We start from the raw sequence: 60948 nt of genomic DNA, 5'->3' as shown, positions 1-60948 counted from the left end.
TTGTCTCTGCTCCGTGGTATTTACAGGACAAAAACACTTGGCCTTTCTCAGAAGAAACGAGGACCATAGGCGGAGGATAGAGGCAGGGGAGGAGGGGGACGGAGGGCTTTGTGTCAATTAGATCCAATGGATTATCTTTTTTTAAATGTTTTTTACAGAGAGAGTTGAGAATCAAAGGACTTTTGCTTCCAAAGGAAAAAACCCCCCCACAAAACCAACAAAAGCTGTGAAAACCTTTGGTCTACGTGTTGGTGTTGAGAATGCAAAACAGATTGGTGGAATTTTTCCCACTATGCATTTTAAATGTGGCGCTACATTGGACTCCTGGAGCCCGTTTGCACTGTGTTTGGTTGGTGCATCAGCTCTAGTGAAATTCGGGCTGCAGGCCAAGGTCTGTGTGTGCTGTGTAGTGATCATTAGCTTCCGTCTGTTCGTCTGCACAATTACGGAGCTCTGCTTCAAAGACACATAAGACCTCCAGACCCCTGGCTTCAATGGAACTAACAGAGACTATGTTTGTGCTTTTTGGGGTGCTTTTTGCAGCTCTGTCCTCCCCCATAGAGCCATTTAATCAAACCGTCATTATACCAGTCGCACTGGTCAAGATACTCGACTGACAATTTTGCATATTAATATGCAGTGTTCTCGCCCGCGTGCATCCTTGCGTCTTTGGCGCACATTTTTTGAGAGGGACGTACGATCGTCAGACAGGGTGCGTCACTCAAACTATTGAGTGAAAAGCAAAAGTGAAAAAAACCCCTGTATTTCATCTTTCTTTATTTCTAAAACTGTTTTTTTTAAATGACTACCAGGCTTTAACATTTTGATAAAACTTATATATAATTTTATTGTTTTTTTTTCTTTTTACTTAAACAGTTATGACTTTGTTATTAATAAAATCATTAATATTAACAGTTTGTTTAGTTTTTACGTTGTACTATTGGCAAAACTCGATCCTTGCGTATGCTTCTATACCATATATTCCTTTATTACTTTTGGGATGCATAAACGTTACGTTGGGATTCACATCCCACGTTTTTTAAGCGCATCCCAGGGATGCACTGCTTTCTTGTGGTAAAATGAACTCTAAATATGTGCAAAATATGTTGCTTTGCTACTTTGGGAGTTGGTTTCCTTTAAATTTAGAATATAATGAAGTTCTTTACCTCAACCAACTAAAAAGTATTAAACTGTACTAGATCATGACATTAAAATTTAGAAATGTAGATTTCTCATGGTTGGTCCGGTTTGCTGTACAGGGTCAGCTGGACATGGAGGGTGCCCTGACTGCAAGGGATCGGGTTGGAATCCAGGATTTTGTTCTGCTGGATGAAACCACGGAGGTCGCCTTCCTCAACAACCTAAATAAACGCTTCAGCAAAGACCTTATCTATGTAAGTCTGGAAAAGACCTTCAAAGCCCTGCTCTACACAAATGCATGTTAACAATTAATATGTTGGTTTAACTAATTCTTTCAGACCTACATTGGGACGCTGCTCGTGTCTGTCAATCCTTACAAAGAGCTGGACATCTACAACAAAACGCAGATGGAGCTCTACATGGGTGTCAACTTTTTTGAGCTTCCGCCGCACATGTATGAAAATATATCTCTAATGTATTTACACATCTGACGTGAGACTAGCAGTACGGATAGTAACCGTCATGGTGGATCTGCATTCCTACAGCTACGCTTTGGCAGACAATGCCTACCAAACCATGCTGGCGGAGTTCAACAATCACTTCATCCTCATTTCTGGTGAGAGTGGAGCAGGGAAGACGGAGGCCTCCAAGAAGATCCTGCAGTATTACGCTGTCAGCTGCCCGAGCACCACTCTGCTGAACACAGTCAGGGATAAAATGCTCATGTCCAACCCTGTTCTGGAGGTGTGATGGTTTCTTGTATTATACCAGTGCCACAATATACCAAAAAGCAGGTCATACTAACATGAGTGTATTTGGCGTGATGTTTTTCTGTAGGCTTTTGGCAATGCCAAAACACTGAAAAATGACAACTCAAGTCGGTTTGGGAAGTATATGGACATTCAGTTTGACAGTCAGGTAAGAAGAATCAGGGGATCGCAGAGGTGCTTTCTTTCCAATTCAGATGGAGGTTTTAGAAATTAGGGAAGACATTAGGATAAAATACTTGTATGTAGAGTATCCTGTATGCAAACTGAAGAAATGGTCTGTTATTTCATAAAAATGTGTGTAGAAACAAAAAGTGCAAATTTCAAAACAATTTAAAATTATGAAGATTTTTGATGAATATTGACAAACACAACCGCAAACAGCTTTCAAGAAGATAATTTATCCAGAGAAGATTTCTTAAATCCGTCCACTGGACCATAGGCTGTGTTTTCTTCTGCAAGATGTAGAGCTGCTGTCTTTAGGATCATGATGCCCATAGGGAGATGCTGTTGGAGGACACATCCTGAACTACCTCCTGGAGAGGTCGAGGGTCGTGCATCAGAACCACGGCGAGAGAAACTTCCACATTTTCTACCAGCTGCTGGAAGGAGGAGAGCAGGACCTGCTGCACCTGCTGGGCCTGGAGAGAGACCCCCAACAGTACAATTATCTAACTCAAGTGCGTAACTGTCACATTTATTTCACATATTTATGAGATAATATTAAACTCTGAAGACCTAATACTCTGTTTGCTGTTCATGACAGGGACAGTGTGCCATTGTTTCTTCTATTAATGACAGAAATGATTGGAAATCCGTCAAAAATGCTCTGCAAATCATCAATTTTGATGAAATGAACACTAATGTGAGTTACTGACTTAAACCAATTTGCATTTGCATTATTTCATTCTCTCATTAAGTTCTCCTCTGTGCAGTATTTGTTTGGAATCGTTGCCAGTGTTCTCCACTTGGGGAATGTGCAGTTTGACACAGATGGTAAAGGTCACGCCCTCCTGAAAAATGAAGCAGAGCTACGATGGGTCTCTAATGTAATAATATTAGAATGCTCTTGCATATTCATGATCATTACAAAAGGGTAACTAATAGATTCAGTGTCAATTGTTCCGACAGCTACTTGGAGTTGATGCTCAAAGTCTCCAAGAGGCGTTGACATACAGGAAGATTGAAGCCAGAAAAGATCCGGTAGATGCATTCTTATATGTTGCTTTTTATTTATAGTCCAACCCAACATGTGGTGTTTTAAGTTTAGCTTTCCATTCGTCTCAATGTAAAGGTTCTCAGTCCTTTTATGACTGATCATGCCGTCTATGCCAGAGACGCCCTGGCCAAAGCTATCTATGGACAGACGTTCACCTGGTTGGTCAACAGAATCAACGAATCTATGGAGAACAAGGTGAGGAGAAGAGAGAGAGAGACAGCTGACACAATCCAGGCAACAAGGACGAGCATTAAGTGTATAATTATACTTTCATCAGGATCCCTCACTGAAGACGGTCATAGGGCTTTTGGACATATACGGATTTGAGGTGTTTTATGTCAACAGGTAGGTTAGACTTTGTTTGATACAATTAATGAAGATGTTTTCATCTTTCTAACCAGTAGGTTTTTTCTCAGTAATACCTCATGAGAAACTTATTTTTTACTTACTCACTACTTAATTCTCTAGTTAAAATAATTGGTTTCGTGAGAAGTCCCCTTGAACCTTCACAATTTATGATTATTTAATCTTTATTCTGCTTGTCTATGTTTATGGTATGTGAATCATAATAACAAACAAACAAACAATAATGAAATAAAAAAATTTTTTTAAAAATTAAATTGACTTGTGTGACTTGTCATCATCCACATCCTCAGTTTTGAGCAGTTTTGCATAAACTACTGCAACGAGAAGCTGCAGCAACTTTTCATTCAGTTGACCCTGAAAGCTGAGCAGGAGGAATATGAAGCAGAGGATATTGAGGTGATGATGATGCAACCCACAGACAACCCACGAAACAAATCACAAATCAATCACAAGTCCATTACAATGATACTGTATTGTTGACTAGATATCCATTTCCCCCCGACTTTTTTCCCAGTGGGAACCAGTTCAGTTCTTCAACAACAAGATCATCTGCGACCTGGTTGAGGAGAAGCACAGAGGAATCATATCGATACTGGTGTTTCTCCACTATACACAGTTTTTTTTGTTTTTTTTAATTGCAGCAGGAATTGAAGTACATACACTAGAATGCAACACAGCAGGTTAAACAATGTCTTAATAATAATCCTGCAGGACGAGGAGTGTCTAAGGCCAGGAGATGCAACGGATCTGACCTTCCTGGAGAGACTGGAAGAAAAGATGGGAAATCACCCGCACTTTGTCACGTGAGATGAAATTTAACTTTACCTAAGTGCAAACACACTACACTAAGCATGCCTTTCAATACCATTCTGCAGTGAAAATTCAAATCATACAAATTTGACTACGTACTGGAATAATCCAGTAAATAGTACAATAAATGAATCCAATCAAACAGCTTTTTAAAATAATTAGGTGAATTGCATTATTTAAATAAAAGTTCCAGCTAGACTATATTTTGAAATCCAAAGCTTCTTCATGAGACTAAACTCCGTTCAGCGACGCTCCGCTGGAGGGTGTCTTGTGAGTGATCCGACAGTGAGCCCGTAGAGACAGCGGATTAGGTTTGATTTGAAAAGCTTCTCGTTCATCATCCTTCTGTCTCTCTCCTCCTCTTTGACTGCAGGCACAGACTGGCTGACAAAATGACACGTAAGACTCTTGAGAGGGGGGATTTCCGCCTTCTGCATTATGCTGGGGAGGTCACCTACTGTGTTGTGGGTAAAGAAAACCACAATATTTGCCCTGAACTGTTATTTTTCAATTTCAACTAACTGCCATTTTTGTGATATTGCAGGTTTCCTGGACAAAAACAACGATCTGTTATATAGGAACATAAAAGATGTAAGTCTGGATATTAATACGTTATTTGATATTATGTGAGGCAAGGGCAGCATTCGATACTACTTTATTCATGAATAATTTATATTCATAGAGATATTCTGATGCTTATAAATGAAGTTTCATCTACACCAATCATGGCCACACTAATGCAGAAATCATTAGCGCTGCTAGTTAAACCTGTTGTTATCCCTTCATCTTTCAGCTGATTTGCCAGTCTAAAAATGCCATAGTCAGAGAATGCTTCTCCACGATGGATCGAGACAGCAGGCGAAGACCAGAGACAGTGAGCGCTCATTATATTTGACCTTCAATTTCCCTCAAATGCGTCACCAGCAAGGCTGTTTTATCTGATCTGGAATATTGCTTTCGAACCACATTATTTGAAATCGTTGGTCAGGCATGTTTTCAGAGAGAAAGACAAACAGCGCCTTCTACAACTGGAAGATCACATGATATAAAAACGAGCATCGATTATCTGTCCCAAATGGGCATATATTTTTTGCAATTCTGTACTTACAGAGAACAATCTATATGATGCAGAGATGTTTGATGAAAAGAAATCTATTGTGAAGAGGTCGTGATCTCAGTCCTTCTCTGTCAGCAGCCGCCTGTCTGTGTCATCGCTGAGCCACATGTTTCTGACAGATGAACTGTTGTTATGACCCTCCTGTTGTGTCTGTAGGTGGCAACCCAGTTTAAGAGCAGCCTGCTGAAGCTGACAGAAATCCTCATGTCTAAAGAGGCCTGGTACATACGCTGTCTAAAATCCAATGAGGCCAAAAATCCAGGTACTTAAAATGACAGAGAGCAAATGTGGCTGTACTAGTAACAGGATGGAGGTATTTAAACTAGGCCCTTTTTTACACAAAGGTCAGTTTGATGAAGCACTGATCAGACATCAGGTGAAGTACCTGGGCCTGATGGAGCACCTCAGGGTCAGACGTGCTGGCTTTGCATACAGACGCAAATATGACATCTTTTTAAAGAGGTATGAAGGACCATAGAGGCTGGACTTCATGGCTTTTAATAAAATTAATCTGCTTTTGGTTTTTTACTTAAACCATCCTGAATGGGCTGTGTGCTGCGTCTTACAGATATAAACCACTGTGTCCTGCCACCTGGCCTCATTGGAGAGGAGAGCCCGCTGATGGGGTAGAACTGCTGGCTCATCATCTGGGCTATTTACCAAATGAGTACAAAATGGGACGGTGAGGACAGTGACTCTTAAATAACGTAATAAAGTATTCTCAAAACCAGGAGGAACCAAAAAAATTCATTTTCTCCTTTTGTTATAGCACCAAAATATTTATTCGTCATCCAAGGACACTTTTCGCCACAGAGGATGCTTATGAGAGATGCAAACATGAATTGGGTGAGTGCAAATCACTAATTATGGATTTAAGTCATCGGTCGTCGCCAGATGTGCTGTGATTACACGTTATTCTTTAAATCTGCAGCAACAAGGCTTCAGGCCAAATACAAAGGATACAAAGCAAAGGGTGAATTCAGAAAACAGAAGGAGGCTGGTAAATGTCACTAAACACAATGGAGACAGGATCTAATATCCTGTTTTGTTATGCATTAAACAGTGACACACCGTCCCTTATGTTTCTATTTTTTCAGCCACTAAGATAGAGACTTGCTGGAGAGGAGCGCAGGCGAGGAAGGAGAGAGAGAAGAGAGCCTGGGCTGTAAAAGTCATCAAGCAGTAAGGAAATGAGAGTGATGTCATTGCACTACTCCTCTTGAGGTTACTGTTATATTTTTATTATTTCATTCCTTCTAGATTTATCAAAGGCTACATCAGCAGAGGGCAATTAAAATGTACAGACAACTCAGAGTATCTGGCCTTTGTGAGACAGAACTACTTGAACCGGCTTAGAGACAATCTGCCAAAGACAGTTTTGGACAAAACAACCTGGTTAGCTCCAGCTGCTGTGCTGAAAGAGGTACTGCGATCACCCGACTCCATTTGCATTAAATACCACACAACATTTTATTCTGACCATGTAGATGGTTTTTGTCCTGGACAGACTTCAGAGATGCTGCGTAAACTTCACTATCGCCTCATGGTGCGGAAGTACGTCAGAGGCATCACTCCTAAAAAGAAAGCACAGGTGACACATGTATTATTGTATTCCTGCTAAAATGGTGTCATCATTCCTTCTATTTGAAGTGATTAATGTTACATTTGTCATCCCTTCAGTTACAATTGAAGCTCCTTACCAGTTCCATCTTCAAGGGCAAAAAAGAAAGCTACCCACAAAGTGTTGCACAACCTTTTGTGGACACCAGGATCAGTGAGGATTAGACACATTCACACAATTTCTATTCTTTTGAGCATTTTTTTAAAACACTATTGATAATCCTTAGGTGAACAAGATATAAACATGAGGGTTGTCCAGATAATTCGGAACGAGCACATAAAGGTAACAATCATTTCAGTCACCTGGAATAAACAGAGCCCACATCAGACCTGACTCACTGAGATACATCCTGTGCTTCTGCAGTACAGTGTCCCCGTCATTAAATATGACAGGAACGGTTTCAAACCGAGACCTCGACAGCTTATCCTCACCCAGACAGCTGCTTATGTGGTAGATGAGGCCAAAATTAAGCAGAGGGTTCTCTACACCTCCCTCAAAGGTCAGGGCAACACGATCAAACATATTCCACCTGCCATTAAAGATGTCTTCACATTATCTCACACTAGAAGTGTTTGTTTCTACTCACTGCAGGGATTTCCATCAGCAATTTGACCGACAGCATCATCGTATTCCACATCACATGTGAAGATCCTAAAGAGAAGGTGTGTGTGTGAAAATGTGAACACATTCACATTTTTTGATCTTGTAATATCTGTTGTTGTTGTTTTTTTCCAATTGGAAAACACATATGTCACTCAGTCCGGTTACTTAATGTGTAATCATAAGTGAGATGCAGTGAAACAAGTCAGACCATTAATTATATTTGAGCTGATGTAGCTGCTACATATTGAAAGCAACATTACCCCACTGATTAATATGGGAAAACATTCTGTGCAAATAAATGGAGTAAATAAGATAAGAAGTACTTTATTTATCCCAAACTGGGAAATTTAAATGATGAATTATACTGTGTATGTTCAGATGTACTGTATACTGTATATGCAATTTCCTCCGGGATTAATAAAGTATCTATCTATCTATCTATCTATCTATCTATATTTCATAAAGGAATGAGCAGAATGTGCAGAATGTAAACTTTGTAAAGTATGTTCAATCAGACCTTTTTTTTTTTTTTTTTTTGCTTTAGGGGGACCTTGTAATGCAATGTGACCACTTGTTTGAGTTTTTGACAAAACTCTGTGTAATTGCTAACAAACAAAATGCAATTAAAGTGGTTCAGGGCAGGTGAGTGTTTGTCTCACAAAGATTTGCAGAGTTAATCTATACTTGGGTCTTAAAAAAAAACTTTTTTGTGGTTTTGATTTTCAGCATCAAGATTGAAATCCAGGCAGGTAAGGAGAGCATGGTGGACTTCAGCACCGGACAGGAACCGATGGTGTACAAGGCAAAGAATGGACACCTCATGGTGGTGAGACCAGAGTTGTTCTAAAAAAGTGTGCTCGCAAATGAACGTACAGCATCAGTCAAGTGGTTTGTCACTGCAGGTCGCCACTCGAGTAAGGACACGCTAATGTGTGAGAGGAGGCACATGAGACGCCCCTGCATATTTCATCACGAAACCCCTGAGGGGACTTCATGACAGGAGATGCACTTGACCAGAAACCTCAGGATTTAAAAACCTGATTGAGCTCGCTTCATTGTACTGTACATATTTCCCATCTTATGAATTGTTTTCACATTTACACACAAAAAAAAAAAAAATTAACACTGGATTGAATTCAGCAGAGGTTGTACGCTGGACCATACAGTATCTAAGTAAATAGACATTTAATGCACAAAATGTTGAATTATTTCTTAAAAGCCATTCGTATCATTTTGTATGTTTGCTGATTTGGGGTATATGCGAAATAAAGAGACAAAAAAGAACGTTTGTAAAAATTTATTTGTGATAAAGTATATATAAATATAAAACATATACAAGTTTACTTCTGTGCAACTGATCTACAAGTACTGTGACTGTTAGACATACATGGAGTCAAAACTACCGCATGCAACCAGTCCATTCCCCGCTGAATGCTGTGATGAAGGACAGGTCTAATTTCTCTCCCTGTTAGGAGCTTGTAGACAGGATTCTCTTCCTACCAGGGAGATCTCCGGTTACGGTCTTTTTACTCCAACCTCAGCATCCATCATTCACTCAGCCCAGTACATTTAACACCTCAGATCACGTCTCAAATTCCCCTCGACTGAAAATAATGATCATTTAGAGAAAGGATATATTTTAAAATTAAAACTCAACATGGGAGAAGCACTACAGTAAAACACTGCGTCTATTTAATTGTAACAGAAACGATTACATTTTAAAAAAGGTTTAATTACCATTATCTTAGGTTTAATAAAAATGTCTTTGCCTTTTCTTCTAAGAGTAAAACAGCGCCACTATGTGGTCCCACTGTGTACAACACTGAATTAGCCCAGTGATGATATTACAGTATATCACAGAGAGGTTGGTTTACAAGGCTTCCTGCCACAAGCCTTTCTAACACGTTAACATTAAACTTTAAAAGTTTGGTATGACTGAGGGGATGGATTAAAGTAACAAGTCAGCAGAGACTTTTGGTTTGACATGGGAAATCTTTTAGATCAAATGCTTCGATGATATTCCTGATTTCCACAATCCATCCACAAAATCCACTTCCTTAGGCAGACCTTGTTGGTTTTCATATTACTCGACTCTGTGAGAGAATCTATCATGACAAGTAAACAGAACAAAAACACATTATTGTTAGACCCCACAACAAAGACGACAAGTGAGCACATAACACACAATCACTTCACCATGACACCCTGGAGTATGACAATCGCTTCATCTCATAACAGCATCATGGAGACAAGGCTGAAAAAATAAATCTGAAAGTGTGACAAAGACGCAATGGGTGACATAAGGCACGAGCGTGTTGCGAAGACTGTCCAGAGAATCAGAGAAACGGGACGACGGGTCAAGGGAGAAAGGTCACTGGTGGTGGTGAGTGCGGTCATCAGGTCGTTTGATATGAATCCTACGAACGCGCTCAATTCGTTCACGCTCCTCGTCCTCATCCAGATGATGAGATCGTCCTGCAGCGCCCCCCGTGGCTTCCAGCAAAGCATTGTCCGGACCCCTCCCGTCGTGGGACTCGTACAGGAGGATGTTGAGGGTCTCTTCATAGATTCGGGCCTCTGGGAATTCAACCTAGCATCAGCAGAATTAAACAAGACTTTAGAGACATATTTAAATAAAGTGCTGTATAGCTTTGTCTTCCAAGAATAAAAGACCACAGTGTGTGTATGTTACAGATTGCACATACCTTTGTCTGCTTTTTTTCTGTGGCATACACAATGGAAGTGCAGCACACTTCAGCAATCTTACGACCCTGGCCGTAAAATGACCAACAACAGATCTCATCCCCGATCACATCTTTAATGAAGAGCACACGGCCGTTAAACCGCAGGGACAGCTTGTCAAACAGCTCAATATTTTTCAGCATGTTGTCATCAGAATTGCTGGGGAGAAAATGAAAGGATGGACAATGGTTAACATTAACTTGTTCTTTGCTTGTGGAATGACATGCGTTACACACCTGACACCAGCCAAAGAGAACTCACCTGGTATATGAATATTTGTTGTTGCTTCTGTTGTATAGTAACTTAACTGTAGGCTGTGAAGACAAATTAGTTTGTATACTGACAGCTATTAGTGACAAACATCACTTGACTTAATAATCAAAACTACAAATTCAACACGATATGTAAACTAATAACATGAGCTACCTTATTTGAGGTGGCTATAAGCCTCTGCTCTTCCTTAGATGATGTCATCAGAGGCACTTTACAAAGGGGTTCATAAGTTTCTTTGTTCTGAAGAGAAAAGTTTGTTAGGTAATAACTGACTTATTTACATTAAATAACTGCAACATACGAGGGGATGGTGGTACACCTGGTAGAACAGATGAAACAGAGGTCATGCAACAATAAGCAAACGCTAAAACAAAAATAACTAAGACTCACTGTTTTGGTTAGAATAACTTGGAAAGTAAAAGGTAGACATTCAAAAACTATTTATTGAATTTAAGGAAAAATGTGACCGGACAAAGTTGCTGTGACACGATTCAATCTGCTAAAACAAAGAATAAAAGAAAAGTGATTATATATGATAGAAATATTTAATACGTTTTACAGACATAGTTCAAAAGAACTGTAATCAAGAAACAGCTCTGAAGAGTAAATTTTTCAAAGATTGTAATATAGGTGCAATATTGACACTGTTTACTACCCTGGCCTACTGACAACCCTCTGTTGTGATGATACCTGTAAGGCAGCAGTACATTCATCAGCCAGGCCTTGGACAAGGTAATACTTGGCCTCAGCAAGCAGTTCCTCCGTTTCCCGTCGGCTGTCTGGGAGCGGCACTGCCCCATCTCTAAGGTAGTTCAGGATTGTTCCAAAATGTTTCCCACAGCGATCAATCAAGATCCAACCTGTGGGTATGAAGTGACGAAACACTAGTCAGTAAAAGATTACAGTCAGTGTGTAGATGACGGCTCAACAATTTCAGCTCACCTTCACTGTCTGTAAGCACCTCCATCCTGCCACTGAACATGGCTTTGAGCATAGTGTCTTGTTTGGTTAGTGTCTGCATTGTGGTGTAGTACAGCGCCCCACCCACATTCAATTTGACATATTTAGAGCTGGGGCTGGAGCCCTTGAAGGATGTAGTCCGGGTTGTAGCTGCCGGCACTGCCGAGCTCACCACACTCTCTCCTGACATCTCTTCCTGAGGCAGAACAAGATAAAATATAAAGTGAAACCCAGATCAGGTCAGGTATGTCACAGAAATTACTTGAATTAAGGTATTTAGTGGAGGAAACAAATGGCAATCAACACAAAGACAAATGTTTACGTGGATACCCGGACCTAAGAATAAGGCATTTCTTTTCATCTACATCATTTCTGATTTTGCCAAATAATCTGTGACATTATGCCCCAATTCATTAACACTTGATGTTACTGAAAATGCAACTTTTTAGAATTTAGGAAAACAGATTTCAAATTTCAAAACGTTTCTCAGCGCAAGGGTGTGGTTCATTTAAAATTTGAGACAATGATAGCGGTCAATGCCTCGGACAAATAACCCAGAGGACGCTATTGCTGTGCAATTAGTAGGAACGATTCCATTTTTTTTGTATTGCTGTGAGAAAAGAACGGAACATCACCCTGTTTGATGTCGAGTGCCTTTGTATTTCAAGAATTTTATGAGAATGTTCACAAGTTTTCGTAATCACAGTAAAAATCACGGAAAACAATAAGCAGGGCAGCAAACACTCACGGACCTTTAGCATTACGGTCGAAATCGGGTTACCAGCCTGTTCCAGCAAACTAACGATGAACACACGCAGAATGAATGCAGATGGTTTCTACGTTCGGAGGGTAGAGAATGAAGAACTGAGCCGCATCCCTCAATCCAGTGGCTACCTTTAGCACTAGGCTAACGGCCTCGCTAACTAGTTACGTAAACTTACTAACCTTACACACAACTGACATAATTGACACATAATATTAATCGTCATATAGTGACAGTAAAGTTTATTGTTTATATATGTATATATATTAAGTTTGGAAAAAGATGAGAATATTTACCATAGAAGACACAGCAGACTCTTAATCGTAGTTTGCTAGCGTCAGTCAGCTAGGCAAACACCCACTTCCTTCCGGTCCAGCAGTGCGCAGTTATAAAAATGACGTCACACTTCAGGCTTTCCTTAAAGGGACAGATAACATTGTGTTCAGCACTGCCTTCGCTGTACTGTATATATTCACCGACGTATAAGTAACATATTGTAACAATCCCTCATTGTCGTGCATGCGAACACTCTAGACTTCTTTGGTCAGCTTCAATGAACACGTCCAGCCTTTACCATTAATAACTCCGGACTGACCAACTCTCACTCACCCACCTGCCTGAATAACTTACAGGCCAGTAGCATCACTTCAATCATTAGGAGGTGCTTTGAAAGGGTGGTGCTGATCCACATTCAGAGCTGCATACTGGAAACACTGGACCCCCCCTACCGGCGCTACAGGACCACACTTCAGGGGTCTTCACTCCTGTCCTCCATTCCCTTTGCGCCCATCTCTGTGAAATTTGACCGCGCCTTTCCTAGATTTGTACCGTACAAACATGGCAAAATATATGTATTGACAAGATTAAAAAAAAAAAAAAAAACTTTTAAAAATGTATCTCCAACTCTAAACTTTGCACGAATTCGGTAGAATGGCCAATATATGTGTTAATTTTTTTTTTAAACAACTCTGGTGACATTACTTGCAGATGGAAAAGTAAGATTTTCATTGCACAGAGAATCTCCGTTTCTTTGTGCACTTCATTATAACGCTTTGAACCCTTTGAATAGCTGCTTGTGCATTTCCGCCGTGAAGGAGTAACACTGATTACTGTCCCCATGCCACCCACCCACCACAGTGCACTAAAGCGTTATCAACCACCAGATATAAAACTGAAATTTTTTTACATTAAAAACAAAGACAGTATGTCTGACTTTCTTCCATCGATTAAATGTCAAATAAAATGATTTTAACACCTCATCAAATACTACCCGGAATCATTTAATGCGACACAAGGGGATTAATGGCTGCAGTCAATGTAAGGATGTCCTCTCATTGTTTACATTTGGAAACAATGTGTTCTCTTTGTTTATGAGCCTGCCATTGATAGGAGATCAAACCTAACACCGCAGTTATGATCAATATCCCCAAATTAATCTGAAAACGTTCTCGTCGAGACAGTTTCAAGCCGTCAAGCGGTGGACTAGCCCTGTGTGCTAACTACACCAGCGTTATTATTGTATGGCTCGCTGCTCCAGAGATGGCAAGTTAGTCTTTCTGACGCTCTGCTTTCCTCCTGCCTGGATCTAAAGGACAATCAGATGACTGATGAGGACTAATGTAGATAAGACCAAGGCCTGATAAAATCATTATCGGAGCAATTTCGCAGGTAAGTTCACTATTAAGCGATGGTGTGCAGTTGTGAGAGTGCACCCCATTATCAAAGCTACGATGTGCTTATTGCGTAAATGTATGTTCCGAATGCCACAGTTAAAATGTCATCAATCCAAATGTATCTGATTGTTTTATAAAACGAAGGCTAAAATGCTTCTTTTACAGGGTCCACAATGTTTACTGTTCCTCAAAGCTCCAAGTCCGATTTTTTGGACAAAGCCCGACAGGCAAGGGAGGAAAGGAAAGGACTGAAGGACAAGGAAAGATCAGCAATCCTCATCCAGGCTATGGTCAGGAGCTTTCTCTGTCGCTGCAGACTCAAGAAGCAAATAAGGTACACTCTAATCTAGTTAAAACCGATTTATCTGTGATTTAAAAAGCTTAAAGGTTGAGCTTTGAGTGTGTTCCTTGTAAATCTAAGGAGTATAAGAACACATGTGAAGTTAACCCAGAATTATTATATATGACTCAGTTCCACATTAATGTAATTGTTTGCTCAATATTTTCATTCTGTATCTCACCAGGAAAGAAGTTGATGATTACTTTCTAGCCTGTCAAACTGGGACATCAAAAAGAAATGCACTTTCAATTTTTAGAATTGCTCGGAAATTACTTTTCGTATATCACCAAGAGGATAAATTGGTGAGTACACGTGTGGTACAAGCCTACTCACTTTAGTTTCACTGTTGTCTATAGTTTCTTTTTGGGGCTGTGTTAGTCGAAACATTGTAATTTTGTGCTTCCCACAGAGGTTTGAGAAGCTCTGTCGTGCTATCCTTGCCAGCATGGATGTGGAGAATGAACCTAAAGTGAGTGTGCATTTATTTTCACCCTCCACACACCAAACATTTGTAAAAGTCGTTTTTGTTTCAGTGACTGTCTGGCCTACAGGTCTGGTATGTTTCCTTGGCTCTCTCCAAAGACCTCACCATACCTTGGCTTAAACAAATTAAAGACGTCCTGTGGACCTGCTGTCAGCGACTGAAAGTTTTAAAGGTTAATATTGTTTCCAAGCGTATTATTGTCTTACTGACATTCAATTCATGACTTAAATTGCACATTTCACGGTTTTGTCATTTGCAGCCTGATATAATGCAGGACAATAAACTGATAACCCTGTACCTCACCATGCTAGTCACCTTCACGGATACTTCCACCTGGCGAATCGTCAGGGGGAAAGGTAAGTAAACTTTATTATTTAACATTTTCTGTAATTACAGGACATTCTTTTTGCAGAGTTGACATGTAATTTTTCACTCACTATTATAGGAGAAGCTCTCAAACCTGCTTTGATGAGGATTTGTGAAAACATAATGGGCCATCTCAATCAAAAAGGATTCTATTCAATACTGCAGGTTCAGTAACAGAGCCTCTTCTTTTACGATTTCATCAAGAGATTCAGTGAAGATGTGTGACTTTGATTCAGATGTCATTTTAATCAAATAATGCACATTCTATGTTACCTCACCTTTTCTTGTTTAGATCTTGCTTACCAATGGTTTGGCTCGCTCTAGACCGTCTCTTTCCAAAGGCACTTTGACGGCTGTCTTCACTTTGTCATTAAGGTGAGCTGGGAAATGATCACTCAGTCGCTGCATCTGATTAAAAAAATGATGAAATGTCAGCTTCAATACATGTTACATTCAGTTGTGTTGTATTAAATTTCTGCTCTTTTAGTTTATTTGTAAGCGACCTTTTTAACTAAATCTATTATTTTCAGACCAGTTGTTGCTGCTCACTTCTCCGATAATCTGCTAAGATCATTCCTCATTCACATCATGTCAGTTCCAGCCATCATATCCCACCTCAGTGTCCTTACTCCAGAGGTAAAAAACATTATTTTTGTTGCACGAGAGTTTACAATAATCTGAACTGTTAGAGGCAAAGTCTCAATTTTTAATCTTTCCCAACAGTGTATGACATCCATTCAGGCACATGACCTGCTGCGGAAGTTCATTCTGTTTCTTAGCAGGGAAGAACAGTGTTGTGACATCTGTGTGTGTCTGGAGGGGAGCCACACACTCTGCTTACTTGGTAAAGTATTTTGGATAAATTATGACTTTCATTGGTGTGATAGCATTTTGTACAGATGTGACAATCCTTTTGTGTTTCACGTTTGTAGGTAACCTGATTCACTTGGGCTACCTTAACGAGAAAGTCATGGAGGAGGAGGCCAACCACTTTGTGAAGGACCTGACTGACATGCTGTCCTACTGCCAGAGATACGTATCCCAGAAAAAGTCCAACCTCACCCATTGGCACCCTGTGCTGGGCTGGTTCTCCCAGACAGTCGACTATGGGTCAGTGAAATATTTAAGTATTATTTACCAGATATAGCACAAAAATCCCACAGAGATGGTTTGGTAGACATATTCAGGCTGTCTGGTTCTTCTTTAGGAAGAGCTACAGCTGGAATTAGTCGTCCATGTAAACTCAATATTACGACATCATGTTGTAAAACTTTAAAAAATACTGTGTTCTCATATGCTTGTACTTCACTCCGTCTCCCCTCTGCCTCCTCTGTCTTTTCTCTCTGCAGTCTCAATGAATCAATGCCACTGGTTACTAAACAGCTTCAGTACCTTTGGGGGGTTTCTGTCATTAGGACACTGTTCAGTGACGTCCTCTCTAAAAAGCTGGAGAGTCAGGAGCCAACACCTCCACCCCCGCAACCCAGTACATCACAAAACAACCTACCTGTTAAAAGTGAGTTATAAACTCAAACCTAATGTTTCAATTTAAGTTAAATATCATGAGTGTAAAAGTTCTAAATGTACTTTAAGGTTTTGTACATCCGTGGTGTGTCTGTGTTTCTAAAGACCTCTTCAAGCGAGCATTTCAGAAATCTGCTTCCGTAAGGAACATCCTGAAACCGGTCGGAGGGAAGCGGGTTGACTCAGCTGAGGTTCAGAAGGTGTGCAGCATCTGCGTGCTCTACCAATCTGCTCTGTCGACACTTACGCAAATACGACTCCAGATACTCACCGGTCGGTACCAGAATCTTTAATTTCTTTTCATGTCACAGAAGCTTCAGCTATTTTTGAATGATTCTAGAACATGTCACTGAATTTTTGCTTGTGTTGCTGCAGGACTGACTCACCTTGATGACCTTCTACCCAAACTTTGGGCCTTCATCTGTGAACTTGGTCCTCAGGGAGGCCTCAAGCTCTTCATGGAGTGTCTGAACAATGACACAGAAGAGTCCAAGCAGCTTCTGGCGATGCTGATGCTCTTCTGTGACTGCTCACGCCATCTCATCACGTAAGTTCAGTGACTTTGTTGTGCGTAAGACTTCCAATTGTGGCAACAGCATTTTACAAATCAAAACTGTCATTTTATTACAGAATTCTGGATGACATTGAAGTATATGAAGAACAAACATCTTTCAAGATAGAGGAACTCCTCACTATCTCCTCATTTCTGAACACATTTGTGTATAAGATGATATGGGATGGCATCTTAGGTGAGTGTGTGACCTCAGAAAAGTTTATGAAGATAGCACTGAAATAAAAAGAGATATTTTTAATGAAGTAGATGTTTTGTTTTTTGTGTTTCACAGAAAATGCTAAGGGGGAAAAACTGGAGTTGTTCCACAGTGTTCATGGTTGGTTGATGGTGCTTTATGAACGTGACTGCAGACGACGATTCACTCCTGACGACCACTGGCTGCGCAAGTAAATGAAAACACTTAAAAACTTTGGATCTCCTCCTCTCACTGTTAGAGGATACACTGCTTTATGATTACATTTAAAAGCTCACATTTAAGTCATTGCGGTGTTGCATTCAGGGACCTAAAGCCCAGCCTGTTGTTTCAAGAGTTGGAGAAAGGCAAGAAAAGAGCCCAACTGTTACTGCAATACATCCCACATGTCATTCCTCATAAAAATGTGAGTAAAAAGGATCCGCAAAGGTCGAGCTTCTTTTCATTTTCAGCTACATAATCCCTTTTCTTCTCACTTTAGAGGGTGCTGCTGTTCAGGAACATTGTCACCAAGGAAAAAGAAAATTTAGGATTGATAGAGACAAGCTCTGCTTCACCGCATGTTACCCACATCACCATCAGACGGTCACGAATGTTAGAGGTATAGAGTCAAACATCAGGTTCAGTGTAATACTGCTGTATGTCGAGTCGCTCCCGAGTAACGACTTTAATTCCTGTCTGAAGGATGGATACGACCAGCTCCGCAGATTACCAGCAAATTCCATAAAAGGTGTCATACGTGTGAAGTTTGTCAACGACCTGGGAGTAGATGAGGCCGGTATCGATCAGGATGGTGTGTTCAAGGAGTTTCTAGAAGAGATTATAAAAAAAGTGTTCAATCCTGCTCTCAACCTGTTTAAAGTAAGTCAAGCAAATGGAAAACTGTTTTGTAAGCCATCACACTTCAGCTACTGATTTGTTTTACACATTTTTTGTAGACTACAAGTGGAAATGAAAGGTTGTATCCTTCACCTACGTCGTACATACACGAGAATCACTTGCAACTATTTGAGTTTGTGGGGAAGATGCTCGGGAAAGCCATATATGAGGTACATTTGTGAGGCAGTCAGCTGTTGGTCTGTACTCTGAACTGTTCATTGTTTTATATAATCTTCTGTGTCAGTAACTCTAATTTTTCTATACTCAGGGTATTGTTGTGGATGTCCCTTTTGCCTCTTTCTTCCTCAGTCAAGTCTTGGGTCATCACCACAGCACTTTCTACAGCTCCATCGATGAGCTGCCCTCATTGGACTCTGAGTTTTACAAGAATCTCACTTCCATCAAAGTCAGCAGGATTCACACACAGACGAGTTTTGCTACAGTGATGTCCTCATTTATTATCTCACATCTTTCCTTTTGGGTTTTCAGCGGTATGATGGAGATGTCGGGGATCTGGGACTCACGCTATCCTATGATGAGGATGTCATGGGACAGGTAAACTTTGGAAAATAGGATCCAGTGAAGTTAAATCCATGATTTTACAAATTAAAATCATGTTGTTTTTTTCCTCACAGCTTGTCTGCCATGAGTTGACGCCTGGGGGCAAAACTATGCCAGTGACAAATGAAAACAAGTATGTACAACTACTCGTATGCCATTTCAAAAATAGAAGTTCATTGATCCATTTTAGTTTAATGAGGTTTTCCTTTTACTGATTGTTGTGCAATAAATAGAATTCACATTTAAGTCTTCTCATTTCCTTCAGGATCAGCTATATTCACCTTATGGCTCACTTCAGGATGCACACGCAGATTAAAGATCAAACTATAGCTTTCATCCGAGGCTTCCGGAGCATCATCAACCCAGAGTGGCTGCACATGTTTTCCACACCTGAGGTTCAGCGCCTCATCTCTGGAGACAATGCAGAAATTGATCTAGATGACCTCAAGTATGTGGCATTTCAGATATCTTGAATGAGGTTTAAATGAGTCCTTACTCGTACCGTAATGATTTTAATAGTCTGCAACAGTTTTCTTTATTTGTGCTTCCTGTGCAGATGCTTATCCATGATTTCATCCTCTTTCTCAGGAAACATACTGTGTACTATGGAGGCTTTCACAGCAGCCATCGTGTCATCATCTGGCTGTGGGACATCTTGTCCAGTGATTTCAATGCTGAAGAGAGAGCTATGTTCCTTAAAGTAAATAATCATCCGTTTGTAACTGTCCCATCCAAATGAGTTATTACCATTGTGGGATGGTTCATCAGATACTTCATTTGTTGTCTGTTTTTATAGTTTGTTACCAGCTGCTCAAGGCCGCCTCTTCTAGGTTTTGCCTACCTCAAACCGCCTTTTTCCATCCGTTGTGTGGAAGTTTCGGATGATCAGGTAAGAAGAATGAAATAAAAACTTTGCTGCTGCCTTAAGTTATGACTGTGCTGTAATTTCAGCATCTGCATCTGCTTGTAACTGAGCATTTTCCCTCTCTAGGACACCGGTGATACACTCGGAAGTGTCCTTAGGGGCTTTTTCACTATTCGCAAGAAGGAGCCAGGTGGTCGGCTTCCCACTTCATCTACGTGCTTCAATCTACTCAAGCTACCCAACTACAGCAAGAAGAGCATCTTGCGTGACAAACTGCGGTATGCTATCAGTATGAACACGGGCTTTGAGCTGTCCTAACTTTGTCTGGAGAGTCTTCACAGTGGAATTTGTCCAAGCCGTCGGAACCAAGCACAAGGCTTTGTTTATATGGACCAGAGCCTGTCAAGTCAAAGGGAATCACACAGGACCTAAAAACCCTTTTGTCTCTTTTTAAAACTGGATGAGCTCCTTCCTCTTCAACCTTCCCTCTCCCGTGAAAAAGGATGCTGTTTGTGCAGCACAATCCAATTTTTAATATTTCCCTCTGACACTGAAAACTCAATGTTGAGCATTTAACTTAATGAAATATGGATATACAGTGGCTAGATCTTTGTTTCTCAGGCTTAACAGAATCACGCTCTGATCTAACACTCCCATTTTAAGTGAACTGGAAAGCAATACAGATGCAACGCAAGCCATTAGACATATAGTTGACTCTCAAGTGAAATCAAGCAATGCAGTGTTAATTTACTTACAGGCTTGGACTCCATTATCTGTGGAACTTTTAGCTGATATTGGATGAGTCTTAAAATGTCTTACTGAACGTAATGCATCTTTTGTAAATGGAAGAAAAATCAATGTCTTGTGTTCATCCTCTATGATGGAGGAGAAGTACACAGCAGTGACCCTGTTTTTATTACATTCTGTTCCATTTCACAGTAAGTCATTTCTTACTTTGTGTTTTCGTTGCATACAGATGTGTCAGATCTCTGATTTCTATGTCCTCAACTACGTCTGGTCTGTTTGACGAGACACAATGTCCAGACACACAAAGAACAGCAAAAATAAAAAAAAAGATCATGTGAGGTTGATTCATTTAGAAAAAATGTCATTGCTGTAAAATGTCACTTTTTAGGGATCAAATAGCAGAAATGTTTTGTCTCTTATTTGTGTCTGCCCACAAAATCAAAGATAGAAATTCATTGCCGCAACTTCTGTCCAGAAAATTAAAGTAAATCATGTAAGTACTTGTTCTATACTATTAAAACAACCATGTGTCACTACATCCTTGGATAATGCCGAGTGCCTCATACAATGCCGCCATTGCCCCCGCTCTCAACATGTCAGACTGTAACCAATAACGATGTTTATCGGAAGCAAGCCATAGAGGGGGTTCTTTACTGGACTGATCCTCTGCTCTGACTAACAGCAAAGCCCAGAAACACAACCACTCTTCTACCCCGACAACATCAACCGAGGAGGGTTTTGCTACATTTTCCTCCCATTTCTGTGGACTTTTGAAGCCATTCTGATAAGCGTCTGAGGTTTAAAACCTCTCAATATGATGTCATGGACTGATTCACCAACCAAATGCTACTGCTTGATTCAGTGTTCCCTTGAATGGTGATGTTGCACACACCTCTGCTGTTTGTGGCTGTTGGGAAAAGGGTCATGAAGGTGAATGTCATATTATTAGCCTAAAAATCATTTTACACAGGGTTCAATTACATCATGTGGAAGGAAAAATTGTTTGTCATCAACTGCAACGTAAAAAAAAAAAGGTCTTTATTATGCAAAAAATGTTTTCTCTGAAATTAGTATATATAAATATATATATGTATATGGTTGTATGGAATTAACCTGCGGTATACTAATGACATTAAAAACTGCAAACATTTTTAAGACACTCTACATTCAAGTGTGTTCATGAGCAAGAGGGAGGAAAAGATACCTCAAAACCTTGTCTGTCTGTCTTATGAGGTCATCAATTTTAAATGATGTCAAGTGTAGGCTCTAGGCTTTAAATATACCAGTGTACTGCTGATTCTGACTTTGAATATGGTTTTATTGCAAAAAAAAAAAAAATCCTAATAAAACATCCTGGAACTGCTCCTCGTCCTCATGTGAAAGATTCCATGTCTTTTTGTGGCACTACAGTTTGTTGAATGTGATCTTTTTTATGCTTTGACATTAATATAGACATGCATTTATATTCACCTTCGTATAAATACATCTGGGCCTTTGCATTACATTTACAATAACAACATACTGTAGTCCAAAAAATGAACAAGAGTGTGGAAATGAGTACAAAAGGAATTTGATTGGAGCGTCGTCTGAGAACGCAGCTTGTGGAGGTTCCTCTGTTCAAACATGAACTGACTCACGACTCTTATGTGGAAGATGAAATTAAGTTGATAAAAATTCTGTCAAAATTCAAGAAAAAAATTAAATATGACTTAATTCTTCTTCTCCTTTCAGCTTCTACCTTCAGGGGTCGCCACAGCGAATCAATTGCCTCCATCTAACCCTGTCTTCTGCATCCTCTTCTCTCACACCAACTACCTTCATGTCTTCCCTCATTACATCCATAAACCTCCTCTTTGGTCTTCCTCTAGGCCTCCTGCCTGGCAGTTCAAAACTCAGCATCCTTCTACCAATATATTCACTATCTCTCCTCTGGACATGTCCAAACCATCTCAGTCTGGCCTCTCTGACTTTATCTCCAGAACCTCTAACATGTGCTGTCCGTCTGATGTACTCATTCCTGATCCTATCCTTCCTGGTCACTCCCAGAGAGAACCTCAGCATCTTCATCTCTGCTACCTCCAGCTCTGTCTCCTGTCTTTTCCTCAGTGACACTGTCTCTAGACCAAACAACATCACTGGTCTCACCACAGTTTTGTACACCTTTCCTTTCATTTTAGCTGAAACTCTTCTATCACACATCACACCTGACACTTTCCTCCACCCGTTCCATCCTGCCTGGACACGCTTCTTCACCTCTTTTCCACACTCTCCATTGCTCTGGACTGTTGACCCTGAATACTTAAAATCCTCCACCTTCTTGATCTCTTCTCCCTGTAACCTCACTCTTCCACTTGGGTCCCTCTCATTCACACACATGTACTCTGTCTTACTGCGGCTAACCTTCATTCCTCTCCTTTCCAGGACAAACCTCCACTTCTCTAGCTTCTCCTCCACCTGTTCCCTGCTCTCACTGCAGATCACAATGTCATCTGCAAACATCATAGTCCATGGAGATTCCTGTCTAACCTCGTCTGTCAGCCTGTCCATCACCATAGCGACCAAGAAGGGGCTCAGAGCTGATCCCTGATGCAGTCCCACCTCCACCTTGAACTCCTCTGTCAATTCATTGACTTCACTCATTTTAAAACCCTTGAGTTCATCTGAGGTGTCTCAAAACCCGCACTTTGTGCTGCGTGTAAATTAAACCCTAATCCGTCATGCGCTTTACGCACGTCTGACGCGTAAACCGGACCGCGATTGTTAATCGGCGGTGATCGGTGCTGCTGGTTCCCTCCGGACCAGTCGGAGCTAACATCTCGGTTTCCCACCCGAACCTTCGCAGTGACCATGAGCAGTCCGCCCAGCGCCTCTCCAACCAGGTGGTTCAAATCGATGCGAAGGTAAAGTTCAACAGACCCGCACAGCTCGGCTTGGACCCGACGCAGTCTCTCAACGTTGTTCTTCTAACTACACGTGTTGCTGGATCTGCGATGGTCAGAGGTTTCCTCTTCTCAGAGGTTTCCTCTTCTCAGAGGGTTCCTCTTCTCAGAGGTTTCCTCTTCTCAGAGGGTTCCTCTTCTCAGAGGTTTCCTCTTCTCAGAGGTTGAACGAGATTCGATTTCCACTTATGCTTTTTTTTTTTTTTAACTGATGATTTGATCTTAGAAAAGAAGCAAGGGGAACACTTTTCTAAACATTTTTAATGCCTGTTTGACACTTGTTGTGTGTGTGTGTGTGTGTGTGTGTGTGTGTGTGTGTGTGTGTGTGTGTGTGTGTGTGTGTGTGTGTGTGTGTGTGTGTGTGTGTGTGTGTGTGTGTGTGTGTGTGTTAACGAAGAGAGTTCTTAATTTGAGATGAAAAGACTCCAGTTTTTGTGACTTTTTGTGTATCACCTGATTGGCTGGAGTTGTTGGGCTCTCACTATCCTCCCAGCCAGTGGGGCTTTTACTTAACTTGTGCACAGGCTTAACTGCACATAAGCTTCATTCAGACAGGCCAGCAGTGGATGATTGTAGACCAGCATAAACATGAGTGTGAAACTAAGGGCATGCAGTGCTTGTCAGAGGAATGGCCGGTTAACATGCAGAAGGTATGAGCTGTGGGTATCTTTCTCATCCTGCGGTATTGGGTCTAGTGATGTGGCTGTGGTTTCAGGACCAGACTGGGGGAGCAGTGTTTGAAGACGTACCCTCTGGAGTGTGTGGATCTGATGAACAGGGCCAAAGTTGCTTTTCGAGCTGGACGGACCTTAGAAGAGGACTTCCGACTGGCTCAGCTGGAGGCTGTGGTTCGGATGCTGGAGGAACACGAATGTGACTTTGTGGATGCTCTCGGAAGAGATCTTCATAAGGTGAGGGCTGACACAGACACAGCTTGTGCTTTTTAAAATACAACATGATATTGAGAGCTGACACAATAGCTCAGATTGGTCTTTCTGGCGTTTTGATCTCAATTCTTTTTTTCTGGCCAGCCAAGGTTTGAGACAATTTTGTCAGAGTTGATTCTGGTCAAGAATGAAGCCCTTTATGCCGTCAGTAACCTGAAGAGATGGATGCAGCCACAGCACGTTGAAAGAAACCTGGTAAAGCCTTCCTGTCCCCACAGACATCTCCACAATATTATGGGGAATTATTCATGATTTACACAACCTTTTGGGGAGAACATTCCGTCTCGCTGCAACAAAGAAAGGTTTTGTTTGGAAAAGCAGATTAGAATTTAAGTTGCTGTGACCTTTTAATGAGAATGAGGTGGGCTAATGTCTTTCTGTCGATCAACTTGTGCACTAATGGGCACTTACAAGGGTTCTGTTACACTTGTACCTAGATTTAATGAGATTTAATGCTTGATCATTGCAGTCTACCACATTGGACGAGTGTCTGGTGGTTAGTGAGCCGCTTGGTGTGGTGTTTATCATCGGTACCTGGTGTAGTCCTGTCCAAACGTGCCTGGTGCCGCTGGTGGGAGCGATTGCCTCAGGTGCCGACCCTCATTTAATTGAATTCTAGTATTATTCTTCCCTCACAGGCTTACTGATGGTGCTTTATTCTTTTGTACAGGAAACTGTGCAATCATCAGTCCGTCTGAGTGCACAGCTCACACAACAGAGCTCCTTCATCGGCTCATCCCATTTTACTTGGACAATGTGAGTAACCACATAGGAGGTGGGGACATATTGGATCATTTTCAAATATTAAAGGTGGTGCAGACCATAAAAATATAATATTTTACAAATATTACAATATCTGAGTTTTGTTTTTAATTCCAACTAACTGGGTGTTTGAGGAAATCTTTTGTTGGGATAGATAGCTCGAGTTTCACTCTAATAATTTAAGATAAATAACTAGTTTGTGGTTCTAATTCAGGGGAGATTTTGTTCTAGTGCTTTATTTTATCCATTTATTTTATTTACAGATTCTTCAGACTCATTTCAAAGGTTTTAATGTGACACAAGATTAGATTCAGTCATATTTGGGAACATATGCACCTTTATTTTCCGTTCCAAAAACAAAAATATACCTTAAGACCATTTTTTAATTTAAGCTGAGCCTGATTTAATCTGTGTTAATTTACAATTAAAATGTAATCATCTGATGTGAATTTCTTGTTTTGCTCAAGGAATGCTTCCACGTGATTCTTCTAGCCACAAACGACTTGCATGAAGTTGTGGAACTTAAATTTGATCATGTTTTCTTTACAGGTAAAAATAAACTTGGTTATAAAAGTTTATCGTTCATTGAATTAGTCTCTGATTATTAAGACTATGTGTCGTTGCCAAGGAAACAGAGAGGAGGGCATCAGAATTGCTCAGGCCGCAGCTCGCACACTTGCACCCGTCACCCTGATTTTGGGGGGCAAGAACCCATGTTATGTGGACCAACACTGTGACATTGCCACCACGGCACAGCGCATCACCTGGGCACGTTTTCACAATGCTGGACAGAGCTTGGTGGCTCCTGACTACATTTTGTGCCACACCGATGTCAAAGCACGACTGGTGCAGGCGCTGAAGTGCTGCCTGATGCAGTTCTACGGTTCTGATCCCAGAGAGTCCCGCAGTTACGGTCGCATGGTCAACCTGGAGTTCTTCACCCGTACGAGAGACATTCTGTGGAGATCTGGCAAGGTGGCTGTGGGCGGGCAAGTGATAGAGGCAGAGAAGTATATCGGTAACATCATCTGGATTTTTCTCTGAAACAAAGCCAACTGTCTCATCTGCATTAGATTCATTCCTGTTTTTTTCTTCCTGAAGCACCAACAATTTTGACAGAGGTTACAGAACCAGATCCCATCATGCAAAAGGATATTGTTGGCCCAGTTCTCCCAGTTCTGACCGTTAACGATTTGGACGAGGCTATTGACTTTATTAATAAGCAAGAGAAACCCCTCTGTGTTTATGCATATTCCAGTGACAGCAAGGTACCGGAGTGAATTCAGGTTATATTGTCATCATACTCCTCAGCCCCTACAGTGTATTTTTCTCATCACTTTTTCCCCTCTGTCAGGTTATCACAAGGATAATGAGTGAGACCTCTAGTGGAAGCTTTTGCTCCAATGACAGCATCCTCCAAAGTCTAATGGTGGCTCTGCCGTTTGGTGGAGTTGGTAAGTTGGTGGCTGTTAAGTGCAAATAATGTCAAATAAAATGGTGACATATAAACTCTCTCCACAGGCGCCAGTGGAATGGGATCCTACCATGGCCGGAACAGCTTTGACACCTTCTCTCATAGGAAATCGTGCCTCATAAGAAGCACACGCTTCGAGTGTGTGACCTATCTGCGATATCCACCCTATGAGGACCGCAATCTGTCTCTAATGACATGGGCCAGCACCCTGTCCCACAGGAGCCAGGGTTGGTGCCACATCCTGTGACTGTGTGGGTTGGGGGGGTAATAAGAACACAGCAAACACCGCTGAACATTCCTGATTGTTGTTGGTGTATTAAAAATAGATGAAAATAAAGCCTACTGGGGTAAAGCCACATCTACAGAGGAAAAGCAATGTTCATGGACATTGATCAGTCTCTGGATACCAGTTGTAAAACCAATGAAATGTATCTGCTTGATAAAACATCCCTTCAAAATAAAATGACCAGGAGGTACACAGTTCAAGATTCCACCACAGATTTATAGCTGTAAGATTCTCACAGTATGATAACAAAACAACTTCTGTTGGGGGCTGTACATATTTACAGAAAAAATAAATAAAAAACAGTAAAAAATTGAGCTTTGATATATCATATGACAACCTTGTTATTCAGGTTTTTTGTAGATTTTTTCTTCACTGCCTTCCTTCATGGCTGCATATCTGGCCAGGGTGAACAGGTAATCACTCAATCTGTGTGAACATATCAGAATATTTATGAAAGTGCAGCAAAGGAACAATTGTCTCATTAATTTCACAACACTGGACTGACCTGTTCAAAAATTTAGCGACCTCTGGATCTGCCTCCCCTGACCGCACAATTGGAGCAACACTACAAACAGAACAAACAGCTGTTAGAACAAACTGTCAGAAAAGGAACAAAATACTGCAGATGCTCATTTTTGTGACTGAAGGCAGTAAATGCGCTGTAACTAACCTCCTTTCTGCTCTACGACACACTGTCCGCGCTAAGTGTAAAGCTGCACAGCTCTTTCCTCCAGACTGGAACATATACAGTAAAGGTGTCAGTGCAACAAGGAAAACTTGGACTCATAAGAAACCAGTAGCTTATAGATACACAGATGGGCTTACTGGTAGAATAAAGTTGGTCAATGGCGGGAGTTCTTCTGTAAATTTATCAATCAAGTTTTCCAGGTCTGCTATTGGTTGGGCAGTAAATTTTGCTCTCTCTTATGAAAAAAAAGAAACTTGAAAAATCATCAAACTCATGAGACACAATATTAAATGTTACATTAGATAACCACAGCTAATGCTTACTCATATGACTTTCTCTCGCAGATGATGGAGGGGTGGCAATGTTGGAGCCCACATCTAGTAAAATGCATTGTATCTGTAAAAAAACAACAACAACAAAAAACAAAACAGAAACCTTAAGATTCGAGGTTTAATTTTATTGTAATGAAGTGGGTGACCAGAACTAAAGTCAAACCTTATCCAGCTGATCTGTGAAGGTGTGTCCTTGGTCCAGGCAATACTCTCTGGCCAAACTGTAATGTACAATTCATTAGGGAGAGTTTAAGTCAGATAGAATGAAAAATTAAACTGTCACATATAAAAAATACACATTTTACCCTATAGCTGCTGACAGCTCATCTGTATTTCCTAATGCTTCAAAAATATGATCTTCCTTTGGCCTCCTTTCTCCTGTGAAAGTGCTGGAAAAACCTTTGAAGGGCACAGAAAGAAACGAGGACTATTTACTCTTTCTGTAACATGCACTTTTTAAAATGATGGACAGAAGCAAAAACAACAACAACAACAACAAAAGAAACAACAACCACCTTTGTCACCAGTTCTGGTGTAAACTTTGGGAATCTTCTTGTCCCCTTCAGTGGCATAACTGGGAGAAAGGATGACAGGAAGATAAAAAGACAATTACAAGCCATATGTTTTGCCAACGCAACAACTAAATCATTTAAACTGTTTTAAGACACTGTTTTAGAGATTTCAATTTATTGCTTGCACCACATTTGAGTATTATTTGGTGTATCAGCTAACCAGCTAGCTCCTCAGTCCTACATGTTTACCTCGACAAAAACACTGCGTTTACATTTTTTTTTACCTTCTGAGGGAAAACGTTTCCTTAGCTCGATGTTCTCTTATAATCCTGCCTGTCCTGATAAAACAGCGGAGACGGACAACTTTAATAATCTGCGATGCCATATTTAATAAAAACAGAAGTAGCTACTGTTGGCTTAATTTTGTCCCTCTGCGCTGCCCATAGCTTTGGGGGCGTTTTCATTTTCATCGCATGATTGGTTAACTCACCGGGTGAGGGGAGAATATAGACTTTTTATTGGATAAAAGAATACATATTCAGACACCTACATCGCTGATTGGACACTGGAATGGAAATCAATCTTCGTCCCTCCCCCTGCTTCAGCAGTGTTTGTAATATGTTTCAGCACGGCGTGTGTTCGGAGAGATGCGTGTACAGTAGTTAAGAGTAACAGATAATTAATGTAATTGTATTTGAAGAATTTTAATGAAAAGCGCAGAAGTGTGAGGTAGAATTATCGATAGCTTGTTGATGTGTCAGAGGATTAACAGTTTGCCCAACGGTGGTTGAACTAGCTAATAGTAATAATAATAATAATAACACTGTCATTGACTGGTTGATTTGGGATTAGCTGCTCGACTGTGGGCACATTTCAACACACACCGGAGTCTGTTTTTATTAAAGATGCAAGTCAAGGAGATCTTGGTTTCTGCTCCTGGGAAGGCGATCCTCCACGGAGAGCACGCAGTTGTCCACGGAAAGGTGATCTGAAGTTCTGACACACTTTTGAGTGACACATGATACCTCAAGACAGATTTTACCATTACAGTAGTTGCATTTAAAAAAAAAAAAAAAAAAGATCTTACAATCCATGCTATCACCTAGAAACAGCACTCATATGAAGTCTTTCACTAATCACACTGTTCTCTGCTCCATTACAGGTGGCTCTTGCAGTGAGTTTGAACCTGAGAACATATTTACATTTGAAAGCCACAGGTACTGACAAGGTCTGTATCAACCTGCCGAATATTGACACCTTCCTCTGCTGGGAGCGTTCTCAGCTGGAGCAGTTTATGCCTTATTTCCATGGTAAGGGATAATCCAGTGGACTACACAGATCTTCTTCTTTTCCTTTCGGCTTTTCCCTTCAGGGGTCGCCACAGCGAATCAATTTCCTCCATCTAGCCCTGTCCTTTGAATCCTCTTCTCTCACACCAACTACCTTCATGTCCTCTTTCATTACATCCATAAACCTCCTCTTTGGTCTTCCTCTAGGCCTCCTGCCTGGCAGTTCAAAACTCAGCATCCTTCTACCAATATATTCACTATCTCTCCTCTGGACATGTCCAAACCATCTCAGTCTGGCCTCTCTGACTTTATCTCCAAAACCTCTAACATGTGCTGTCCCTCTGATGTACTCATTCCTGATCCTATCCTTCCTGGTCACTCCCAGAGAGAACCTCAGCATCTTCATCTCTGCTACCTCTAGCTCTGTCTCCTGTCTTTTCTTCAGTGACACTGTCTCTAGACCAAACAACATCGCTGGTCTCACCACAGTTTTGTACACCTTTCCCTTCATTTTAGCTGAAACTCTTCTATCACACATCACACCTGACACTTTCCTCCACCCGTTCCATCCTGCCTGGACACGCTTCTTCACCTCTTTTCCACACTCTCCATTGCTCTGGACTGTTGAGCCTAAGTACTTAAAATCCTCCACCTTCTTGATCTCTTCTCCCTCTAACCTCACTCTTCCACTTGGGTCCCTCTCATTCACACACATGTACTCTGTCTTACTGCGGCTAACCTTCATTCCTCTCCTTTCCAGGACAAACCTCCACTTCTCTAGCTTCTCCTCCACCTGTTCCCTGCTCTCACTACAGATCACAATGTCATCTGCAAACATCATAGTCCATGGAGATTCCTGTCTAACCTCGCCTGTCAGCCTGTCCATCACCATGGCAAACAAGAAGGGGCTCAGAGCTGATCCCTGATGCAGTCCCACCTCCACCTTGAACTCCTCTGTCACACCTACAGCACACCTCACCACTGTCTTACAGTCCTCATACATGTCCTGCACCGTTCTAACATACTTCTCTGCCACTCCAGACTTCCTCATACAATACCACAGTTCCTCTCTGGGCACCCTGTCATAAGCTTTCTCCAGATCTACAAAAACACAATGCAGCTCCCTCTGGCCTTCTCTGTACTTCTCTATCAACATCCTCAGAGCAAATACTGCATCTGTAGTACTCTTTTTTGGCATGAAACCATACTGCTGCTCACAAATGTTCACTTCTGCCCTTAGTCTAGCTTCCACTACTCTCTCCCATAACTTCATTGTATGGCTCATCAGCTTTATTCCTCTGTAGTTGCCACAACTCTGCACATCTCCCTTGTTCTTAAAAATGGGCACCAGCACACTTCTCCTCCATTCCTCAGGCATGTTCTCACTATCTAAGATCCTGTTGAACAACCCAGTCAGAAACTCTACCGCCACCTCTCCTAGACACTTCCATACCTCTACAGGTATATCATCAGGACCGACTGCCTTTCCACTCTTCATCCTCTTCAATGCCCTCCTCACTTCATCCTGACTAATCTTTGCTACATCCTGGTCCACAACAGTCACCTCTTCTAGTCTTTGTTCCCTCTCATTTTCCACGTTCATCAACTCTTCAAAGTACTCTTTCCATCTTCCCATCACACTACTGGCACCTGTCAATAGACTTCCATCCCTATCCTTAATCACCCTAACCTGCTGCACGTCCTTCCCATCTCTATCTCTCTGTCTTGCCAACCGGTATAGATCAGTCTCTCCCTCCTTACTGTCCAACCTAGCATACAAGTCATCATAAGCTTCTTGTTTGGCCTTTGCTACCTCTACCTTCACCTTACGCTGCATCTCCCTGTACTCCTGTCTACTCTCCTCAGTCCTCTCAGTGTCCCACTTCCTCTTGGCTAACCTCTTTCTCTGTATACACTCCTGTACCTCCTCATTCCACCACCAAGTCTCCTTATCTACTTTCCTTCCAGATGACACACCAAGTACTCTCCTACCTGTCTCCCTGATCACATTAGCTGTAGTTGTCCAGTCATCTGGAAGCACCTCCTGACCACCCAGAGCCTGTCTTAACTCCTTCCTAAAAGTCATGCAACACTCTTCCTTTTTCAGCTTCCACCATTTCGTCTTCTGCTCTGCCTTTGCCCTCTTCATCTTCCTCACCACCAGAGTCATCCTACACACCACCATCCTATGCTGTTTGGCTACACTCTCACCTACCACTACTTTGCAGTCACTGATCTCTTTCAGGTTACACCGTCTACACAAGATGTAGTCTACCTGTGTGCTCCTACCGCCACTCTTATAAGTCACTCTATGTTCCTGCCTCTTCTGGAAGAAAGTATTCACTACAGCCATTTCCATCCTTTTTGCAAAGTCAACTACCATCTGTCCTTCTGCGTTCCTCTCCTGGATACCAAACCTGCCCATCACCTCCTCATCACCTCTGTTTCCTGCACCAACATGTCCATTGAAGTCTGCTCCAATGACAACTCTCTCACTTCTAGGCATGCTCTGCATCACTTCATCAAGGTCCGACCAGAATTTCTCCTTCTCCTCCAGCTCACATCCTACCTGTGGAGCATACCCGCTAACAACATTGAACATCACACCTTCTATTTCTAGCTTCAGACTCATCACTCTATCTGACACTCTTTTTACCTCCAGGACATTCCTAACAAACTCCTCCTTCAAGATAACTCCTACTCCGTTTCTCTTCCCATCTACACCATGATAGAACAACTTGAACCCTGCTCCTAAACTTCTAGCCTTGCTACCTTTCCACCTGGTCTCCTGGGCACACAGTATGTCTACCTTCCTCCTCTGCATCATGTCAACCAACTCTCTACCTTTTCCTGTCATAGTTCCAACATTCAACGTCCCTACTCTCAGTCCTATACTCTTGGTGTTCCTCTTCTCTTTCTTCGTGCGAACGCACTTTCCTCCTCTCCTTCTTCGACCAACAGTAATCCAATTTCCACCGGCGCCCTGTAGGTCAACAGCGCCGATGGCGGTCGTTGTTAACCCGGGCCTCGACCGATCCGGTATGGAAGTCATAGGTTTGATTCGCATATTTGATTTGGCAAAAGTTTTACGCCGGATGCCCTTCCTGACGCAACCCTCTGTATTTATCCGGGCTTGGGACCGGCACAATAAGACACTGGCTTGTGTCCTCTTGCGGCTACATTCCAGTGGACTACACAGATAATTAATATAATTGTATTTGAAGAATAATTCTACTGTAGAATGTACACTATACATTCCATTTTATCAGTCGTATCTTGAATTGCTTCAGTTGAGGAGTATTTCTCATTACAGTATTTTCTGCACAATAAGACGCACCTAAAAGCCTCTGATCTTCTCAAAAACCTACAGTGCGTCTTATAATCCAGTGCGCCTTATATATGAAAAAAGTTTTTGAATATGCTAATTCGTTGAAGGTCCGCCTTATAGCACAGTGTGCCTTATGGTGCGGAAAATACTGTATATTCACTAGTGCATGTATATTTTTCATAAGGCTGCAATTTGTGTTTTGTGGTAGTATTTTGTGTTTGGTGTGTTGTATAACTCTTATAACTGTTAACAGATAAGAGGAAGGAAGTGAAATGTCTGGATGCTGACCTTGTGAGAAGGCTGCGTGAATTTGTTGGTGTCGTCGGCGTCAACTTGGATACTTGCAACATGGCCACCTTAGCCTTCCTGTACATCTACCTGTCTGTGTTCGGATCAGGGTGAGATGGTGCTGCCACTTTCTCAAGAGACCCGTCAGCAAAAACACATCACATGTTAAATGATCATTTCAATATAAGTAACAGCAGTGGTCGTGAACACATTTTTGCCATTTTTTTCTGTTACAGTTGCTGCTTGTGTGTTGGGTTGTATAACTCATGTTGTGCTCGTCCTGTGTGTGGGAGAGAAGGGGTAGTAGTTTCTGATCAGATCTTATTGTCACTTATTTAAAAGTGAAGTCTGAGAACATAAAGGAGATTAAATTTAAAAAAAAAAAAAAAGAATCCACAAAGTTTTGAAAAGTTCTGTTTGGTGTTTTAGAGAGAAAAACAGAAAAGTGTTTCTATTATCGTATAATTATCTCTGAAAGATATAATGAAATTTTATTATATTAAATATTTTATATTATTTAGGATGTCAAATGTATAAAACTATATATAAAATTGTATAGAAAGCAACTAAATCATTGAGCGAGGGTGGTGCTGCTGCGACATCTACAGTACTTATGTGTCTTTAGGTGGTGAACTCAATCATTATAGTATGATAATAATAATAATAATAATAATACAGACGGTTCACGTCATTTATGATTGTATCATGGTGAACCATAGTGTGTCATTTGTGGATAATTATTAGATGTCATGTTTCTACTTTGCCTTTGTGAGTCGTCTTTGTTGAACTATTCTTGCTATTTTAAAATTTCTGTATTTTTATATTTATGCTCACCATTGATTTGCCGTGTTAACAGAGATTAGAGCCCTTTTCAGTGCTGTTGGAAGAAAAAAAAATCCTCCACATTGAAATGAGAATGGTAAAGGCAGACAGATGGGGAACAGGGGACATTAGAGTAGCAGGTTGTCAGAAGGTTTAATCGGCATTGACACAGCACTGCGATGTCGGAGGGGTGATGGGTTCTGACAGGATGGCCACTAATGAGAGTCTGGCACTGGGCCACATGGCAGCCTTTTAACACGTCTGCATGTGTTTTTTCCTCGAAGAGTCACACAATTAGTTTAGAGCATTCTCCCGTCTGCCCGAAACAACCTACTTGAGAGGGTCTGACAGCAATGTCAGCAAGGTTCTGTTGCCTACAGAAAAGTATGAATGTGGTGAGCTTTGTATTACCTGTTACTTTAAATGCATTTAGTACGTGATTTCTTTTGTGTTAAAATGATTAAAGGAAAAGCCTGTCTGAATTTTCACATTTAGAGACGCATTTGCAAATCGTATGGCCAGTGCAGTAAATATTATTACAGTCATGTGAGTCATCTGCAGCCATTTGCAGCAGATGTTCATCCTTTGGGTGTCTTTCTCCAGCGACCTGCCCAGCCTGACGGTGTCTGTGTGGTCGGAGCTGCCGACCGGAGCCGGCCTCGGGTCCAGCGCTGCGTACTCTGTGTGTTTAGCTTCAGCCTTGCTTTCTGCAAGTGGAGCCATTCCCTCTCCCCTCAAAGACAGGGATCATCCCACGGGCAGGTAAGATGAATATACTGGTAGTCCTCAACTTACAATCATTTGACTTACAAACATTTAGAGAGATATGAACACATGATCGCCGCCATATCCAACTATTGTACTGCAGTTCCACTTTCTGCCACAACTCCCGCCTAGCAGCACCCCCATACACACGCATCTCCAACACTCAACTCCCCCTCTTTATCTGGTATGTTGTTGTCTCTCTGTACATTTCAGTACATCAGGTTTCGTACTTTGGATACTTTACTGTTTATCATGGATAATAAAGCAAACACTAGTGATGATAGTAGTAATGGTGACCATGTCTCTGATGACAACTCTGCCTCTTACCAACAATATCTCCTCCCTCCTCTTCCTTAGCACTAAAGGCAAGTCACATGCTACATGCTACAGTACAATACAGTGGATCATCAACATCAACAGCTGACTCTGGCTGTTGTTGTTGGATGCACTTAGAAACTGGTCGAGAGTCCCTTGAAGTGTTTCCTCCTCCTTCTCCTCAAGGATTAGATTATAAGGAGTAAAATCTTACCCTAAACTAATCTGGATTCAAAACAATCTTGTGAACTTGATTTTCATTTTTCCATGTGATTTTTTTGAAAACCGACGAATAATCGAGAACCACTGAACTTAAAATGGCAATTGTAGATTGAATTTTTAAAAATTACAACTTACTAACAAGCTCCCAGAACCAGTTGCGTTCGTATGTTGAGGACTACCTGTACTCTGAAATGATAAGAAGGGTTTATTTTTCACCCCTGAACTGTCTGTTTGTTTGATGCCACATAAAACCACCTTTGGAAATACATTAATAAATGTTTATTGTAACTTTTAATACACACAATGGCATCTATATCTCATTTAAAGTACTGTATCTGATTTATTTATTTTGTCTGAAGCATTGAAAGACGACAGGAGAGGGTCCTCACAACTTTAATGTATAAATTTAATTGTCAATTTTAATGTTCTCTGTCATTTGAATCATGTGCTGGTTGCTCCATCACAAACATCATCTGCATAATTCACTGAAAATAAAACTACGCCTGTCCCATATTCTAATGAAGGATTATAAAATGAAGAGGTGCTTTGAGATCAGGTCAGAGGATGTTTATTAGGATGCAAAAATGTCCTTTGATTTTGGAATGATTGCAGGTGGTGTCAGGAGGACCTGGAGCTGATCAACAGCTGGGCTTTCCAAGGAGAGATGATTATTCATGGTAATCCTTCAGGAGTAGACAACGCTGTGGGAACATGGGGTGAGGCCTGGAATAATCTAGCATATGGTACAGTGCACACAGTCCTACTTTTTCCTGTATCTGCACTGACACAGTGTAATGGTTTCACCAAAGTGTTGTACCACCACTGTTCTTATTATCATTTGATGATTGTCTAGTTAATGATTTAGATTTCCCTGTATGCAGGAGGCATGCTGAGATTTTTGGCTGGGAAGATAATACCACTGAGCAGGTATTGACACTGACTAACAATATTTAATGTGATTAAATTCAGGCAAATCAGTCATAATCATTCATTCATTCATTCATTGTCCAACCCACTTAATCCGCTAACGCAGGTCGCGGGGTAGCCAGTGCCTATCCTGGCGGTCTCAGGGCGTGAGGCGGGGGACACTCCGGGCACGACGCCAGTGTACCGCGGAGCCACATACAAACAAACATACAGTCACACACACACTCACTCCTATGGTCAATTTGGGACCGGCCAATTAACCTGAAGCGCATGCTTTTGGAGGTGGGAGGAAGCCGGAGAACCCGGAGAGAACCCACGTAGACACGGGGAGAGCATGCGAACTCCGCACAGAGCGGGACTCGAACCCGGGTCCGCCGTGATGTGAGGCAGCAGCGCTAACCACTGCGCCACCGTGCCGCCCCAGTCATAATCAATCAGGGAAAAATTGAATGATACACAATGAATCTTGTGACTCCAGGGTACAAGATCTGTATGAACTTTGTCATCTGTCTGCGTTACTTCCAGGGTGCCTCTATTAAGAATCCTCCTCACTAACACCAAAGTACCACGCAGCACCAAGGTGCTTGTAGCCGGGGTGAAAGACAAGATTAACAAGGTACTAAATGGTTGCTTCCTCCCCCATGTGTTACTTGCAGACACCGTAATTAATATAATAGGTGGTGCTTTTGCATGGGGGACACTCCAGAGCCGGGTATTGAGTGCTTCATAAAATATTGAAATTAAACTCTTTGCCAGCACCCCTGTGTGCTGTTGCCTTGGTGACACCAGCAGGTGTGCAGATTTCTGCCTCAGACATAGATCGGCCTGGATGGTGTTGTGGCAGTGTTGTGATCAGAGTCAAACCTCCACTTTTGCAATCTATTCTGTAATTTATTCAGCATTAAACTGTTTTTAAACAGATGCATGACAATGCTTACTCTTTTACACATCGCATGCAGGAATGGATTTGTGTAGCAATGCTGTTTCTGTTGTTGTTTGTTCTGCCTCTGTAGTTTCCCTCTATCATGGCCCCAGTGCTGGACTCAGTTGATGCCATTTCCTGTACATGTGAGAAGGTTCTCGCTGAGATGACCAGCGAGCCAATCACAGGAGAGCACTACAATATTTTAGAGGTACAGTATGGAAATCTTCTTCGATGCATCTTGCATTCTAAATATGTCATATTGAAAGTTCTCATCATTTATAGGAGCTCATTGACATCAACCAGCACCATCTCAATGTGATGGGGGTGGGACACCCTACCCTGGATACGCTGTGCCAGGTCACACTGGCCAAAGGGCTCCACAGCAAGCTCACCGGGGCTGGGGGAGGCGGTTGTGGCATTACCCTTCTGAGACCAGGTACTAAATTTTTACGTTTCAACTTCAACATGTGTTTATAAAGGTTAGGGCTCATCGTTATCATGTCAGATCAATATCATTATTATTTCAAATTTTTGCTTTCAGTGCTATCAATGAACAGTAATTTCAGGTTAGCTTGTGTTGAGTTGGAAAAGTCTCTTGCACAGGTGTTTGAATATCATCTTTTCCTGTTCAAATGGGAGTTTTGTAAAAATGTATTTTTAGATCAGAACCATTTATTATTTGCAATCATTTACCGTGTTCCATTTGGGCTCTGGTGTCCGTCTTCTTTGGAAGGTTCCCACCTATTGAGTGTCTCAAATGACAAGATGTATTGTGATCCCAATGTTTTCCATTCCTGTTTTTTATGTATTACTTTATGCCACTATGACATGACTTTATTATGACTCTTTCTGTAGAAACCGACTCCTCCGTCGTCCGGGCTACGGTGCAGGAATTAAAAGACTACGGCTTTGATTGCTGGGAAACAAGTATCGGTGGGCCAGGTGTCCAGCAGCACTCTCCCCTCTCGGTTAAGGAGGACATTTTACAGATATTAAACCGTTACTGAGCAAAATATGTGACTTCAGGAGAGTGAGAGGCCATACACACTGATTGTTTTATTGTTGCTTTGATGATTAACTAATGAATTGAGTTGAGGGCGATCTGGGCTCAGCTCCCAGAATCCTCTCTAGCAAACTGCACCGGAGGACCATTGAATTTTTTAGATAAGAATCCCATGGTGCGTTTACGTGTCAAACACACTCAGGAGTACAAGTAGACGGACCGAATGCTTTGTCCACTAGGTGGCATCAGAGTCCCACTGAAGCTTTTATCACTCAGGCGTGATGGAAAGAGGCTCTGATAAATTGATTAATGTGTAAGTGAAGCTTTGGCAGAATTAATTTAGGATTTCATCCAGATATTTAAAGCAGCCTCTCATAGTGGATAAAATGATCCTGGGTAATTGCTCACTCCAGGCATTACATCTCGCAATAACCGGTAGATTGAAAGTGATAATTTAGAAAATTCATTTTACTAGAAAATGATAATGGAAGAAGGAGGCTGATGTGTTGATATATGGTATATTTTGTGTTTTAACAAAACACTATTCAGATTGAAGAAGAGGCTCACAAAAGGGGTTGATTTGACATTTGTCATTTGTGTTGAATATGTCTGAACTAACTGCAAGGCCAGGAAGTAAAACTGCTGTAACAGGACATTTATCACTACTACTAGAAATACAAAACTCAACTGTAATTATTACGGTACAGAAATGTGATATATATGTTAATTTTATGTTCTTCGCTGCTCTACATTGAACACAAATGTATTTAAAATGAAGCTAAAACCAAAGAATTTTGTACAATTTTATTAATTTGTTACCTGTCATAGAATAATTACAATAAAACATCTTATTGTAATAAGAACACTTGAAGCATAATTCAGTCCACCTAAATGTTCACCTCCTTAGTTACAGTCTAACTGGCTGTGTTGTTTGGCTCATAAAGGACAGGGAGAGGGGGACAGCAGGAGTGTGTGGCCTCTCTGGGGCCTCTGGATTAGCGCCACGATAATGTGAATCAACAACCAGCGTCCTTCTGTGAGTCACAAATTTGTGCTGACACATATGCACACGCACACCAGCTTTTCAAAATTTCCCCCACCCAATCGTTTATCCTCCACAGCTTGGTGAAAAAAAAATACTGAGCACACACCACAGATGCAAAGGACAGATTTTTTCTTATATCCCTGATTTGGGGAAAAGGTCATCGAGGGATTCCTTTAAGTCTGAATATCCATTTCATTTTCTAGTTTGTAAATGTCATGAAGATTGAGTAATATGAATCTGGCAGTGTCGGTGAATAAACAACATTTGTCACCCTCCCTCCTTTTCCGCCTGGCCCCCTCTGTCCTCTTGAATTGTGTCATCTTTATGTCAGGGCTGCCCCCCATCAGTGTGCCGCACAGTTGCCCCTAACCCCTGCTGGAATTTAATTACCACTGCGCTTTTCAATTGAAATGGCATTGACGAGGGGGGACAAGAGGGAAACAACAGAGCCGGTTTCATTTGAAGCCCCTGTCTTTCTTTTCCGTCTCGTTCTCCCACTCTACTTTTAGCCCTACAAGGCACAGATGGGTTTTTTTTTTTTTTCTATCAACGTCAGCTCCTGCTTCTCTCAGCTCCGATGAATAGAATGTAAAGAGGTCCGGAGATTATTTCAGATAACAAGGGGGAAGAAGAGAGAGGGGGGGGGGGGGGGGGGAGAGGAGGTCAAGGATAGAGGGAGAATGTCAGAATCAGAGAGATATGGTAAAAGCGGTGTGTTTCACCCCACCGGTGTGGAAAAAGACCCGCAAATCATTTAACATTTAATGTTAAGGGAGTTTTGTCTGGCTGAATCAATGCGGGAGAATCTAGGATGTATAATTCATTGTGTCCAAGCGGGAGGAATGAAATGTTAAATGTGAATTTGCTGAGTGGCCGTGCTCACCGTGGTGCATTCCCTCTGGTCTCACAGTCAACCGGTGAAAGGCTTGTCAGGACCCATTTACTTGAAATACTGAATCAAACCTGAATGACCAGCTATTATGTTGCTGCTGGTTTTACTAACAGGGATTCAATATGACCTCCAGCGAACATTTGCATTTACAGGTAAAAACCTATGCATCACAACACTTGTCTATTTTGTAATGTGTGTGTGTGTATGTATATGTATATATATGTGTGTGTGTGTATATATATATATATATACACACACACACACACACACACACACATATACATATATATATACTGAGAGGGAATAACTAAGGGAAAGCACAACTGTCCACCGCCGGGAAAATTTGTGTGCCCATTCTCTCTCAGCATCAGCATCATGGGCCCCTCTCAGACATGATGGGCTGTGTGATGCTCCTGGGAGCATTTGCCCTTTCGGTTAGTGGGGAGTGCTCGACGGTGTTGACAGCAGGGGTCCAAATAAGATGCCATGATATGAAGGTGCTGCTGTAGAACTTTGAGGATTTAGTTCTAGGAATGCCCACAAATATGCAGCTAGAATGCAGCTTTCAGAGCAGGACTGATGGGATGACTGTTTTTAGAGAGTTACCAAACAAAAGCATGAGCCATCAGTTGCCTCATGCACTATTCCTTTGTTTTTAGAGGTATGAAAAGGTCAAAAGTAAAGTCATTCATACCAAAGTGACTCAGTTTCAGTACAAGGCTGAAAGTAAGCGTAGATTTTCTCAACTGGTGTGATTAAAAGAGGTAACTTCAAGTTATTTGCATCTTTGTGCAAGTTGAAAGATTTCAAGTTGTGCAAGAAATTCAAAAAAACTTATCACCATTGATATTTTTCAGACATATGTAGGAAATTGGTGGGAAAACAGTGAACGATCTTACTGTACTCGGGTCTAGATCCAGCATTGTAGTTCCTGATTTTAGAAGGTTAGAAGCCATTGGAGATTTAAGGATTCGTAAACACAATCAATCCCGTGGTGACCTTGACATAAGTAACATGAGTTCAAAACATTTGTTTCATTCAATGTAAACACACCATTAGAGTTTAATGCTAATGTCAGTATGCTAACAAGGGCAAACTAAAGGAGAAAAAAAATCTGATTAACATAATTTACTTTCATTCTCTTGGAATGTCGGCTCAGAATCTCACTGCAATCCTGTCAAATCATTGCTTTCCTGTCACCTCCTCACCCATCAATCGTTTATATTTCTATTGTCTATTTCTGCAGGTCCCCCAGATTCAAGAGCTCCTCATGAATCGACAAAATATTTCAGATGTAGTTCCTCTTTGAGGACTGTTTGCCCTGGAAGTGGGCTCCAGCCGTGTTTCTGAAATGGGTCCACAATGAGCTCTGCTTGAGTTATATTATTGTAAACATCAGAAACACATGACACAAAGCGACTCCCGGTCTGTGTCCCATTTTCCATCATGGAATTGTATCATGTCGTTCTATCGATCCAGTAATTGATTTTGTGAAGTTGAGGGCATCTGCGACATACTTCCTCATTCCTCAGCACCAGGAGCACTCTTGTTTAATTGCAGGCTAAGGCACTGGTTTTTCTTGTTGCCTTTGAAAAGCCTCATTGATTTTTATACCACCCTTCATCCTTGCTATTCTCCTTTTTAAGAGAAAATCCCCCGTGTCGAGGTTGCCTCGGATGTAAAGGTACGAAATCTGTCAGTGCTTTTCACAAGGCTTCCAGGTGCGATCCAGAGACACTAACACAAAAGTAACAAAAAAAAGTCAGGCTACTGCGGCTTTTTAAAATTGAAGTGAGCTGGGATTTTTGCTAATCTGAATGTGAGCGTGACAGGTTAGAACAGTAATCAGCACCGTCCCAACAACAAGGTTTCGGACTCAATAGAGGTGTTTGCATCTTCTAGCCATGTTTGCATGTTATCATTCAGGGCACCGACGCTTCCTCCCACAACCCAACAGCATGATGTAGGTGATTCATTCACATGAACACGTTGGCCCTGTGAGGTCATGCCTGTGACCCCGCATAGGGAAAGAATTTATCGGAAATGGATGTTGGAAACTCCTGGATGAAACTTGGAAGATCACAGTTGATCACTTCACCTGTGCCTGCATGGATCTTGTGATGAAATATCCAGTAATTTAGGATGAATCAGGCCTAGCAGTATTACTTCTAATATTCACGAGGGGATATGTTGAACCAGTTTAATACCTCCTTCTTATTTATGACGTGCATGCATTTATAGCTCTCGCAAAAGAAATACATTCTACTTCGATAATGCATTGCATTTATTTATTCAAAGCCAGTAATCCAAACACATTTTATTGTCAGGCTTTAAACCGCATTTTAGAAACTGGCACAGAAATGTATTCAGTGTATTAGGTTCCATCTAGAACAAAAATATCCTAAATGAAATTTGATTTGCATTAATTTGAGAAGGAGCTTATCTAACATTAATACTTTGAACTTGCTTTGAATTAGAAATAGGTTTTCATCATTTCCCCGGGATTGCAGCCAATTTATTGGATTTCGTATTTTTTTTCCTCAGAGGCTCTAGGAGGAAGATGATCTCAAACTGTTATCACATGACACCATGTGATTGATGGACCATTAAAATGTCAGCCAGATGTACTTTAAACCTCAGCTTTTAGGTTGATAAATCATCGCACAAATGGATACATAAAGCTGTTAGAAACAAATATTCCTTTCTATAGCTATTTGCAGTCAGATAGTAATGGATGTTCTATGTGCTTGTCTGTCTCTCCACGTTCTTTTCTTCATATTTTCCCCTCCCGCAGAGAAACTCTCGACCACTGCAGTCATGCAATTACAGTGGGACAGGTAGGAATGTTCATATTTCATCTGCTGCAACCACGATAACATCTAATAATCCGAAAGCATTACAAAATTGGGATCCTGTTGCTCATGCATTATGAATGAGTTACTGATTGCTTTTTTGCATAGATTAGCAATCATTTGAGCGAGATCTTTCATATAAAAATGCGCAAGGAGGACTCTATTTCTTTTTCTGAAGAGATGAGGTGAGACATGCTGCCGCTTTTTAAGATAAGGTGATAACACTTCTCCCCCTCTGCCCCTCTGCTCCTTCTCTTGCTCTCTGACTTATTTCTGTATGCATATCATCACGAGATAAGTGTAATTTTCAGCCCAATTTGCAACTGACTGCTCACTTAAGTGAATATATTCAGCATCTGCAGGCTGATTGTGTTTGTAACCAAGTGGCTGAGTATCACTGAGATTCTTTACTACGGAAGGAAACATCTGCAGACTTCAGTGGCACTGAGAGAAGCCAGTCGTCCTCTGTGTGCTGAGGTTTTGTGATCTGTTGTGGATTTTAGTGACCTGTCGTAGTCCTGAATGGTAGCCTCAGCCTAGCGTGACGACTAAAGGGACATGTACGGTCTGGTTGTTAGGAAAATAGGCTGGTGATCAGGTTGTAATGTAAAGTCCTGGGTTAGGTTTACATACCTCTCTGTTTCCTGCCAGGCAAATCACTTGCGTCAGTCTGAACTCACAGAGAACATCAAAGAATCAAGCAGCTATCACATTCAACTCTGTGTCCCTATAAAGTAAATATAATGTTTTTGTATAATCATATTTTTAGGTCATATTCCCCAACCACAGTGTTATTAGGACATAGATGGAATTATAAAACCTCTTTCATTCTAAAGGAAACATTTATTATATAATCATCTCATGTCATATCTCATGTCAAATCATACCAGATCATGTCATTTGGGAAATCATAACACATATATATCATGTAGAATATATCATATATCATACATCAGTACATATTAAAGTGTAAAGCAGGTGATAAAAGACATGAACTGTAATGTGAGGAGAACTCAGTATGAAACACTCAACTTTAATCTTCTCAATCTCAAACAAAAAAAGTTTGTTAGAACTTAAATCCTAATTAAAACTTCTGCTCTCCAAATACATATTTTAATCTTTCAGATGTGGATTATGATCTGGATACGATATGTTGAAAACTCCCCGTCTGGCTGTTTTTTTAAAAATTATTTTAACTGCTCTTTTATTTTTTTATGACATTTTTCAAAAGTTTGTTATTTTATGATTTATTTTTTTAAAGATAAATTAAATCTAAAACAGCAGTAAGGAATTCTAAACATATTGGAATCCTGAACCTCATTAGAATACTTACCGCCCTGTTGTGATGCTCGTTGGTACTGACCGACAAACTATGTGAATGAGATGCTATGAGGATGTGAGTATGCCTCTGCTGTGCCCCCCCATGGTAACCCCTGGCCTTTGCCCCCTCCCCCAGATGGGCAGACTCTCAGCTCAGGCCCTGTGGAGGTTGGTGCCCTCTGCCTGACAGCCTGTCACTGTGCTATGGTAGTGATTTTTTTTTTTTCTGCAGGAGATGGTGTCTGATTGGGAGCAGTGTGTGAATAGCCCTGTCACACTCGATAAGCCAGCAAGACGACCTGTGACGGGGACATATGGCATGTTTGACAGGGAGAGAGGGTGCGAATCGCACTGAATGATAAAATGGTGTTTTTCCCCCTTTGGCAATGTCATGCTTTCAGGCAAGCGCGTGGACCATCGCTCACTCAAGCGGCTGACTTCGGCCTCCTTGTGACATCTCCTTCAAGGTTCTGGGCTTCTGTGCCTTCCTGCCTGGCCAATTCTAACGCTACAAGTCGACGCCGCTCACAGCTGCTCCGTTTGCTTGTCGAAGTGGGAATGTCAGTTTATAACCATAATTGGATATCAGTTTAGTTTAGCGATGAAGACTTGAAAATTCAGCTGAAGCGCCTGTTTGTCAGAGCTCTTCTTACAGCTTTTCCGGCACCGCAGCCCTTCATCCTGTCTCTTTTCAGGCTGTCACACGCCTCACACTGTTGATTAATACACACAGCCTCATCAGACGACGCTAATTGATGGGTTCAGCCTCACGAGGGTCTTGATTTATTTAAAGGGACGTGAACACTGGGGGGGGGGGAGAGAAAGGAGACAAACAGCTCGGATTTAAGTGTGTCTTGGAAATTATTGAGTTGAACTGAAAGCCTCTCATCCTTGGTGTCAGCTGGGTCCTGACTTCTGGTGTTGCAGCCTCAACTCCCATCCTGTCAAGTGTCACATTGTCTGTGTTTGTGGCTGTGACAGACAGCCCAGGTGTCACACTCAGGCTTCAGTGCACCATCAGGCATCCCTGCGCCGGTCCCTAGTGACTCACAGTCAGAGAGGCAGCACAGTCCAATAACCCCTCTCCAACCCAGCATGCCTCACTCCCCCGGGACTCCCCTGTGGAGTTTACTCTCTGTCCATTGGGCCAGAACTTAGAAACTCTGCCAACGGCCACATGATCCTGCTTTCACTCTGAATGCTAATTATAACAGCCCAACTGTTGCAGTACTACTTCTGCCATTATTATGGATTCTTCCTACTAGACACAAACAAACAGGACGTGTCCCTACATTCAGCGGTTGGTGTTTATGAGGGCTGTCGGAGGACGGTTAGCATCAGCTCGTGGCTTCATTTGTGTTCATTCAGTTGTTTGTAGCACAAAAGAGTGACGTTTTAATAAGATCCAACTTTTCAAAGCAAAATAGATCTAAAACTAGACCAGAATGACTCTGATCTAGTTTAGAACCATCTGGGCTGGGTTATCACTTCATCTCATCTTATAACTTTGTGATGTCCAGATAAATGAGTTATGTTCTATAAAGAGTCTCACATACTGTAATCTATCTTAGTATCTGAGATAACTATTAATCCATACCTCCATTATAATGCTTACTTCTAATATAACTTATTAACTCTTAGTTATTTTACATGTTTTTCTTTATTCTTCATATACACTACATTTCATACTTTAAAGTATAATTTTGAATGCAGGAATTTTACTTGCAGTGTGATTAAAGGTCATAATACTTCACTCACAGAAGAACATTTTGATTCCATGTAATGTACATACCAAAAAATATATATCTTCAAATTGTGGTAATAGTTTTAACTATAAATCCTAATGTTGAGTCATCCTATAGGAAAATCAATCGAGGAGCTTTTTAGCCATTGAATTAGCCTGAAAACAGGGTAATGTTCTTTATCTGATTGGCTTCCTATTTGATTAAAGTTGTATTTTGTAAACAACCCCAGACCAAAGTAAAATGAATCTGGCTCCCTGTTTGTGCGAGTTTGCATATGTTTACAGGGTGTTGTAAATTTCAGTCACAGATTGGCCTTAAGCTCTCGCATATCCATAAATTGTTTTGACATTTTCCCATTTCTCAGAACTGCCGTTCGTGTCTGTGTGAGCTCTTTGTGACAGCAGCTGTTCCACCGGACTCTGTTTCAAGCTGAGCAAAGATGGGCCAGAACCTTCACTCGCTGACCCCGTCTCAGATTTTTTTCTTCTGAATTCCATCAATAAGGCTTGTGTGGCAGTCTGTCCTGTCCCACAGCCAATTTGTCGAATGCTCAGGCAGACTCGGCCTTGCTGCGAGAGATGACTTCGCTGTTGTCAGTGCTGCATTGCCACCGGCACAATGAGGTCTTCATCATCTGCAGTATATCCATGGCAGACCCTCTCTCCATGTGATAATTGTTTATCAGCTGTTAAGTCCTTGGTCATCAGGGGAACTTAAACCATCACAAGGATATTTTATTTCCTTCATTTCCTGACCAATATAGGCAAAGCTGGTGCTAAAACAAGATTCATACATATGCATTAGGCTACTTTAAACACTTGAAACACAAATCTGGACCTTTTGCATGATTACATTCACTTGAGGAAGCAGAATATTGCGTAGGAAGTAATTGTAAAGGATTTTGAAATGACTCTGCCTTTGATTATCCCAGAAAATCTGGACTAAAATGCCGGAAACTAAAAGTAGGGATAGAAAACTCTTGTTGAGACAGATGCAGCATACAGATGCAGAGTGAGGGCGGTGCTCAATGTGAACGATTGTTCTAAAATATAGCATTTAGTGTACACAGTGATTTTGTCATAAAACACGAATGAAAAGGTAGAAGTTAAAAATGGAATTTTCATGTTATCAGTAAATATCTTAGATTTCAAGAAATCAAACATTCACCTTTTTACTGAGTGTCTGATGAAGAATATATTAAATATACACTTCATTTACTGTAAATGTCACATTATATCTTTCCGTTTATTTAATCGCTATGTATTTTAGCAGTTCAATATATGAACTTTTCAGGAGGCGATAATGAGGATGAATCACTCTAAACCCTCAAAAAGATGATTTTTTTCGGCAGAAAATGATTCAACGCTTGCTGAGCATATTTAAAAGTATCCTGTCCTTGCCAATCATAAGGAATCAAGTGATTATTTTCTCTCTGCCGTGACTGCTTTTCATGTACTTAATGATCTTTTCCATTAGATGTGCAAGAAGAGGAGAAAAAAAAAAATCACAACTGCTAAGCATGAACACCAAAGCATTTAGTCATCATCTACAGTCATGAGGGCATCGGCGCTGATGAGCATAGTCAGGGTCACAGTACTTAACTCTCCGAAGGAGGACCAGTGCTTGTAATCACATAATATGTGTGATCTCTCATTCAAGTGGAGCTGACTTTCAGCAAATGCAAATGGTTTCATGGATTGTGCAGCAGTGATTTTTACTCTCTGCCTGCTCTGTATGATGCATGTCCTCATTATGGGAATTGTGTGGAATATAGGTTACATGAGCCCAAGTTGAAAGAATGATTGACACATAACACGCAGAGGACATTGATTATTAGATTTTGCATAGCATGTGGACTATAATACTGCAGTAGGTTTTCCTGTATTCTTGAGGGAATGGAGCCGGAGCAGCAGCTTGTGCTGTCTCTCCCCCCTCTGTAATTAAAAACATTTTGTGTTAGATTATAGGGGGATCCGTCGTGCAATAGAACCGGTCCGCCTGATTAATAAAAGGCAGCTAATTTTAGTGGAGGAAGGCAGCGTTTCAAAACGGCTCCTAATTACACATTAGAAGTGTGAAAGGCTCCTGCCGCTTCGGCCTCAATCCTCCACCCAACCAGCAACCCCACCCACCCCCTCCCCAGCTGGGGTTGCATGTGCTGGTCCACCATCACATTAACGCCGCTCCCAGGAGTGGCTAATTCCAGCCAACCCGTCGGCACAATCAGTGGCAGATGTCAGGAATCGAAGATGATGTATTATGAATATCCCAGAGATGTGGATAGATAGCAGCTTTGGGACAAAAAAAGAAGAAGACACCTTTATTTTTTTTTCTGTGCTATTTTGTGCAGCCAAATAAGCAGATAAATTCAGGTGGAGTCTGCCGTGATTTGAAGAGATTGATTTCTATTTGTTATTATAAATGAGGTCCGACTCAAATTTGATGTTTTAGTGAAGTCATCAAGGGCTTTATGAGTTGGAGGGGCTGTTTTGGCAGTTTAGGGCCTGTGCCTGACTCCGATAGCAGTAATGACTTCCTCTCCTCTCTCCCCTGGGTGGTCAACTCAATGGCTCAGGCAGCTGGGAATGATGTCCCGGAGTGGAAAACACAAACCTCTCTGTGCGCAGCATTTGCATGGCTCCACAATTGCAGTGGAAATGGAGGGAGGTGTGGTGAGGGTCGGGCAGGAGGTGGAAGGTGGGAGCAGTAACAGCTGCAGAGAAGAAGAACGGAAATGTAGAGCTGTTGTTTTTGTTGCCGCTGAGCTGCATCCAGAGAGGCGTGATGGAAATGTTTTGATGAAAACAAACCGATACCTCTGCAGCGGTGTGTAATGTGTACTTGTTGTGATTACATTTCCATAACCTGCAGCCTTATTAAGACTGAGGGTTTGATAAAGATTGAATTGAACTGAAAATAATCTTTATAGATTTTTATCTGGCACGAGATCAAATATGCGGATTTTAGACTGGAGGCAGGTGCAGGTCCTCAAATGTAGCTGACCTTTAAGCATGCCCTTTTCATATGAATAGAGGAGAAACAGTGGACACTCCGCTACATCCTGAGACCTTGAGACATACTGATGAAATTGGATTCCATGTCAAAACAGATGTCAAGCTGATGCTCTGGTCTTACTGAAAGACCAGTCAACTGATGAGTTTGGCTACCGATGTATCCGAGTACACCTGGACATCTGTGGGGGGTCACAACCACAGCGAGGTTCAAGCCTGGGGCAGGCTGCTAGGCCAGACTTCACCTTGCCATTTCCAATGAGGCCACAGTACATTTCCTCCGTCTTCCTGCCATTCATCATCGTACCATGACAGGCAAATTCATTTGAACAGGAAAGAGGAGCTAATCCTCTATATCTGAGACAGTGATAGACTTTTCTGCTCCACAGGACCAACGAAATTAGGCTAAAACCGCTGCGAGGGTTCACAGGAAATTGGCCTTGCCAATCACTCACAGCTACCCAGTGTTGTATCACAAGCCTTCAATGCCAGTCTAGCATGCATCTGTTCATTTACATTCCCTATTTCCACAATGCAAATAAATGCATCTGTGACTTTGATTGCCCTCTCGCTTGAAACTTCCTGCTGTCTCTAAACGATGCAGACGTTATTGCAAAAAATGATATGAATCCATAATTCAGAACATCAGAGGTAAACAGCAACCCCATGTCCACAGCAGAAGATCAAGCATATATTATTTTAGATCTCTCCAACTCTCCATGTGGCTGTATTGATGTAATTTCAACCCATTTTCCTGATGAGTGCCTCGTTTCTGACGCCCACACAGCTTCTCATAATCGCAGCAGTCAGCATATAAGTGGGCTCTCCACCGGCAACTCAGCAATATTGAAAAGTGAAAATCTATTCATCAACATGTTTTCCTGTTAACTACATCTCAATGCAGAGTAGAAGTCCCGATAGAGTTGAGTCATTACTTTCGATAAAATAACTCTATTAAATAAGAACGAACACAAAGCTGTCCTCCACACCCAACCTCGACTTTTCCCTCAAGACGTAGTCCCTCCTGCCGTCTCCCACAGCTCTGCTTTCACAAACACTGTCTCCAAGTTCGCTTCTACATAGATTTGTGAGGAGAGCAGAGGTGATCGCTTCTTTTCCTTTTTTTTTTCCCCCCTTCCCCCTCAGGTGACACTGTGAAATATATTTTGTGTGCCCTTTCACTTCAGACGAGCTCAGCGAGGAGGAAGCCCAGAGGAGACTAATGAGAGAGCGCAGGGGTACGGCTCCGTCTGCTTCCATGCCTCATTTTTCTTGATATCAGCCGCTCCAGCGTCGGCATGGGCTCCTGCTGGTCAGGTGATGGCGGTGCCAGCTGGTGCATCCAGCTCGGACGGACAGCGATTCATTTTCCCCAGTTGGTGATTTATGGCACAGCAAAGCAGAGAGGAGCTGGTGTGCGTGGCACCAGGCTGCCTGAGTTAGTGCACTGTCCGGCCCCATCATGCTTTACCACACAGCAAGCTGGACTGCCTAATTTACGCCGGCAGACAGTCACATATATCACACCCCGTCTGGCCAATGAAGATTGGTGGTGTTTGAAAGGGTCTGTATACACAGTCGATTTTATTCACGTGTTACAGCTTGTCCAGCTTCGCCACGAGGAATATTACCCCCCCCACCCAACCCCCCCTTTCTGTGTCTATTTGATCTTTCATGCTTGATTTCTGCATCTCTTTTCATTCTCTCTCATCTTTATCTTTCTCTGTCGCCCCCCCCCTCTCTCAGTGTGTGAACATAATGTGAAGTGATGGTGTTGGAGGGCGGCCCCCTCTCTCTCTCTCTCTCTCCCGCCAGACCAGCTCCTGAGGACTGTGCCCTTCTGTTCAGGGAAACTAGGGGAGGTCACAGTAGGTAGCTCCCCGGAGCCATGGCGTATTAATGCCTGGACTGACCTCGCTGATAAGAGGGAAGCTTGAGGCGTATGTTTGATTCATGAGTCCATCCTCAGTGGGCCCTTGGGGGCTTTTTCCACTGCTGTCCTTTTACTGGCAGGGTGGAGGGTTGCTGCAGGGGAGATCAGTCCTGTCTGTCAGTGAGAGGTTGGGGTGTGATAAAAGCACCGGGGCCGGTAGTGGGCCGGAGCGCACAGACTGGCCCCTGTGTCGAGCACGAGCAATGACTTAATGTGGGGGTTGATGCGACAGTCAAGTGTTGAGGGACATTAGGACAGATATCAGTGATGTGGACTGACATCATGAGCACCCCACCTGCCTGGAGGAGGGTTTGTTCTGGGGAGTGGGATGAGAAAGTGAGTTGAAGGGTACTTGCCAGCTCTGCTTTTCTTGTTGATAGTTCACATTTTCTATCATTTCAAACTATTGGATATGTCTGAGGGCTGGCCAAGACGAGTTAGACTCCTCAGATGGGATGGAAGATGGGGTTTGTGGGAGTAAGCCGACACAGTTTCAGTTCCAGCACATATCTCCAAATTACATCCTCTGGAGTTTGGTTAGGGATTACTCCTGTCTAATCCTGATAAATGCTGCAGAGTGAGACGCATCTCTGACAACAGAGCATCTACACGGCATGCAACGACCGCAGTGATTGGTTTGAATAATTGCAGAGCGCAGAACTTAATCTTGTGGATTCCTTATGAAACGAAGCGTTATAGAAACGGAATTCTCCAGCAAAGTAAACATGATTGAAACAGAATCTAAGGTTAAATTTTGGACAAATTTAGAGAATTCCTAGCTCACTAAATGGTTGGTAATTTTTCAGAATGTATACATTCTGATCCCAGTTGCATGTCTTCACATGTAACGGTTTTCTAAGAGCCCAGATCTTCATAATTACAGCATGCACAGAGAAAAAGAGAGAGAGAGGCACATCCTTGAACAACAGTATCTCGCCAGACACTTAGAGCTCCTAATGCCAGCTGTTTGAATGTGGCAGTGTAATACATAATCCTGATTTGTGTTCCATTCAGTCACCAAAAGATCTGTACATGCCTCAAAGAAACTTGTCAAGGCTTTTCAGCGTGCATTGCCTTCTCACAATCAAGTTGATGCTTGTCAAAATAGACGCAGTAGGGAGGGGCAATCCATTTTTCACATATCCCCTCGCTGTCACCTCCTTCTGCCCGTCACTAATCTTTAAAAGCTATTTGCAGTTTTAATATAGATCTCAAATCCTGTTTCCCTTCCTCTCGTTCACTTGTACACACACACACACACACACACACACACACACACACACACACACACACACACACACACACACACACACACACCCTCATTGTGTATCTTTTGTGGTTTGCTGGAGAGCTGGGTTTGGTGGGTAGAGCAAGCCTTCTCAGTCCCCAATGCGTTCCCATGGTCGTGCTTTTGTTTTAGCTAAGCCGGTGCCCCCGGATTAAAGTGAAAATAATCCGTCTCTCATTGTTGTTTTGTTCTGAAAACCTGCTGAAAAGCGATCTGTTGATTTTCCTCTCGTCTTCCCTAGATTAAGTTTAAATTGAACGATGAAAGGAGAATTTGCCAGTGATGTCTGTTTATTTATGCACGTGCTGAAGCAGAGGTCGACTTTGATTTGTCTGATGATTTCATTTGAACACGGTCCAGTGGACGAGCTCAACAATGGTTTCCAATCTCCCAATATGTAATGCATTTTTGCCCTGAAATGTACTGTATGTTTAATTCATCCAATCTCTGATTCATATCCACTTGAATTATTGTGAGGCCCTGCAGCCAAGCTACCCATTTGTGTCAGATGGCAGACTAATGGTGATATTAATGAAGTCATTGCTTCAGTCAGAAAATCAATAGTCACTCGAAACAGTCAATGCATGCGAGTGGGCTTGAATGGTGACCTAGTTCCCATGTAATAACAGCTCTTAACCCCTTCTGTATTGTTTGACGCTCTCTGCATCTGCTGCCATACCATCATATTTATACCACAAAACAAGAAGAATACAAGATGTTGCAGTGCAGAGTGCATTAGGGGAACACTGAGGTAGCTGTGATGTCATGGATTGTATACGTCAATCAAAACTGCCAAGAAAAAAATTAAGTTGTTGATACTTCTCACGTCTGGTCATACTGACATTATTCCACCTCAACAGCTCTGAACAAATAGTTCCAGCAAACATCAACCAAGTCTTCTTTTGGCTGCAGAAGCATGGATGAAGTGGGGCCACGAGGTTAACTTGAGTTTGGTATTAAGCAACGTGGCTGTTATTGTTGGGTTTTTGAGACCCAGCAGTGATAGACGGGGTTTGAGGCCACAAAGAGGTCAGCAGGCCTCAAACAGTCGCCTCCTCAACTGATCAATGAAGAGAAGGTGAGGGGGGCCCTTTTCAGCTCCGGTTCCTGCTTAAAGAATCACCGACTGACTGACATCAGTTAGAACTCATGGCTTTGTTAAAGCTGTGTGCTGTTGTGTGCTCGGAGAGGAAAAGACAGCATTTAGTGCAACAAAGAGGTTTGGAGTGAAAGCAGGAAGAGGGGACTGAAATACTGCTTCATCATGGTAAGTCATAAAAGAAGATCGATCTATCAATCTATCGATCTATCGATCTATCGATCTATCAATCATCTATCTATGTTTGACTCTAGGTAAATAATAAAAGAAGGAAGCACATAGCTGAACAAACCTGAACAGTATGAAATAAGGTCTAGGCTATGCCATAAATTATCATCCACTGTTTAATCATTGCGCCTAAGGCATAGAACAAACAGTGATACGGTGATGTTACCATGGTGATGATGTTTTGTTGGAATCTTCCTCATGCCAAATTAAGTCAGACCACTTAATTCTTTGACCGTGTAAACCTGCTACAAGCATTTATCGTCAGTAGACTATGAGTACAAAAATATGATCATCCATAATAGAACATCAGGATTTATTTTGCGTGTGTTTGAAAAAACTTCTCACCTACCTCTCACAGACACATGAAATCAGTTTAAATGCCTGAATACTGATGACCTCGGGGTCAAGCTGGTGGCTGTGTCTATATACATGTCATAAATCTTAGCCAAACAAACACATTCACAGGGGGCTTTTTTTGTTTGGGCCTCATTTATACAACATTTTTGATGAAATCTTTCTTGTTTTGAAGAAGTTAGTATGCATGGAAGTGCCGTAGTTACGGTAGTTAGCAATGTAACCTGCTAACTACCGTAACAACACCAAGCTAAGATTAAGAAGATGAAAAATGATGATTATTTGCGCACAAAGGCTCTGATTGTGTGTGTGGCGTGAACTGAGGAACAGTTACATGCGTCTCCTCTGTGGGCTGCAGATGGAACTAAAATGCTGTTACTAGAGTTATCCTGGTCCTCGGGCTAATCTAAAATACCCAAATGCCAACCCTCCATCCCCACCCCCTCACCCCCCTTCAGCAAAACTTCCACATTTTAATCCAATAGTGTGCATAAAGCTCAGGGAAATGATATTTCAGAAACAATGAGTGCCCTGCAGAGAAAAAAAATGAGGGAGGGGGGGATTAGAGTGTGTCTCTGAAGTGGCTTTGACTCCCCTACTGATGGAGAGTAATTAAAGCGGCCTACTGTGTTGTCGATGCAGCTAAAGGGGGATAATAATGAAACATCACAGCTAGGGCCTGCAGCACCTTACTCTGGCCTGGAGCCCTGATTAGCAGCTCTATTTAGGTTGCTCTTAGGCTCAGTATTTAATGCTCTAACATACACCAACATCCTGCTACATGTTGATCTCACTCAGAATAAGAAAAAAAATCTTGATTAATTAGTTTTTCTGTGATCACAGCTCAACTGAGAGGACAGTTGTGATAGCAAACACGTGAACGTCTGGTTTCACGGCTATCTAAGGTCACTATTTCCTCGCAGGCCAAATTACAAACAAAACTGTGTAAAGACTGTGACTCATCCTTGTTGCCTGACTCCCTTTATCTCCCTTTAAAATAATCTGACAAGCCCTAAATGCCACAGCTTGCATTTTGAAGCATGTCAGCAGTCTCAGGAAAAATAAATCAGTAATACAGCAAGGAATCAAATAGATGATTGATTTTCTCATAACGTCCAGACTGTGTGCCGTGGTGTCAAACAAACACACTCCTGCCTCCTCTCTGCAGAGTGACATCAGCTAAGGGTCCTCCTCCTCCTCTTCCTCCTCCCTCTTCTACCAAAATGTATCATGGATGAATTATTGAGACAGCAATGTTTCAGATCAGATCACTAATTGATCAACTAGTAATTTGTTACTGAAATGACAAGAATTAATGACAATAGGAACATGTATTTAGAAAATTTGTGACAGCAGAGCACAAAATATGCAGTAAAACTGAAACGGGGAAGCTGATGTTAGAATAAGTTGAAACTGAATGCATTGTTCCCTTTTTTTATTCATTTCCATTTATTTAAATTGTGCTCAATATTACATTTCCAATGCAATTCACATAAAATATATTTAATACATTTATTCAAATGTATTCAGGGTTGTTTTTTTTTCTCCACATTTTGGCTGGCCACAGAGGAGATATCCTCACATTCCATAGTCAGGAGGAAGCTAATAATCTCTGTATTTTAAAAATAGAAATAAATGCCACAAATCAACACAGTTTCTTTTCAACCTGTGATAATAGTTGTAATAAATTTTCAAACTAAGAAACAGACAAAATTACGTCAACTCTTCAGAATCACTTCCATGTTCTTAATTGTAATGTCTAATTTTGTAAAATTTTACATTTGCATCATGCGTTGTTTTTCATCATGCGTTGTTTTGGTAGTATATCATTAACTCAAATGTCATCATCTGATCCTTTCTATCCATCTGCACCTTCCTGAAGTAAAGGGTTAAAAACAACAATGAGGAAGATTGTTCCCTGAATGTGTTTGATAAGATCATGCCATACTGTATTACACGTACGTTGTTGTTCCCTAAAGGCATCGTGCACTGTACGTACATGAATGACAGATTATAGTTATAGAGGCAGACTCAAGCTGGTTTTATGATGTAGGGGTACAAACTAAAAATGATATTATTTGCATGTCTCACTCAGGCTGCACGACATATCACAATGTTTGGTCACGCAGCTTTGTAACTAGGTAGAGGGATGCACTTTTCATTTCAAGATGGCAACAATCAAAGGAGACTGGCAGAACAGGTTTGGACCTGTATTCATCTTTTCGATGCTTCATTGACAGACCCCAGTGACAGCTGCTCTTTTGTATATAGTTTTGTCGTAGTTTGTTTTTACGTTTGTGTCTATAGCATACATGTTTATCATAGTGAAAATGACCGCAACGATTTTTTTCTTTTTTCTCTTCACTTTTGTGTTTTTAGCACACAAACAAATCAATGCATGCATGCTAGTAACATGTTCCCATGTTTAGTTTATCGTGTTCTTCTAGTAAAGACCATGTTGTATAATTTGAAAATGAAACAGATAGTAATAACTGAGAAAACGCTGTGCTGAATTATTATAAACATTAGATAGAATCCAAACTTAATGGATTGAGTGTTAAACATCAATGCTATAAGCTCTCACAGCCTCCAATGGCTCGAAGCATAATGGATAAAAGAGGCGTTAACAAAAGTTTTGGTTCTACTTTGAGGAACAGCTAAAAGATAAGAACAAGAGTATCCGAGAAATCTGAATGGCTCATAAACCGGAAGAACCATCTGGTGGGAGACTATTAAAAATAAATTCTAAACTAAACATGGAAATTAACAGGTAAGTATAGATCTTAAAATAGCTGCTATATGTGCTCTCCCTTTGGTCTTAGTCAGCACTGGTTGGAATCAACTGTTGCTGATTTATTACATTCTCTGGCAAACCAAAAAGGAGAGCATTACAGAAATCCAGCCTGTTAGTTAAGAAAGTGTTGTGGTGTCTCTGTGTTGTTCAGACAGAGGAGTGGGCCTCATTTGCTCTTAAATGATAAAAAAAAACTGTTTCTGTGAGGCTCTGGACATGAGACTGGAAATAACAATCAGTTGAAAATCCCTCATGGATTTTTTTGGGCTCCTTTTCTTGCTTTGATTCTGAGTGTCTTAAGTTTAAAGCCAGTTTCTCTCTCTGAGCCTCACAAGCAAAGCTTGAGCCAGACTTTTCTCTGACAATGCACTTTGGTTTTTGCACATGGAGAGTGGAATAGGGGACTGCAGGTGAAAGACAATTTAACCTCATCTATTTTCGTCAAGATCAACAGTTGCCTTCTCATTATGGGCGGTTTGGTTTGGAGACAGAGCAAGCTAAAGAAAATATTACAGCTACAGCAAGAAGCAGCTGGGATCTCACTCACTTTGCCCAGACACATGTGGATAATGGATCATTTTGATTCCAAGTCCCAATGTGGATGTGCAAGTACAGGGGTTTTGAGCTGGGGTGGAGGTGTCGGCAGATGTTAAATTAAGCATGCAGTGACTACATAATGAGCGATTAAGGCAGGAAAACATGTCCAAAACACACATCATTTTCTTTTTGTATGGATCTCAAATGGTCAAAGAGCTATGTGACAGAGCTTCACCCCCTATGGTGGGCCCAGCAGGGGAGAGGATATGAGGAGGATGGATGTTTGAGCAGGGTAAATGTGGCGCTTTTTGAATTTTGAATTTCAGCATTTAGGTCAAACTTTACCTCAGGTCTTGCAACCATCTGCTCCTGGGATGCAGGCCAGGGCTACAGGGCAGGCTTTTAGCAGGAAGGAGGAGACCAGCCCCGCTCCAGCCTCGATGAAGAGGTTCTGTGAAGCTCCTATCCCTGTGATGTGCCCTCACCCTACCCTGTGTTTCAGGTGTTTTCCCTTTTTAGCTGCATCCTCCAGGGAGCCAGCTTTAAAATGGATGATTCCCTGCGACCGTCGCATTAAAAGCATTAATCCCACTCTTATCAAGCAGGGCATGATGAATTAGGAGCGTCAGCTCTGGGCTCACCTTTGTTGTCATTTGAACAGAATCAAAGCTTTAAATCACAGGGCTGTAGCTGGTAATAGGAGGGGGGATGGCTTTCTAATATTGTGTGTGAAAGAGCCTCGCTGCTTCAGGATGATTTAATAAGTCCAGAAGGAGGGATGCCGCTGGGCTCAATGAAAATTTGAGCAAGGTTTTAAAATATATGACTGACGGATCAGACGGTAGCTGTGTTCATTTCTCTTGGGTTTGTGTTCATTTTTCTCGCTGTGTAATACAAGCCGGCTGAATCTGAGCCATCGTTCAATCATTGTGAGGCTGGTTTTGATAAGCTTTTTTACAATGCAACACCATACTGCATGTTCTGAGTGTACAGTATTTGCTTTCCCATTTCCTGCCGGTGATTCAAGTCCTCTTTAAATGATCAGACTTGCTGACAAGTTTCTACCCAGGAAGGCATTGTTCCAATCATGGCTGATTTGTTATTAAGACATAAGTGTGTCGGTACAGGAGCAGAGAACATGCTCTGCCTGGGGTAGGACATTCACACCCATAAAGCTGAGCTTCACTTCATCTTTCACAACAATAGCAGGTCATATTGCTCTTATAACACAAAGTCCTGATTGGCTCCAAAATGTTCTTGTGGAATAATTTTACTGACTTCTTCATTTATTGAGGAGGAGAAAAGATTTATAACACGACAAAATATACAGGCGTTTTTTTTGTTTTTTTTAAAATCTGTATGTGTTTGCATATTTTATTGAATTTGAATTGCTTATGAGCAGCATTTAAGCTGCTAACCTCTTTTCCTTCTTATGTTCATGATAAAAACATGCACAGAGTAAAGCAACCGCTTTAATGAGAAAAGACAATGAGACTCTATTGTTAAAATTATTTCACCGCGTTCGCTTCTGTAAATTCCCACATCAAAGCAGCTCATTACATTTTGTTAATTAAACCTAGAAATAATTGAACCTTACTTCAAAATGTTGGAGTAGATCCATTGAAATATGGATTGGACTGTAGAAGCCTAGTTTTCTGCAACATTTGAAACTAAAGGTGATTATCCAATTTCTGAATTACATTATTCCTCTGTCCCCATTTTCTATAATTACTCATTTTCCTCTTTTCTCCATGACATTTCTTTACTGAACATCCACAAGGTCTTTAAAGCCTCCATTCGGCTCGATCTACATCCTGCAAGTAGCATGGAGTGTATAGATGGTGCACAGAAATATATGAAAAGACAGTCATGTTGCAGTGAATATTAATGGCTCTTTGAGTGCTTGCTCCCTGGTAAACAGAAGGATTGAGTTGACATGTAGCCAAAGACATAATTTAAATCTCAGGAGGTCACAGGAAACATTAGCAAATTATCTACCCAATGCCTTCCAAGATTTCCCGGCAGATAATGGAAAAGCCAATCTATTTGGCTGATCGGTATCTTATCAGAATAGGCTGAGGAAAGCTCACAGTAATTTCACTTGATATGATAGAAGATTTCCTTTTGCTTTGAGATTAGCTTTGCCTCGGGGGTCTATGCTATAATTGTAAGCTTCTGACAAGGTGAAACAGTGACGGAATTCACAACTATATTTCTCAGGAAGCACATGAAGTGATGTGTGAGGTGTGCATGTGAGGGGAACTGTGTCACTTAGTTAATAGTGAAGTGGCCCTTGGATAAATATGGGCGCACCTTGTCATTATGTTTTATCTAATGTAATGTAATTAATTTTCAACCAGATATCCAGATTAATTATCTATCTATGAGTTTTTTGGCTATGGATATATAGTCTGGAAGAGATTGATGGAGACTGACCCAGTGACAAAATAGGACCGCCATCCATAGAACTGCTTTGCAAGTGAACAGATGGCAGGATAGCTGTGTCGATGCCGATCTGTCTTAAGTGTGGTTTACAACCGTTATGGAGTTATTCATAGTGATTCGTGCACTTGCTGTTGGTGCATCATTGCCTGTGACCTTAAATATGTGGGACTATGGCATCCGTGAACTTGGAGCCATCTGTTGCACCACTGCAGACTTTAAATCCAATCTTTCTAAAGGATGAATGGAGGAGAAAGATGCAGAGGCAAACAGGCACTGGGAATCTTATCTGAATCTTCTGTTTATCAGTCAGATTTCATCAGTCCGATTTCTGCCTCATATTTATCTACCCTCTACAGTTTCGCTGCAGTTAAGCCCAGCTGAGCCACACTCAGAAACGGCGGTCCATCTTGACGTGAATGAGCTCTGACAGCTGTGGCTATAAAGTGGAAACAGATCCGAGGCCTCCTGTATGGCCTCTGGAATTCCACAGCTCTCTGGAGCCAAATCCGCCGTCCTTTCCACCTATTGATCCAAGACCATTGATTCTTGTGCCAATTTAATTTGCTCTTAGGATTCTGATTAGTAATGATTTACAGAGCCCTTTGTTCCCATGCAAAACCGTAAAAGACTCCCTTTGATGAATTATCTATTTTTGTCTTTACCCTTTCATGTATGAACCTTAAAAATTCATAGGTTATGACCTCACCCTCCAGAGCGGAGCGTGATCTGCCCTCTGGTGATAGGTGGGAACTGGAGGAGCTTCTTTTCACCTCAACACAGTAAATCTAACAGAAGTCAATCAGTTCTGGAGACGCTCACATTAAAAGAGAAAATATAAGCGTAATAAACTACTGGCAAATGCACTGTTTTAAAATGTTTGATACAGACTAAATAAAGTATGTATAAATATTTATTCAGACTATTTTTAAATGTATACTTATGTATTAATATATCTGTGAATCATCACAGTTCAGCTGCTACTCTACTTGCTCTA

At 41.5% G+C, this 60948-nt stretch overlaps 6 protein-coding genes across 12 annotated transcripts; 4 read left to right on the top strand and 2 right to left on the bottom strand.

The window, feature by feature from the left end:
- Positions 1-223: 223 nt before the first annotated feature.
- myo1ha (myosin IHa) lies at positions 224-8736 on the top strand. The gene is made up of 32 exons (XM_068310390.1): positions 224-247; positions 1266-1394; positions 1479-1594; positions 1686-1884; positions 1978-2058; positions 2408-2587; positions 2674-2772; positions 2843-2956; positions 3039-3110; positions 3202-3321; positions 3404-3471; positions 3783-3888; positions 4007-4087; positions 4204-4295; positions 4676-4770; positions 4847-4893; positions 5096-5176; positions 5576-5681; positions 5764-5881; positions 5988-6101; positions 6189-6265; positions 6351-6419; positions 6517-6601; positions 6680-6842; positions 6927-7010; positions 7100-7193; positions 7267-7322; positions 7404-7539; positions 7632-7702; positions 8188-8285; positions 8370-8469; positions 8546-8736. Exons 2-32 carry the CDS (start codon positions 1272-1274, stop codon positions 8570-8572), a joined length of 3072 nt encoding a protein of 1023 aa, XP_068166491.1. The 5' UTR covers positions 224-247; positions 1266-1271; the 3' UTR covers positions 8573-8736.
- A 189-nt stretch (positions 8737-8925) lies between these two features.
- kctd10 (potassium channel tetramerization domain containing 10) lies at positions 8926-12758 on the bottom strand. The gene is made up of 7 exons (XM_068310448.1): positions 12678-12758; positions 11601-11814; positions 11349-11518; positions 10812-10898; positions 10647-10699; positions 10349-10544; positions 8926-10233 (listed from the first exon to the last, which is right to left on the bottom strand). The coding sequence occupies exons 1-7, from the start codon at positions 12678-12680 to the stop codon at positions 10015-10017; spliced, it is 942 nt and encodes a 313-aa protein (XP_068166549.1). The 5' UTR covers positions 12681-12758; the 3' UTR covers positions 8926-10014.
- A 922-nt stretch (positions 12759-13680) lies between these two features.
- Positions 13681-21944, top strand: ube3b (ubiquitin protein ligase E3B). 2 transcript variants are annotated; one of them, XM_068310514.1, is made up of 27 exons: positions 13681-14049; positions 14220-14388; positions 14579-14696; positions 14804-14863; positions 14946-15050; positions 15138-15234; positions 15324-15409; positions 15537-15619; positions 15775-15880; positions 15968-16088; positions 16177-16354; positions 16594-16760; positions 16874-17041; positions 17144-17315; positions 17399-17517; positions 17614-17728; positions 17842-17941; positions 18017-18136; positions 18220-18396; positions 18474-18584; positions 18683-18820; positions 18904-18969; positions 19050-19108; positions 19241-19423; positions 19564-19675; positions 19772-19864; positions 19967-21944. In XM_068310514.1, exons 2-27 carry the CDS (start codon positions 14228-14230, stop codon positions 20156-20158), a joined length of 3207 nt encoding a protein of 1068 aa, XP_068166615.1. In that variant the 5' UTR covers positions 13681-14049; positions 14220-14227; the 3' UTR covers positions 20159-21944. The 2 variants fall into 2 exon arrangements, with proteins under 2 accessions (XP_068166615.1, XP_068166616.1); XM_068310515.1 differs by lacking the exons at positions 13681-14049; positions 14220-14388; positions 14579-14696; positions 14804-14863 and having other exon boundaries at positions 14972-15050; positions 15190-15234; positions 16838-17041.
- A 1414-nt stretch (positions 21945-23358) lies between these two features.
- aldh3b4 (aldehyde dehydrogenase 3 family, member B4) lies at positions 23359-26970 on the top strand. 3 transcript variants are annotated; one of them, XM_068310925.1, is made up of 10 exons: positions 23359-23487; positions 24242-24437; positions 24558-24668; positions 24943-25063; positions 25144-25229; positions 25703-25784; positions 25864-26253; positions 26337-26503; positions 26590-26689; positions 26757-26970. In XM_068310925.1, the coding sequence occupies exons 1-10, from the start codon at positions 23435-23437 to the stop codon at positions 26954-26956; spliced, it is 1506 nt and encodes a 501-aa protein (XP_068167026.1). In that variant the 5' UTR covers positions 23359-23434; the 3' UTR covers positions 26957-26970. The 3 variants fall into 3 exon arrangements, with proteins under 3 accessions (XP_068167026.1, XP_068167025.1, XP_068167027.1); XM_068310924.1 differs by lacking the exon at positions 23359-23487 and adding an exon at positions 24028-24176; XM_068310926.1 differs by lacking the exon at positions 23359-23487 and having other exon boundaries at positions 24057-24437; positions 24563-24668.
- A 331-nt stretch (positions 26971-27301) lies between these two features.
- On the bottom strand, positions 27302-28952 carry mmab (metabolism of cobalamin associated B). The gene is made up of 9 exons (XM_068310927.1): positions 28812-28952; positions 28531-28589; positions 28321-28414; positions 28179-28236; positions 28007-28079; positions 27821-27918; positions 27666-27730; positions 27501-27560; positions 27302-27421 (listed from the first exon to the last, which is right to left on the bottom strand). Exons 1-9 carry the CDS (start codon positions 28910-28912, stop codon positions 27337-27339), a joined length of 693 nt encoding a protein of 230 aa, XP_068167028.1. The 5' UTR covers positions 28913-28952; the 3' UTR covers positions 27302-27336.
- Positions 28953-29166: 214 nt separating this feature from the next.
- On the top strand, positions 29167-39692 carry mvk (mevalonate kinase). 4 transcript variants are annotated; one of them, XM_068310595.1, is made up of 10 exons: positions 29167-29510; positions 29690-29837; positions 33398-33542; positions 34858-35016; positions 36169-36299; positions 36438-36483; positions 37009-37099; positions 37497-37616; positions 37691-37844; positions 38264-39692. In XM_068310595.1, exons 1-10 carry the CDS (start codon positions 29433-29435, stop codon positions 38413-38415), a joined length of 1224 nt encoding a protein of 407 aa, XP_068166696.1. In that variant the 5' UTR covers positions 29167-29432; the 3' UTR covers positions 38416-39692. The 4 variants fall into 4 exon arrangements, with proteins under 4 accessions (XP_068166696.1, XP_068166698.1, XP_068166695.1 ...); XM_068310597.1 differs by having other exon boundaries at positions 36169-36272; positions 38264-39691; XM_068310594.1 differs by lacking the exons at positions 29167-29510; positions 29690-29837 and adding an exon at positions 32357-32855.
- Positions 39693-60948: the final 21256 nt, after the last annotated feature.

The sequence above is a fragment of the Antennarius striatus genome, chromosome 3 (genome assembly GCF_040054535.1).
Source record: "Antennarius striatus isolate MH-2024 chromosome 3, ASM4005453v1, whole genome shotgun sequence".
In the NCBI taxonomy this organism is placed as follows: Eukaryota; Metazoa; Chordata; class Actinopteri; order Lophiiformes; family Antennariidae; genus Antennarius; species Antennarius striatus.
Note: the sequence above shows the minus strand (reverse complement) of the source record. Positions and strands in the feature narration are given on the sequence as shown.

Bases quoted from the DNA above. Each gene is read 5' to 3' on its own strand.
- myo1ha (XM_068310390.1), top strand. From the start codon at position 1,272: ATGGAGGGTGCCCTGACTGCAAGGGATCGGGTTGGAATCCAGGATTTT. The intron at 6,102-6,188 runs GTGAGGACAGTG...CTTTTGTTATAG, and splicing joins AATGAGTACAAAATGGGACG to CACCAAAATATTTATTCGTC. The intron at 6,843-6,926 runs GTACTGCGATCA...TGTCCTGGACAG, and splicing joins CAGCTGCTGTGCTGAAAGAG to ACTTCAGAGATGCTGCGTAA.
- kctd10 (XM_068310448.1), bottom strand. The intron at 10,545-10,646 runs GTGAGTTCTCTT...TTTTCTCCCCAG, and splicing joins AACAAATATTCATATACCAG to CAATTCTGATGACAACATGC. The intron at 10,234-10,348 runs GTATGTGCAATC...TGCTGATGCTAG, and splicing joins CAGAAAAAAAGCAGACAAAG to GTTGAATTCCCAGAGGCCCG.
- ube3b (XM_068310514.1), top strand. From the start codon at position 14,228: ATGTTTACTGTTCCTCAAAGCTCCAAGTCCGATTTTTTGGACAAAGCC. The intron at 16,089-16,176 runs GTAAAGTATTTT...TCACGTTTGTAG, and splicing joins CCACACACTCTGCTTACTTG to GTAACCTGATTCACTTGGGC. The intron at 19,865-19,966 runs GTAAGAAGAATG...TTCCCTCTCTAG, and splicing joins TGGAAGTTTCGGATGATCAG to GACACCGGTGATACACTCGG.
- aldh3b4 (XM_068310924.1), top strand. From the start codon at position 24,115: ATGAGTGTGAAACTAAGGGCATGCAGTGCTTGTCAGAGGAATGGCCGG. The intron at 24,669-24,942 runs GTAAAGCCTTCC...TGATCATTGCAG, and splicing joins AGCACGTTGAAAGAAACCTG to TCTACCACATTGGACGAGTG. The intron at 26,690-26,756 runs GTAAGTTGGTGG...CTCTCTCCACAG, and splicing joins TCTGCCGTTTGGTGGAGTTG to GCGCCAGTGGAATGGGATCC.
- mmab (XM_068310927.1), bottom strand. From the start codon at position 28,912: ATGGCATCGCAGATTATTAAAGTTGTCCGTCTCCGCTGTTTTATCAGG. The intron at 28,590-28,811 runs GTAAAAAAAAAT...CCTTTCTCCCAG, and splicing joins GAAACGTTTTCCCTCAGAAG to TTATGCCACTGAAGGGGACA. The intron at 28,080-28,178 runs GTTTGACTTTAG...GTTTTTTTACAG, and splicing joins TCACAGATCAGCTGGATAAG to ATACAATGCATTTTACTAGA.
- mvk (XM_068310594.1), top strand. From the start codon at position 32,618: ATGTCTACCTTCCTCCTCTGCATCATGTCAACCAACTCTCTACCTTTT. The intron at 35,017-36,168 runs GTAAGATGAATA...GAATGATTGCAG, and splicing joins AGGGATCATCCCACGGGCAG to GTGGTGTCAGGAGGACCTGG. The intron at 36,484-37,008 runs GTATTGACACTG...CGTTACTTCCAG, and splicing joins AAGATAATACCACTGAGCAG to GGTGCCTCTATTAAGAATCC.